The 63,185-nt window shown below is 46.3% G+C and overlaps 1 protein-coding gene across 1 annotated transcript; it reads right to left on the bottom strand.

Annotated features, from left to right (window-relative positions):
• Nucleotides 1-4,020: 4,020 nt before the first annotated feature.
• Nucleotides 4,021-34,742, bottom strand: herpud1 (homocysteine-inducible, endoplasmic reticulum stress-inducible, ubiquitin-like domain member 1). Its single transcript, XM_059992680.1, has 8 exons — nucleotides 34,431-34,742; nucleotides 26,192-26,269; nucleotides 16,874-16,951; nucleotides 12,975-13,093; nucleotides 12,762-12,884; nucleotides 10,317-10,658; nucleotides 7,726-7,855; nucleotides 4,021-4,650 (listed from the first exon to the last, which is right to left on the bottom strand). Exons 1-8 carry the CDS (start codon nucleotides 34,569-34,571, stop codon nucleotides 4,468-4,470), a joined length of 1,194 nt encoding a protein of 397 aa, XP_059848663.1. The 5' UTR covers nucleotides 34,572-34,742; the 3' UTR covers nucleotides 4,021-4,467.
• Nucleotides 34,743-63,185: the final 28,443 nt, after the last annotated feature.

Raw genomic sequence — 63,185 nt, 5'->3', positions numbered from 1 at the left:
GATTTGGATGAAGGAATTGATGGCTTTGCTGCAAAGTTTGCAGACGATATGAAGATAGGTGAAGGGACAGGTAGTTTTGAGGAAGTAACGAGGCTACAGAAAGACATACAGATTAGGAGAATGGGCAAAGAAGTAGCAGATACAGTATCAGGAAATGCATAGTCAGGTGTTTTGGTAGAAGAAATGAAAGGGTTGACTATATTGTAAATGAATAGAAAACACAAAAATTGAGGCACAAAGGGACTTGGGTGTCCTTGTGCAGGATTCCCTAAAAGTTAATTTGCAGGTCAAGGCTGTGGTGAAGAAAGTAAATGCGATGTTAAACATTCATTTCAAGATGACTAGAGTATGAAAGCAAGGATGTAATGTTGAGACTTTATAAAGAACTGTTGAGGCTTCACTTGGAGTATTGTGAGAAGTTTTGGGCCCCGTATCTTGGGGAGAATGTGTCGAAACTGGAGAAGGTTCAAAGGAGGTTCACAAAAATGATTCCAGGATTAAACAGCTTGTGATATGAAGAGTGCCTGATAGCTCTGGAATTCAGAAGGATGAAGGGTGACCTCATTGAAACCTATTGAGTGGTGAAAGGTTTTGATAGAGCGGATGTTTCCTAAGGTGGGCGAGTCTGACCAAAGCCTCAGGGGCATCCTTTTAGAATGGAAATGAGGAGGAATTTCTTTAGCCAGAGTGGTGAATCTGTGGAATTCTTTGCCACAGACAGCTGTGAAGGCCAAGTCTTCACATATATTTAAGGCAGAGTTGATGGATTCTTGTTTGGTCAGAGCATACGGTGAGAAGGCATATGGCTGAGAGGAAAATTGCATCGGCCATGATGAAATGGTGGAGCAGACTTGATGAGCCAAATATTCTAATTCTGCCCCTATGGTCTTATATCAGCAGCAAATTTAGCCACAAAGCCATCAATTCCATCATCCAAATCATTGACATATAATGTAAAAAAAAGCAGTCCCAATACTGACTCCTGCAGTACACCACTAATCGTCAGTAACCAACCAGAATAGGCACATTTTATTCCTGCTCTTTGCCTCCTGCCAGTGAGCCGATCTGCTATCCATGCTAGTGTATTTCCTGTAATACAATGGGCTCCTATCGTGTTAAGTAGCTTCACATGAGCCTCCTTATCAAAGGTCTTCTGAAAATCCAAGTAAATAACATTCACTGACTCACTTTTGTCTATTCTGCTTGTTATTTCCTCAAGGAATTGCAATAGATTTAACAGGAAAGATTTCCTCTTAATGAAACCTTTGGCCTACTTTATCATGTGCCTGAAAATACCCCAAAATGTCACCCTTTATAATGGACTCCATCTTCCCAACCACTGAAGTCAGGCTAACTGACTAAGGATTTCCTTTCTTCTACATTTTGCCCTTCTTAAAGAGTGGAGTAGCATTGAAATGTTTCAGTTCTCTGGAACTATGCCAGAATTTAGTGATCAGCGTAAGATTATTACTAATGCTTCCACAATCTCTTCAGCTAACTCCTTCAGAACCCTGGGGTGTCATCCATCTGGTCTAGGTGAATTATCTACCTTCAGACCTTTTAGCTTCCCAAGCACCACCACCTTATTAATCACAAAACACTCACTTCTGCCCCTTTACACCATCAAATTTCTGGCCTACTGCTAGTGTCTTTCACAGTGAAGAGTGATGCAAAATGCTTGAGTTTATTTGCCATTTCTTTCTCACCCTTTAGTACCTCTTGCACATTATCTTCCAGCAGTTTGATACCCACTCTCACCTCCCTGTAACTCTTTATATATTTGAAAAATGCTTCTGGTACTTTTTTTAAAAAATGACTGGCCAGCTTCCCTTCATTTTTCATTATTTCTTTCCTTATAGCTTTATTAGTTGCTTCCATTTGATTTTTAAAAGCTTCCCAATCTTCAAGCTTCTCACTAATCTTTGGTGTTATATCCCCCCTTTTCCTTTTATGCTGTCTTTGACTTTCTTTGTCAGCCTCATCCTCCCTTTAGAATACTTCTTCATCCTTGGGATGTATTGATCCTGCACCTTCTAAATTGCCCCAGGAATTCCAGCCATTGCTGCTCTGCCATTATCCCCTTCCAATCAACTTTGGCCAGCTCCCCTCTCATGCCTCTGTAATTCCCTATACTACACTGAAACATCTATCTTTTCCCTCTCAAACTACAGGGCGAATCCCATCATGTTATGATCATTGCGTCTTAAGGGCTTCACCTTAAGCTCTCTAATCAAATCTGGTTCATTACACGCCACCCTATCCAGAATTGCCTTTCCCCTAGGGGGCTCAATGACAAGCTGCTCTAAAAAGCCATCATCCCACATCAACATTGATTTTTCTCAATTTGCCTCTGTTTTGAAATCCCCCATGGCTATTTTAACATTGACTTTTGAACGTGCCTTTTCTATCTCCTATTGTAATTTGTATCCCACATCCTGGCTGCTCTTCAGAGGTCTGTATATAACCCCCAGAAGGGACTTCTTACCTTTGCAGTTTCTTAACTCTACACATAATTCGTCTTCTGATCTAATTTCATTGCTTTCTATGGATTTGATTTTTTTTTAAAACCAAGAGCCATCTTACTACCTTTGTCTGCCTGTCTGTTCAACACAATGTGTATCCTTGGATGGTAAGCTCCCAATTATGATCTTCTTTCAGCATGACTCGGTGATACCCACAACATCATACCTTCCGATTTCCAATTGTGCTACAGGGTCATCTGCATACTGTTGCATTGAAAATATAACACATTCAGCCCTGTATTCATCACCCTTTTCAACTTTGCCCTCATGCTACACTTCATCAGCCCCTATATCAGAAAGGTTGCAGCCGGACGAAAAATTCCAAAAGAACCCAAGCTCTTTTTGGACCTCACACTGCCTCAACAAACAACTTCTCACAATGATTGCAGCCCAGCAAAAATCATTAAGAGACCTAGGTTTTCTATCCTACCTTCATAACTATGCACATACTGAAGGGGTTATGCTCTGCAATCTTTAAAGGACTTGTTAATTTCTCTTATGCCTTAGAGAGGATATTAACAGTATGAGCCAGCTTCATCTTGACCACATTATGTTGCACAGACTAATTGCTAAAGTGTGAACAGTATATCTGGCAGTTAGTTTTTGTTCTGAAAAATGAGCATGAGCAACTTCTGTCCAACTTAGACATAATATTACTTGGGAGTTTAAGGGTCCGGGGACAAAACATAATCATGACCCACTTAGCACATCCTTATTGAAGGAACTTGCTGAATTAGTTTTCTGAGCTGGGCATAAAGCAAGACTTAAATTCCGACTACATTCTTCTGAATGAGCGAACTTCAGTCTATGTTGTAGATCAGAGATTCTTCAGGTATCTAGTATTGAAGACCTATGCTTTTACCTGCAGATTCAGTGTTCATACCTATTCCACATCCACACAAGGATTTAGAAAAGCTTCTGTCAGCCACCCTGCGGAATGGGATCAATACTCTTGACTGGGATTCTCAGCTGCAGTAACACAGCTAAAAGAGTTTGCTACGTCCTAGCACCAGAGACCTGGGTTCAATCCAGTCGGGGTAGTTTTCCTCCAGGTGATCTGCTTCTCTCCCACACCCCAGTCATATGGGTTGGTAGGTTAATGGTCTAAATTGCCTCTAGTGTGGGTAGAATCTGTGGGGGGGGGGGGCGGGGAGTTAGTAGGGATGTGAGAACAGAATCTGCGTGATTGGGTAGCTAATGTGGTTTGGAAGTGTCTCTTTCTAAAGTACAAAAGGGAAAATTGAGTGGAAGGGTATGAAGGTGAAAGTCAAATAAATAAGAATGTTCCTTTTAATTCCAGTTTACAAGGTTAAACTGCAAGGGCAGCAAGAGTTAGAGTTAAGAAAATAAAAGGGTTGAGAAACCGATATTATAACTTCATTTGTGATTCTCAATACCCACAGCTTTATTTAATGAAAGCTGAAAGCCCCGAAAGGACTAGCTGCCACCGACACCCAGCATCAACGAAAAGTCAGAGAGCACAGCTGAGGTAAGCAAGTCTCATGTAATCAGATCTCTTTTATTGTGCTTTTTTTTTTTGTATTGCAAGGCAAAAATTATTTACCTTTTTGCATAAGTATCAACAGAAAGTTTCATGGGATATTTAAAAACAAACTTGCCCAAAAGCAAAAATGCACTTTCAACAGCGTGAAGTTGGCAATGTTAAAACTGTTCCTGCTCACAGCTGTTAATGAAAAGGACATCACTATAAACAGTCATGACCCAGAATTATTTCAAGATTTGATTTGCAGCTTCAGATAGGCAAGAGTCTAAATTGCACTTCTTATAATAATTTACAGAATTTACACTTGTAGCCTTGTACAACAGTTCTAAATTCCATTTGGAATCAAATTCATAAATTCAGTCCGCAGCATCATTTGCACACAGCCCGGAAGCCCTGGAACAAGGGATTGCACTGGTTTCATTGTTCTGCATGTATGTAAACTTAGTTTGCCGCCACCTGGGGACCATCTGGAATCAAGGAGGCAAAGAAGGTTTTGAAGAATACCCAGGCTTTATTTACAAATGTCGTCCTGTTTACTTCAGCTTCAGGGGCCAGGTTAGCATCCCTGACATCATCACTTCCAGGACTATTCACTCTTTCACGACCTTGATCCAGTGCCACATTCTGAAATTCACAAACAAGTCATTCCATTAGTATTTAACCTCACATATTAATTATAAACTCAAACATACTTTCATTTACTCTGGACTCATCTTCTAACTCTACACTATTTTTTTTTGTTAATTATTCATAGATGTTGCTGGCCCAGCAAACCTCTATCTGTAGGTGCTCTTGAACTGAGGAAGCAGCCAGGAATAATCCAGCTTGGTCCAATTCTAGACGCTGTACTTAACAGTAATCGCAGGGCATTTCAGAGGACACAATTTAACACTCAGCCACATATCAGGAAATGTGATAACATTGGATTGAGAGCAAATTTCAGATATGAGGGAGAGGTGAGGAATCAAAGGTTCAACACTGGGGGAGCAAGATGACGCAAAGAACAAATATGTTAAAGAGGTTCGAATATATTTGAAACAGTCAGCATTTTTGCACTATAAAGGCTTTGCACCAAAGGGAACCATAGTAGGCATGTTCTCAGCATCATTTACTTACTGTTTAGTGGTTTCGCATTTCTCCACAAGCGTGGATAACTTCAATGACTAATACTCTCAACTGATTCAACAGCTGATAGACTCACCTATAGGCTTCTTTACAACTCATGTTCTCCGTGTTAGTTTGTATTTGCAGTTTGTGTCATATTTCACTAATCCCATTGTATTTCTTTGTTCTGCCCTGAATGCCCACAAGAAAGTTAATCCCAGGGTTGTATATGGTGCCGTATATGTACTTTGATATTACATTTACTTTGAACATGCACAATTAAAAAAAGGACAGATCTGTAGCCTTTGGTGACTTTCAGAAACAGATACTCCAGAAAAGCTTTTGATGGTTTGTAAGGCATAGCGTTGTGTGTCCAGCAAGCCTTTTCCACACTGTCAGTTACAAAATCTTCAGGTTTGCAGTGACAACATTCTCAGAAGGCAATCAGACAATATTACTGAAATGGAAAGGAAACCCATCCATTTGTGAATGCGGTATAAATCAATAATTCTACATATGTTGCAGCTCTGCAACTTAACAACCACACGGAATGGAGTTTGCACTTTGGTGGTCAACTCCTGTGTTGAGCATCATCTGGCTCAGGAGCCCAATCCTAGAATGTCACCTCAACCCTCTGACTACATCAGCATGTACGGTAAAGGAGGGGCAACAGTTCCGGATGACTTTTCTCTGGACTGGACAGGAATTGGGTAATATTAGCCATATTAGGCAGGTGGTGGGTCTGTCCTGGCTGATGTTGAAAAAGTGCTTGGATAAACAGAATATTCATATCTTGGACAAAAACAAAACTGGAAGAGAGGCTCAACCATGCGGAATTTCAGAGAGTATTAGTTTTACGGAGGAACTAGATAAATTGTTATAAAAGCAGAAACTGAAGGAGAAGGATCGGTTTAGAACACCAGAGACAATCAAGGGATGAAGAGGGGAAAAGCACAGCAGAGTGAAAGCTAGTCAGTGGCAAAAGCTGATGGTAAAATGTTCTAGAGACACGTGAAGAGAACCCTTTACAGTCAGTAAGAGGGGAATTTATAATAGGGAGCAAAAAAAGGCACAGAAGGTTCTTTGGTTCTGTCTTCGCAGAAGACGATGCGAATTATTTCCCGGGAATGTTAGGGTCCCATGTCAAGAGAGGAGCAGGAGGAAGAACTGAAGGAAATGTATATTAGGGAAATAGTGTTAGAGAAACTGGGGAAATTTAAAGCTGATGAGTTCCTGGCGTTGGTAGCCACACCTCAGGGAACTATAGAAGTGGTGCTAGAAACATTCTGGAACAGTTTCTATGATTTGGTGGCAGGGAAAGCAGAGGCTAATATAACCTCATTAATTAGAATGGCAAGTAGGGGAAAAAAAGATTACAGATGGTTAGACTGACTGTCTGGAGTGGGGAAAGTGCTGGAGGCATCAAAAGATGAAACAGCAAAGCAGTTTCATTTTGGTCGAACACAACATTAATTTGTGAGAATGAGAATCTCTGACAAGACTACTGGATGTTTTTCTTTGAGAATCTATTGTAACTGGTAGAACAGATGGGGAGAACTGTATCACGTAACCGGGGTTGCTGGGAAGTGCAGTTTGAAGGGTTTGAAGGGCCAATTCCACACTATCTCCAAATAAGTAAGTATGTTAACTGCTCAGCAGATAGGAATAAAAAAGGATTCTTCTAGGTTAGGTACTCTTCGGTGCTCGGAACCCAGTTCCCAATTGGGCTCAATCACAAGAGCTCGGAAAAACAAGATGCAATCTCATTGCAAATTTTAAAAAATTGTAAGATCAAGTCGAATTTAACCTGAAAAATTAGATATTCCTGATGGGGATTGCCCAGGTTTCATAACCCCAGAATTTACAACTGAAACAAGGAGACTTTTCTTTCCCACTTCATTGCCCACAAGCAATGGGATTAGAGCAGGCAGATCTTTCACTAGGGTTCTTCCCACTTAGCCTTGGTCAAGTCACACAACCAAAAGGGAAGTTTATTATTTGCTAATTACAAAATCATACACTTGCAATCTCATAAAGCTTGGCCTCTATCAATGCAGATCAACAAGCAAGTTGTGTCTCTGAACTGAAGGAATCCGAGCTACATTTGGGACAAAATTAAACTATGTCACGCCCTTTACGCTGGAGAGTGCACACTAAGCATCTGACTGACGAGAACATTACATTTATAAAATCTGGAAGCTTTTTGGATTTCAGAGCTGAAGCTTTTAATCATGAATTTAGTTCCCTGGTCCTGAATGATATCCTCCTACTATTGATATATGGGTGACCTGGAAATTTGCTCCAAGATCTTCATAAAAAATTGCTCTACACTCAGCATCTCCCAACAAAACTACCAAAAATGTCAATGCCCATGGAACTTTTGGAATACCTCATTACATCACAGAAACAGTACTGAAGCCAACACCACTAGTTTCTCTAAACAGCAGTTCTTCCAAGCATTTTACAGAGGTCTTTGTTAATTATGTTCTCAAACTTTACAATAAAAACAGTACTAGGATATTTCCCTTTACCAAAAACAGCTTAACAGCTGTTGGTTTTACTTGTTGTGTCCTTCCCATCTATACAGATACCAACCTGGTCTTGCACATCTTCTTGATCCTGTTGGTGTTCCTGGTTTCCATGATTTGGATTGGCTTCCTGCAAAGGCACGTTGGCATTTGGCAGCGGTGCTGGATGTCTGAATGGAAACCAACCAGCATGATGTCTGCAGGAGAACAACAGGACACAAGCTTCATCATCAGATTGCATCATGGAGCTGACAAGACTACTTAATCATGGAAGATGTGCAACATCTAATTTTCAATTACTTCCAAATGGAGATTTAGTTTTGGAATACACTACGCTAGATTTCAAAAAGAACATTCAGTCAACAGAAACTCCACAAGAGGTTCTCCACTCAAGCGGTACAAGAAAGCAGAAGAGGGCAAAGTAGTAAAATTAGAACATATTCAATAACGACTAGAGAACATGACTAAGATGGGAATTGAAAAGACTGCAAGCCATAGTGAAAGACTTGAGGAAAGTAAACTCAAATTAGATATCAAAAATATCAACTTAAAGTGAAACTGCAAATGCAGGATGCACATACCACCAGCTCAAGGACAGCTTTGATCACATTGTCATGTAACAAAGAAGGACTCTTGACCTCACCATCTACCTCATCGAGGCCTCGCACCTCATGGTCTGCCTGCACTGCACTCTCTCTCTGACTATAACACTTCATCCTGCACTCTATTATTGTTTATCTTGTTCTACCTCAATGCACTGATGTGAAGAAATGGTCTGCAAGCATGGCATGCAAAATAATTTTTCACTGTACCTCAACACGTGACAAAAATACATTCTAACAGTTGAAGGGCATTCTGCTAAACAACATCTCAGCAGTGCTTCAATTAAAAGTCACAAAAAAGAGGGAGAAAATAAGACTAAGAACACCTTGAATGGTGAGGACATAACACAAAGGGGAAAAAAAATCTAAAAAGCCAAAAAACTAGGAAGGAAGGAACCATGTAATTATCAAGAAACCAAGACAGACAAGTGATTTTGGGGAAAGGGCTATTAAAGAAAATGCTATTTAAGACAGTAATAACAGCAGAAATCTTAAATCAAGTTCTTTGGCTCAGTACGCATCAGGAAGACAACACGCGAGACTGAAAGGTAACATCAGTAATGATGTATCTCCATTTAAATTAGAAGCACAATTACTAAACAAATCCAACTCAACGGGAACAAAATTCTGATCTGCAAGGACTGTACTGATACACTACATATAATTGAGACAAGATATAGTAGTGACATGACATATTTCAGGATTTATTAAGGAAATATTTGAATAATCGAGGAGAATGGAAGATAATGTTATACCAATATTTATGAAAGCAGAACTATGTAGCTGGCAGGGGAAGCTGTGGAATTACAAACACAACTGAGATGTTACATTAAGTAAAGAAAATTAAGGCAACAACGACTTAGAAAGTGAGGCCGAGGAGCAAATGCTGGACATAATTGGCAGATGCCTGTGACTTGCTGAATTTTCTATTCAATTACAAAATACCAATGGAGCTTTTGAGGTTAATTCGCCACTGCCTTATGTAAACACACACATAAAATATGCAAACAATGTGCAAATAATTATTTTTTGTTGATTCACACAGGATGGTGATAAATTTGTTCTCTGAAAATTATTGAAACAGCTAACCATTTTGTGCCACATGCTCAGCCACAAACATTCTGCCTACTGGGACATTGGCTTGCAGTAATGTTAGGAGCTAAGTGAACAAGACAGATTGAGTAGAAGATTGGCTGAAATTAATGAGTATGTAGATAACTTCAGAGGACAGTTAAGAGGCAATCACAGTGAATTACATTTAGGCTAAACCAGACTGCAGGAATTCTCCCCCATCCCTGAAGGATATGTTCAAATCAAATGGCTCTTGATCATAACAGTTATTATTCCCGAATTATTTAATCAGAAACAAACTCCAAGTTAGCGTGGTGGGATTAGCTCTGGGTTTGGAATTATTCACCCAAACAAATTCTGAATGCACATTGAAATGAAACAGATTCTGCCTGTCAATATAGAAAGAAAATATTTGCACAACTGTGTGCTTCCCATGGGAGGTTCCTGGCTAGGGTCCAATATGCAAAAGCTGACATCTACCCAAAGAAGGTCATCAGTTCCATGTGAAACTGCTACTATTTTCTCATTTAACTGACCAAGTGTCTCAGACTCTTGGTTCAGGGAGTGGAGTGCTGAAATTCTCAGCAATAAAACTAGGCGATCTTCCTGCCGAACTCTTGCTGGGTTGGACTAGATTCAATTTATTTGAAGAGGAACAGTTATAAGAGGAAGCAGTCTTTGAGTTAATTAAGCTATATTTCATTGCTTTATTAATATTTAATTATGTGCATCACTGCCTGATAATTATGACATCCGGTTCATTCTCTTCAGTTAGTCAGATCGATTGGTACTGAAGTACCAGCATAACAGTATGGTCTCCATCGGATTAAATAATCTCATGGCAAAATCCAAAATGCTTTATTATTGGGCCAACCCCACCACATGTTGAATGGGTTGTGCGACTGAGAATGACGTGGCACTCCACGAGTAATAAAACAGGCCAGGTTCAGAATTTGAAGTCTTCGAAGAATGACAGGATACTTACAGGTACATCAGCAGCATGGCACTCGCCACCAACACCACACGACTCAGCGACGAATAGAAGTAAACGATGCTCAGGAGAAAGCTGGCACGGGCAGCCAGGTAGAGCCAGTCCAACCAATCCCGGTTCAGGTCTTCATCGTCGTCCACCACGGGGCCTCCCTGGGCGTTCATCCGCAGGTTCTGGTTGGCCGGAGGGTTGTTGAGCTGAGGTAGAGGAGCGTGCTGGTCAGCAGGTAGGTTGACGAGAGGCGGCTGGTTGGGCAGCGCAGCCGGTGTCCCGGGCGTGACCACGGGTTGATGCTGGGAGTTGGTGGCGGCCGCAGCAGCGGCGACTGCAGCCTGACTGTGAAGAGAGAAAGCACGTTGAGGAATAAAATGGCAGTAAGTGAGATGCTCCATTACTGGATGGACTTTGACTGGACAATCAGACAACTGAGCCCAGACAGCGTCAAGCAGCATCAGTCCTAAAGGAACACGTCTACTCACTAATCAACGAGAGACTCATCACCATTAATATTTACTTACACAGAGCCCAGTGGATCACCCCTATTGATACAAGAGACTGAAGATGCTGGAAAACAAGCAACTTATGGAGGAACTTTGCATTTGAGCAGGTCATGGAGGTGAAGGGTTTCAGGTCGATTCTCAGCTTCAGTGCTGGATTTCCCTTGGTGGTTGCCGTTGGAATGGTTTCCCCAGTGCATGGGAGAGAATCACCTAGCTTTCCGAGATCATCCATGCCTCAGGATCAAAGCTGAACACAACGGGCAGCAGTTCCAGGAGCCTGATCCGACATCTGACCAACACCATTTGTCAATGTTTGAACGGTTTATCTCAATGCTTTGAATTTAAAATTTAGAAAAACTATCTTGTAACAATTGTTGAAGATGTCAATTAGCGCAGCTTGACAACACTTTTGGGAAGAGAGGTCTGTGTTTCAATAACAGAGCTGGATATGTACACATTCAAGGATGTGTACACTTTCTGTCCAATAGTCCATTCGTGGGACCTCGTCACATCCTGAGGTGAGCCAACAATTGTCCTTGTGTGTCTATGTGCTGATGCAAGTTCTTTAATTTCACTCCCAGATGACCAAGTTCAAAGGCCTCCATTCCAGAAGGGTATACAGAAACATTTGTGGTGGGCGTATAACATTCAAAAGTTTGGGTACAAGTAAAGAGAAGTTGCAATAAAGGAGGAAATAGAAGAGTAGTCCTGGGAGTGTATGGAAAGGTTCTCATTACTCACCAACAGTCCTTTAGTAGAAAAGGACCACAGGCAAGTATTCAGCCATTAACTACCTTGGATATATACAGGCACCACTTTGGAGGAAAGCAACAGGAAGCCTCTCTTCAGATTTACACTGACACACGGGTTGAGGCTGTAGCTAACAGCAACCATACTAGCTCTTTGCTGCACAGTAGCTGGATACAGAAGCAAATGGCAGAGTCTATCTTGGAAATGGTGAACACAGTATTCACTCTCATTAGGGAGATGCATGAATACCCACAGATATAAATGAGAACACTCTGATAGACAAGGTCTCTTAAGCTTTGCCAAGAGCCAATAAATATCCAAATCTCCCTACCCCACCCCCCAACTCCCATAAAGCTACTAAAAGTTATATACAGCATCATTGGCACGTGCAGGTCAATGGGTAATGTCATCCATATCTCATTCAATCAATGAACCTTACATCTTCTTCAGTACAAACTGTTTAACCAATGAAGGAGCAGGCACTGGTAGAAAGAGTACTCTGTGTGCCCCGCTTAACATGACGCTTTATAGAACCAGTGACCCGGGTTCGATTCCTGCTGCTGCCTGTAAAGAGTTTGTACGTTCTTCCCGTAACTGCGTGGGTTTCCTCCGGGTGAACTGGTTTCCTCCCACAGTTCAAAGACTGATAGGTTAATTGGTCATTGTAAACTGTCCCGTGGTAAATCAGGGGTTACTGGGAGGTGTGGCTCAAAGGGCTAGAAGGACCCATTCCGTGCTGCATCTCAGTAAACAAACAAACAAACAAACAGCCCACATTTCCAGCTGAGACCTTGCTCTGGATTCCCAGCATCTGCAGAATCTCGTGTTCTCTATTCCCCACTGTTCCTGCATCTCCGTGCACTCCAGAATGGAAGTCATTCTGGGAGCAAGACATTTCAATAGCACCGTAAGTTTTCTGGAAGATAATAATACCTGCATTCAATATTCAGGTCAAAAGATATTTAAAAACACAAATTAATGACACCACAATGAGTACTAGGTAGATTTTTGGATTCCTTTGCGACTACACACACTCCTTTGGTACAATCCGTGACCAGGAGACCCTGAGCTCTGATTAAGACCACGGTCATGATATTATACCAGAATTCGCAGATAGGATGAGGGGCAAGAAACAGCCATTATCCAGGAAACACTTTTTCATTCAAAAAAATAACCGATGGGTACTTACTATTGCATGTAATATTGCCGTGCATACATCTGCTGGAACCACAGGATTTGCTGAGAGCTGTACAGGTTGTACGCAGCTAGACCAGACATCCCCTCTGTGCTCTGGAGATCTTCCCTTGGAGACCTTTCAATAGCAAGGAGAAACCCACATCAAATCCACCCCGTTTTTAAGAAGTGTCAAGTCAATGGTTAAGGACGCCCGGCTTCTACCTACCAGGCACCATAGGCCCAGGGGAATGTGTTGGGTGCTCTGTGACGGAGACCATCCGCTGTTACCGATGTTGGGACAGTGAGGCTCTCCTGGCCAGAAGCAGCGGGTGTGTCTGGTTGCTCCTTGAATTAATAAAAGAGGAAAAAGAAAGTCGATAGTTAAACAAATGAGGAAGGGAGTGGAGTTTGGGCAAAATATTCTCCAACATCACAAAACTTCCAATACGCCACTTTGAAACACAAAACATACAGTTAGTGGCCACTCTATTAGGTACATCTGCGCGTTAATGCAAATACCCAATCGGCCACTCATGTGACAGCAACTCAATGAATAAAAGCATGCCGACATGGTCAAGAGGTTCAGATGAACCGTCAGAATGGAGGAGAAATGTGATCTCAGTGACTTTCCCTGCGCAATGACTGTTGATACCAGATGGGACCATCTCAGAAGCTGCTGAAGCCCTGGACAACAGTCTCTAGTGAGCAGCCATTCTGGGAGTGAAAACATCTTGTTAATGAGAGATCAGAAGAGAGTAGACAGACTGGCTCAAGCTGACAGGAAGGAGACAGCAACTCAAATAATCACGCATTACAACAATGGCGTAGGGAAGAGCATCTCCAAATGCACAACACTTTGAACCTTGAAGTGGATGGGCTACAGCAGAAGACAGCGAATATACACTCAGTGGCCACTGTATTAGGTACAGGACGTATAATATACAAATCTCTGCATCTTCTCTAAAAGTGTCCACATCCTTCCTATAACAAGGTGACCAGAACTGAATATAGCTGCAACATTACTTTGCAGTTCCTGAACTCAATCTGCTGATTAATGATGCCCAACACAGCATGCACTTTTTTTTTTAAACCGTCTAATGGCTTTCCAGACAACTTTGAAGCATCTATGAACTTGGTCCACAATAACCCTCCGTTCCCCCACACTGCTAAGAATCCTGCTACTAACCTTGTACTCCACTGTTAAGTGTGAACTTCCAAAATGAACCACTTCACACTTCTCTGGATTGAACTCCATCTGACACTTCTCAGCCCAGATCTGCCCATATCAATGTCCCATTGTAACCTAGGATAATCTTCTACACTATCCACAATACCACCAACCTTTGTGTCGTCTATAACTTTACTAACCCATCCTTCCCTCCACTTCCTCATCCAAGTCATTTATAAAAATCAGAAAGAGTAGATGTCCCAGAACACCACGGGTCACCAACCTCCGGACTGAATATACCATCTCCGGCCTCCCTCTGCCTTCTGTGTTCAAAAAGTCCCATTTCCACTTTCAAAAAATTAATCTTGGGTAGAGAAATCACCCTCAGCTGTAGCTCCACAAGTCCTTCTGCTTTGTTCATTTGTTTTGTTTTTGTTTCTCCACCATGTAATCCACAAGATGTATTTGCCAAATACGAGAGCTGTCCACTTTCTGCTCAATCCTACAAAGGCATCACTTCACACTTTGGAACTAATTATTTTCTTAGGTTCAACTTGCAAAGGGAGAACCATCTTTGTTCTGCCCTCTCGATTGTAAGTCAGTGAGATCAAAATGAAGCTAGTAACAGAAAACAGCCAGTAGTGAATAGGCATACCTTCACATTCCACCTGATGTTCTTTGTCACTGAAGTAACCATCCAAGCTAATGATACACTAGCATCTACACTCAGAGGCTACTTTATTAGGAACCTCCTGTATCTAAAAAAGTGGCAGTGTATGTATGTGTGTGGTCTTCTGCACATCACTGTTTTAACGTGTGGTTATTTGAGTTACTGTCACCTTCCTGTCAGCTTGAACCACTCTGGCCATTTTCTTCTGATCTCCCTCTAAAGGCATTTTTGTCCTGAGAACAGCCACTCACTGGATGTTTTTCCACACCATTCTCTGCAAACTCTTAGAGGCTGTTGTGTGTGAGAATCCTGGAGATCAGCAGTTTCCAAAATACTCAAACCACCCCATCTGGCACCAACAATTATTCCATGGTCAGTCATTTAGATCACACTTTCCCCATTCTGATGCTTGCTCTGGACAACAACTGAACCTCTTGACCATGTTTGCGTGCTTTTATGCATTGAGTTGCTGCCACATGATTGGCGGATTAGATATTTGCATTAACGAGGTGTACCTAATAAAGTAGCTATTGACTGTTTCGTTCTACTGCCCTGACAGTGACCAAACCCATTCACAAATATAGCAATCAATTCCCAATGTACAGTGCGTAAAATTTAAACATCAGGAGTTAGAACAGAAGTAACTTCTAATTTGATTTCCCCTGCCTCCCCCAGAACTTACAGAAAACAGAAACCACTTATGGTATAAATAAATTGTTCCAAGCTCAACACAATTGAGAAACTTGCAGTACCACAAAACATACAAATATGTCGAGCAGGGGGACATACTGATAAAAACAGATTTCCATCTGCTTGACACAGCACCTGTTGTCATTGTGGACAGCTATAATGACAGCTCATAGCACTAACTGATAAAGTTTACTCCTCTTACTAGACCTCTCTGCTCTGTCCGAATACCCAAAACAATATTATTTTCCCTTCCGTGATGTTGTGAGCTGAATTTGTCAACTCTGTACCAATATCCTTTGCATCTGATGCTATCCTACAAGGCTACTGCACTGATCCAGTTATGATTTCAGAATGTTACTGCTGGCATCTTTCAAGAAGTGTGTAGCAGAGAACCACTGTCCTTAATCCAGCATAGATGTGTCAGAGGAACAACATTTGACAATGATATAGGGTCTTCAATGTAGGAAAGATCTACATTGATCGACATCTATGAGGGGAGGGGAAGAAAGCAACCATCAACTTTTCTGGAAGTTGCAAGGGACAGATTTTTATTAAGGATTTAGGTATTCAATTGCTTTGATAGGCAGGGAGAAGTTAACAGGCAGAATGGGTTATAGAAGGAGCTCAGAGCTCAAGACTCCAGCTTCTAAAAAAATAACTACCTCCCTTTGTGCTGTGCAAGGGTTACATAAAAGGAACTTGTGACTTTGATTTCAGCAGGACATCCTGAATTACTTCATTATTTACACTTTGTAAGCTTCAGTCACTGTCTGCTTATTAGTAAATGAGATAGTTGATTTGAATACAGCTCGGGACTAAACACACAAACGAGATTATTTATAAATGTTTAAGGATAATTGTTGGTCTGGTCACAGGGGGAAACTGCAGCCCTGCCCATTCTTTGAATATTTCCATCAGATATTTTGACCTTAGCCAAACATCTCACTTCCACCTCAACCCCATTCTCTTGCCTTCTCCCCACAACCTTTAATGCCCTGACTAATCAAGAACCTATCAACCTGCATTTTAAACGTATCCAATGACTAAAACGTATCTGCCATAGCAGCATGTGGCAATAAATTCAAGAGGTTCACTACAGCTAAAGAAATTCTTCCTCATCTCTGTCCTAAAAGGACATGGGACATCCTTGTATAGTGAGGATGTACTCTCTGGTCCTACACTCCCCCGCTACTGGAAAATCCTCTTAATGTTCACTCTAAGTGGTAGCACTGTGGATGTCACAATATCCAGCTCAGGGTAGAGGGGCTCGGCATCTAAACAATCACCAGAACAGAGTGTCTTGGAGGGTATGAAATGGCCATGAAATCCATGGCAGATATCTCGTATGAAATGGATCTAAAAATCATAACTCAGTTAAAATGCTTTTAGTGTGGCAGTCATATAAAAGTGTACACAACTCAGAGGTGCTTGCCTTTTAGGGGAGTACTGAAATAAACAGGTACGGATTTTTCATTGCTCACATCAGAGAAAATTGCCAGTGTTGTCAATGCTAATGACAGGCCTTTAAAGCTCCTCCAATCTATCGCATGCAGGTACACGTACATTTTATTCCCAGTCCCCAACCTTTTATACCTACCTTCACACTTGGTTCTTGTCTAGACTTTGTTCCATTTCTAACATTACACACCAAGTGAATGGTGTGGTACTGGTCAGACTGCAAGAGACCAAAGAAGAGGCAAGACAATTATTACAAGGATCACTCCTGCTGGTCTACAAGACCTGAGAAAGGTTCTGCAAACTGAAGTTTGTATTCAGCCCTGCATTTCCCCAATTCCATGAAAGTGAACATTCTTTCTAGCTCTATTCAATCAACAGCTAAATAAAACCAAAGTGGTGGTAAATAGATCGATTACCATGTGCAAGTTAACGTCATAATTAAAAACAGAAGTTTAGTCAAAGTCTCGGTTTTACTTCCCCTTAATGATGACCTGTCCCAGTCCCATGATCCAACAGCATGAATATAAACCATGTATTAATGTTACCCAGTAATGATGTGGTCCAGAGAGCGTTGAATATGATTCCAAAAATGCATACATAAACAATTCAATTTGTACGACTAATGTGGCCAAGAACACAGCAGCTTATGTCATCCCACATTTTAATTTAGGATTTTCATCTTGGGATTAAATGCTGCCCAGAGATAAAAATCCATTAAGAATGCAGCTAGTAGGCTAGTTAATTGTTCATTCTCTGATATCATGATGGATATGTAAAAGAACAGAAATTCAGCCAACCTGAATGCATGAACATCGATTTCTCCAACTTCTGGTCATGCACCACCGCGCCCCCCCCCACCCCATTCACCAATCACATTTCCCTCTCTCACCTCATCTCTTTGCCTGCCCATCACCTCCCAATGGAGCTCCTCCCCTTTCCTTTCTTTCATGGCCTTCCATCTCCTCCTATCAGATTCCCCCTTTATCTCTTTCACCAATCAATTTCCCAGCTCTTTACTTCACCCCTCCCCATCTCAGATTCACCAATCACCTACTGCCTCCACCCCTCCTCATCTCAGATTCACCAATCACCTGCCTTCACCCCGCCCCATCTCAGATTCACCAATCACCTACTGCCTCCACCCCTCCCCATCCCAGATTCACCAATCACCTACTGCCTCCACCCCTCCCCATCTCAGATTCACCAATCACCTACTGCCTCCACCCCTCCCCATCTCAGATTCACCAATCACCTACTGCCTTCACCCCGCCCCATCTCAGATTCACCAATCACCTACTGCCTCCACCCCGCCCCATCTCAGATTCACCAATCACCTACTGCCTCCACCCCTCCTCATCCCAGATTCACCAATCACCTACTGCCTCCACCCCTCCCCATCTCAGATTCACCAATCACCTACTGCCTCCACCCCTCCCCATCTCAGATTCACCAATCACCTACTGCCTCCACCCCTCCCCATCCCAGATTCACCAATCACCTACTGCCTCCACCCCTCCCCATCTCAGATTCACCAATCACCTACTGCCTCCACCCCTCCTCATCCCAGATTCACCAATCACCTACTGCCTCCACCCCTCCCCATCTCAGATTCACCAATCACCTACTGCCTCCACCCCTCCTCATCCCAGATTCACCAATCACCTACTGCCTCCACCCCTCCCCATCTCAGATTCACCAATCACCTACTGCCTCCACCCCGCCCCATCTCAGATTCACCAATCACCTACTGCCTCCACCCCTCCCCATCTCAGATTCACCAATCACCTACTGCCTCCACCCCTCCCCATCTCAGATTCACCAATCACCTACTGCCTCCACCCCTCCCCATCCCAGATTCACCAATCACCTACTGCCTCCACCCCTCCCCATCCCAGATTCACCAATCACCTACTGCCTCCACCCCTCCCCATCCCAGATTCACCAACCTACTGCCTTCACCCCGCCCCATCCCAGATTCACCAATCACCTACTGCCTTCACCCCTCCCCATCCCAGATTCACCAATCACCTACTGCCTCCACCCCTCCCCATCTCAGATTCACCAATCACCTACTGCCTTCACCCCGCCCCATCTCAGATTCACCAATCACCTACTGCCTTGTATTTCTTCCTCCCCTCCTCCCACCTTCTTACTCTGACCTCTCATCTTTTCTCTCCAGCCCTGATGAAGGGTCTCCGCCCGAAGCATCAGCTGTGTACTTTTTTTGCATAGACCGGGGGTCGGCAACCCGCGGCTCCGGAGCCACTTGTGGCTCTTTCACCTCTGTGCTGCGGCTCCCTGTGGCTTTGGGAAATAATTGGCCAGTATTTAATTAAAATGTATTTTATGTTAGTTTGTTAGCTTTTGAAATGTAATTCTAAATTTGAAGATTATGGTGATCTTGTAAAATCTAAATAAGACTTTGTGGCGACACATTTCCTGGCACATCCGAAACGGCTCGCAATTAGCCAGCGTTCCGGCTAAGGGAGATAGCCTACGGGGGTTTGTGAGTACGCGTCTTTTGCAGCATCCGCGCCCATGGGGGCTGGGTTGAGGGAGGCTTAAAAGCAAGGCTGTTTAGTTCGAATAAAGTTATTCGACTGCAGTTTACTGACTGCGTGAGCACACCGCTACAACGTGTTTTTATCGCTATTAATATACGTCACCACTGCCAATACCTGACACCCGCCAGTGCGCGATTTCTTTAATTTTTCGATCCAAGGTAAGCCAACTATGGAGAATTCTAAAAACAGAAAAGTGACTGAAGAAAACAGAACGTTTAATGATACGTGGACAGATTCATTTGCTTTCACTGTTGACGAGACTGGTTTACATATGAGATTGCTTAATATGCAATGAGAAACTAGCAAACAACAAAAAGTCAAATGTCGCAAGGCATTTCCAGAATAAACACGCAGCCTTTGCTCAAAAATATCCGGATGGAGATGAGAGAAAAAAAGCCGTTTCGGAACTGATACGGAAGGTTGATCTGAGCAAAAATCATTTCCAGAAATGGATGAAGTCTGGAAAATCAACGACATACGCTAGTTACATTGCCGCTCAGGAAATAGTCAGGCACGGGAAGCAGTTTACAGATGGTGAATATATAAAAGAATCTTTCATTAAGATTTCAGAACATCTATTCACGGACTTTAAAAACAAGAGTGAAATTGTGCAGAAAATCAGGGATATGCCCCTCTCTGCAAAGACTGTCAAAGACAGAACCATAAAAATGGCAGAAGACATCACAAGACAGCAAATTAAAGACATCAATTCAGCTGTGGCCTACTCGATTGCCTGTGACGAGTCTAAAGACAAAGGTGATATTGAACAAATAGCGCTGTTCTGCCAGTATGTAAACTGCCGGGCCACAGGAAGAAATGATTGAGTTGATACCTCTAAAAGGCCAAACACAGGGGGGGAGTACATCTGTGAGGCTGTCTTGAATTGTTTAAGAGCCAAAGGAATAAAGACCACCCATCTGGTGTCAGTAGCTACTGGTGTCAGGGCACCGAATATGACGGGAACGCACCAAGGGATTTGTGGCTTTACTGCAGAAGTCGCTGGACAGAAAGCTGCTGACTTTTCACTGCATCTTGCACCAAGAGGCACTGTGCGCTCAAACATTTCCTCCGGAATGCACAGAAGTAATGGATGTTGTCATTCAGATTGTCAATAAAATAATGGCAAAAAGTTTAAATCACCGTCAATTCCGTTTGTTGCTGGACGAGCTGGAAAGCGCATATTCTGATCTCCTGCTGCACAACAAAGTCCGGTGGCTGTCCAAAGGGGAGGTGCTGAAACGCTTTGTCGCGTGTCTGGAAGAAGTGAAAACTTTCCTGGGCAGCAAAGAGCTCACCTTTCCTGAGCTGGAACAGCCAGAGTGGCTGGAAAAGCTACACTTCATGGTAGACATGACAGCGCACCTGAACACGCTGAACACAGCTCTTCAGGGGAAAGGACGCACAGCCCTGCACATGATGGAGGATGTTTTGGCATTCGAGCGCAAGTTGACAGTGCTTTCCAGAGATTGACAGAAAGGCACTTTGTCTCACTTCCCCAATTTGAGAGAGTTCAAACAAGGTCACGACATGATAAATTCGGAGTATTTACATTCTGCTATTATCGCAATGCAAACATCGTTTGGGAAACGCTTCTGTGAGTTCAGAGAGGAAAAAAAAACACATTATCCTTCCCGGTCACTCCCCTAAGCATCGATTCATCTCTACTGAATACGACTGCATTGGCAGGTGTGAGTAAACCTGATCTTGAGATGGAACTGGCCGACATAGCCGACGAAGACATATGGGTGTCCAAGTTTAGACGCTTGACAGCAGACCTTGAAGATGTTGCCCGTCAGAAGGCCGTTCTTGCTCAGAATCACAAAAGGAGTGATATTGAAAACCTCCTCCAACTGGACAAACTTGTGTTCGAAACATAGAATGCTTTCCCCGACATTTATGTAAACATTAAAAAGTATGCGCTTGGAGTCCTGTCGATCTTTGGATCCACATATGTATGTGAGCAGGTGTTCTCCAACATGAACTTTATTAAAAACAAACATCGCGCACGCCTCACAGATGACAGCTTGCGATCCTGTGTAAAGATAAAGGTGACGTCATACAGCCCTGATGTGCAGACGCTGTGCGCTGAGGTCCAGGAGCAGAAATCCAATTAACCAAGTATGATAAATATTTTAATTGCCTATTGTTTTACGTATATTCATATTTTTTCGTTGTTCATTGAAATAGTCCTTTTATTTTTCAGGTTGACAGCTGGCTGACGTTATTTTTGGTTTGCTGCTGGCGGAAAATTTAAGTTCGGCGTTTTTCATAAATACAAGAAGGACTCAAATAGACATTGAGTATTTTACTTAAAAGTAACCTTCAACCCAACGTCTTTTTTTCGGAGTTCAAAATGTTTTTGTTGCATGCAGAAATGTAATTTCGTTTTCTCTGCAGGAGTTCATCAATTTCATAAATGCAACACATTATAGTTTGTTTATACATAGCATAAAGGCAAAAAAACCGTTGTATGCAGTGTTATTTCATTTTAAATGTCAAACGGGTTTTGCGGCTCCCAGTGTTTTATTTTCTGTGGGAAATGGGTCCAAGTGGCTCTTTCAGTGGTAAAGGTTGCTGACCCCTGGCATAGACACTGCCTGGCCTGCTGAGCTCTTCCAGCACTTCGTGCGTGTGGCTTCGATTACCAGCATCTGCAGATATTCCCTTGTTTTACATTTCCCCATATCCCTTAACACTGAGTTAAATCCATCCACTGGCAATTTTAAATGAACTGCTAATCCAGTGTTCTCCATCATTTGCAGCGAGGTTCCCAAATCTACCTGCCTTTGGATGCTAATTTTTTTCTTGCTAAGACCAACAGGAGTCATAAGGACAGCATTAAGAGTTCCAAAGCACAAGAGCACCATTTATCCCAGAGCCCTATGCCACTTGGTGGTCAGAGGAGCACTGAAGAAACTACTGTACATTGGAACCGGGCCATCGACTGGACTGTTATTCAGTATGAGGCAAGTGTACACAAGTCCATCACTGTATAGTGCTGGGGCACAAGGCTGGTGAGGATCTGTCATTGTGTAGCATTGATTTGATACTGGCAGGTACAGGTCTCTTGCTGACAGTTCCCTCAAAGAGCTGGTGCAGAGTCGGTGGGTGCAAGATCCTTTGAAATGTCATCTTCGACACAGCCTCCTCACAAATTTCACAATAGATAGTGATGAGCATGTTAACTAGGGGCTTAGGGCTAAAATTTTATGCTGCAACTGGCACTGATTTTTGAAAACGGGGAATAAATATTTCCAGCTTTCTGACCTGGGGCAGTGAAAAATTTGCATCTTTTAATAGAAAGATGAGAACAATTAATTTTTTTAAGACCAAAACTTAAACTTTAATGTAACACACAAAAAATGCTAGAGGAACTCAGCAGGTCAGGCAACTCTATGGAAATAAATAAACAGTTGATGTTTCAGACCGAGATGCATATTTTCTCATTAGCCTGGTGAGTTGCAGTTTGAGTTTGTCTCCAAAAAAAATACATGAGAAACCATTTAAGAATCTGTATTCACATTTTAGAGATGGTATCAGACAGATCCTGTATTTTATTGTCCTTCTGTCACTTCATTCCATCCGAGTTTGTGGTTACAAGGGAGTTTGGCTCATTGAACCATGCTCCTGGGACTTTCAGTGGGGCTTGTTGACGATCTTAACCAACCTCTGGCTGCAAAAGTGCTTTGGAACACACTGCCCAAATTCTCCAATCCTAGACCAGCTAAACTAGCAGTTCATCTCAATATCACAAACATTTCCATATCAATAGGCATCAATTCAAACTGCATTCTTAGTACTTATGTAATGTGCAGTTCTAATAATTCAGTGCAGATCAGCATTGCCAGTTAGAAATTTCACAGGTTTTTTTTAAAAAAAAACATGGGAGTTAGTAAAATGAAGATTTACTGCAAGAACTGAAGCCAGAGTAAAACCATTCTGCCAGAGGACTTCAGTCTGCCTAAATCTTTGATCTTCAAGAGGTGTAAAACTGGCACCAAATGTGTAAATTGTATAACATGTTGCATTCATATAGTGACATCAGCATTTTAAGCAGATCTATTTGATATATTATAATAAATAATTAAAAGTTTAAAAATATGTATTAGTATCTGCTTAATAAATATGAAATAAATATTTTAAGTAAAATATTTTTTTATTTGATGATGGATACACAGACAAAACACGCTTACTGAAAGCATTTTGAAATAATGTGCTCATTATTTTATTAAATGCACACCCAATACTTGGATAGCAAGTACAAATATGAACCTTGACAGCACTTGCCACGTCTGTTCCTAGAGCCAGGGTTAAGGACTTTAGTGAGGTTTTTAACGACTTCTGTATGGTAGATTGGCCAATAAAATTAAAGCCAATGTTATCAAAGGAGAGTGGCAAACAGATACAATGTTAGCTCTGTGGCAGAGTGCACCCAGTAATGGGTGGTGGGAACTTTTGTGACTGTAGACTCCCACAGGACTCAGTATCCAGTCCCTCACGTTCTGGAATATACATTGCTAATTTAGATGTAAATCTATGGGGCATATTAATGTTGCAGAGTTACAAAAATTCCATGTGTGGTTGGAGGTAGGGAGAAGCTTTAGACTGCAGCAAGATATAGATGTTGGGGTCAGTTGGGAAAAGAGGCAAGATACATTCAGTCATACAACATTAACAGAGATGCAGCAAAACAAACAGATACATAATTAAAGGGAAGTTATTAAGATAAATGGAGGAACAGAGGGGCCCCAGCCACTCAAAAGACAGGTGGATGGGTCAATAGATGGCTACCAAAAACTGCACAGGTAATGCTTTCCTTTGCTAGTCTGGACACAGAATCCAGAGCAGGGATCGATATTCTTCATGTGTGCAGCAGGAACTCTTTACCTTGAACACTCTAGTCATCACATTACAAGCAATATACGTTGGAGAGGGTGGAGAGAAGTTTAACAAAGCTGGTGCCCGGATTGAAAAACTCACTCCAAGGAAAGATCGGAGTGGCTAAGGTAGTTTTCTTCGATAACAATGACAGAAGGCAGAATATAGTGTTACAGATACAGAGGAAGTGCAGTGTAGGTAGAGAGTAAGGAGCAAGGGTCACAATGATGTCATCAGTTCACCTTTATGATACAAAAGAATGTTACGATTGGGGGATAGAACCTGTCTTGAGCCTGGGTGTGCATATTTTAAAGCTTCTGAAACTTTTATCCAATGGAAGGGGTTAGCAGAGGGAGTACCCACTGGGAGGAGTTCTGGATTATGCTGGATTCTGGGGGGAGTATTAGTCAGGGAAATCTGAAAACTTCCTTTTCTCTTCAAAACCATTAGATGATGCATGTCAATGATTTGGACTACAGTATTAATGGATTTGTGGCTAAATCTGCTGATGATACAAAGATAGGTGGAGGAGCGGGTAGTGTTGAGGAAACAGAGAGCCTGCAGGGAGACTTAGATAGTTTAGGGGAATGGGCAAAGAAGAGGCAAATGAAATACAATGTTGGAAAGTGTATGGTAATGCACTTTGGTGGAAGAAATAAACGGGCATTTAGATGAGGAGAGAATTCAAAATGCAGAGATGGAAAGGGACTTGGGAGTCCTTGTGCAGGATACCCTAAAGATTAACCTCCAGGTTGAGTCAGTTGTAAAGAGGCGAATGCAATTTTGGCATTCATTTCTAGAGGTATAGAATATAAGAGCAGGGATGTGATGTTGAGGCTGTGTAAGGCATTCGTGAGACCACACTTGTATTGTATGGACAGGGTTCAGAGAAGATTCAAGCAAATGATTCCAGGAATGAAAGGGTTACTGTACAAGGAATGTTTGGCAGCTCTTGGGCTGTATTCCCTGGAGTTCAGGAGAATAAGTGGGGGGGGGGGATCTCATAGAAACATGCAGAATGTTAAAAGCCTGAACAGATTAGATATGCCAAAGTTATTTCCTATGGTAAGGGATTCTAGGACAAGAGGGCACAACTTCAGGATTGAAGGACAACCTTTTAGAACTGAGTTGCAGAGAAGTTACTTTAGTCAGAAGGTGGTAAATCTGGAATTTGTTGCCACGAGCAGCTGTGGAGACCAAGTCATTTAAGGCAGAGATAGGTAGGTTCTTGATTAGTCAGGGCATCAAGCGATATGGGGGGAAAGTAGGGGACTGGGGATGACTGGAAGAATTGGATCAGCTGATGATTGAATGACGGAGCAGACTCGATGGGCTGAATGGCCTACTTCTGCTCCTGCACTTTATAGTCTCTTCAAAACAGCACAATAGAATCAGTTATATTCTTTCAAAAGGGCAGCCACAACATGAATTTAACCATATACATGAAGGATGACTTCTTTGACAATGCCGGAGTCACTAGTTATGGCATGAAGTGGAGCAACGCCCAGCATGCTGGAGGTACTGAGCAGGCCAGGCAGCATCTATGGAGAGGAGTAAACAGTCAATGTTTCAGTCCTGATGAAGGGTCTCAGCCTGAATTGTTGACTGTTTATTCTTTTCCATAGATGCTGCCTGACCTGCTGAGTTCCTCCAGCGTTTTGTGTTGCTTTGGATTTCCGGCATGTGCAGATTTTCTCGTGTTTGTGAACTAAATTACGTGCTTGGATTCCTGTAAAAGGGGTTTGAATTTTTTTGAGGGATAGGAATGCTACCATTGAACTAGGGTGGCCTTCTTCAGGAAGAATTCTTCTTCCGTCTACTGAATATCCACCCCACTCCCCACATCCACTCACTACAATAACAGGGAAACCACCATCTCTCAATAGTGAGAGCATAACCTCAACAAGGTGAACAGTTTTAATCACACACTCACAAAGAAATACCTCTGATCAAGCAGCCTGTGGGCAACCGTGACTTTTTAAAATATCTTACTGCTTCTTCCCCAGAATACTGACCTTTCTCAGGATATCCCTCAGCAAGAGGTGGTCAGGCAGCAACTTCCCTGAATAAATCAGCTTCTGCTCTGATTGTGCCTGGAGAAGGAAACACAGTGACAATTCAGAGTGGCCACCGAATGCCTGCAGCTGATTTCAATTCTGCCAAAATTTCAATGGAACTTTTATCAGTTGGACCAGAAAGAGTGATTTTGAAATTGCAGTTTTTGATCTTAAGTTATGGAGTTCCCATAAGATATGACATGGCAGAGTACAACAAACAACTTCATGCATTCCCAGTAAAATAAATATTTGCCTGTGTCACTGGTCTTCAGTTACTTTTAATGAAACACTTCTAAGACACTAAAAATGAACCAAGTGGTCTACAAAAGCAAATTGTATTATTAAAGTTATGCAGAAATCAGAAATTTGATTGAGGTGATTCTAAGGAGTTAATTTAATCCATAAACACAGGCACTGCTACATTTCACCAGTTCATTCCATGCTCCAATGAAAGACCAGTGTACGGTTGTAATAGTGGAAACATTTCACAAGCTGCTTTGCACAATTTACTTTTGAGTTCCAGTAAGTTTAGGCAAACAAGCTCTCAATTTATCAGATGTACTGTTTGGATCTGGTTATTCTTTCACCTGCAGTTTGCGGAGGCAAAGGGCACGTACATGTCCTTCACCAGAGGACAGGAGTACAGCACTCATAACGTACAGTAGGGTGTGCAGAGAAAATACTGAGACCTTCCTTCCTCACAGCATTTCTCCCGCACAGACCAAACTGTAAATGTCCCCAAATGTATCAAATTCAGTGGTAATGTGCAGTAAATATCTGTCCTTTTCAATTAAACGTAAATCCTGCTGTTCATGTTCCAGGAATTAGCACCACCCCCATGACGCAAGGCAGTCCCCAACCACCACATACTGACCGTTGTGTCCCAATTAGAAGCAGTTTGATCATCTGCTTCAGCACAAGCTTGTGTAACACCACCTTCTGATATCAAACACAGTAAAATTCGCCTTCCAGACTTTGGCAGTGTTGGACTGGCTGATTCGCCAGATTACTGGACATTATATTATTAACACCCCATATAAAGAACATAAGACAAAGGAGCAGAAGTCGGCCATTCGGCCCATCGATTCTGCTCCTCCATTTCATCATGAACTGATCCAATTTCCCCTTTAGTCCCATTCCCCCACCTTCTCACCGTAACCTTTGATGCCCTGACTACTCAGATACCCATCAATCTCTGCCTTAAAAACGCCCAATGACTTGCCCTCCACCACTGCCCATGGCAACAAATTTCATAGATTCACCACGCTCTGGCTAAAAAAAATTTTCACATCTCTGTTCTGAATGGGCGCCCTGCAATCCTCAAGTCACATCCTCTCGCACTAGACTCTCCCACCATGGGAAGCAACTTTGCCACATCCACTCTGTCCATACCTTTCAACATTCAAAATGTTTCTATGAGGTCCCCCCTCATTCTTCTAAACTCCAAGGAGTACAGTCCAAGAGCGGTCAAACGTTCCTCATATGTTAACCCTCTCATTCCCAGAATCATTCTAGTGAATCTTCTCTGAACCCTCTCCAATGTCAGCACATCCTTTCTTAAATAACGAGCCCAAAACTGCACACAGTATTCCAAGTGAGGTCTTGCCAGTGCCTTATAGAGCCCCAACATCACATCCCTGCACCTATACTCTATTCCTCTAGAAATGAATGCCAACATTGCATTCGCCTCCTTCACCACCAACTCAACCTGGAGGTTAACCTTAAGGGTATCCTGCACGAGCACTACCAAGTCCCGTTGCATCTCAGAACTTTGAATTCTCTCCCCATTTAAATAATAGTCTGCCCGTTTATTTCTTCTACCAAAGTGCATGACCGTACACTTTCCGACGTTGTATTTCATTTGCTACTTTTTTGCCCATTCCCCTGATCTATCCAAGTCTCTCTGCAGACTCTGTTTCCTCAGCACTACCGGCCCCTCCACCTACCTTCGTATCATCAGCAAACGTAGCCACAAAGTCATCTATTCCATAATCCAAATCATTGATATACAACGTAAAAAGAAGTGGCCCCAACACGGACCCCTGTGGAACAGCACTGGTAACCGGCAGCCAACCAGAATGGGATCTCTTTATTCCCACTCTGTTTCCTGCCAATCAACCAACGCTCTATCCACATATGTAACTTTCCCATAATTCCATGGGCTCTTATCCTGTTTAGCAGCCTCATGTGCGACACTTCGTCAAAGCCTTCTGAAAATCCAAATACACAACATCCACTGCATCTCCCTTGTCTAGCCTACTTGTAATTTCCTCAAAAAAACTGCACTAGGTATGTCAGGCAGGATTTTCCTTTAAGGAAACCATGCTGAGTTCTGCCTATCTTGTCATATGCCTCCAGGTACTCCGTAACCTCATCCTTGACAATTGACTCCAACAGCTTTCCAACCACCGATGTCAAGCTAACAGGTCTATAATTTCCTTCTTGCTTCCTTGCCCCCTTCTTAAATAGGGGCGTGACATTTGCAATCTTCCAGTCATCCTCAACCAAGCCAGAATCTATCGACTTTTGAAAGATCATTGCTAATGCCTCCGTAATCTCCACTGCTACTTCCTTCAGAACACGAGGGTGCATTCCATCTGGTCCAGGAGATTTATCTACCCTTAGACTATTCAGCTTCCCGAGTACTTTCTCTGTCGTAATTGTGACTGCGCATATTTCTCTTCCCTGACACCCTTGAATGTCTGGTATATTGCTGATGTCTTCCTCAGTGAAGACTGATGCAAAATACTCATTCAGTTCCTCTGTCATCTCCACATCTCCCATTACAATTTCTCCAGCATCATTTTCTATCGGTCCTATATCTACTCTCACTTGTCTTTTGCTCTTTATATACTTGAAAAAGCTTTTAGTATCCTCTGATATTATTTGCTAGCTTCCTTTCATAGTTCATCTTTTTCCTCTTAATGACCTTCTTAGTTTCCCTTTGAAAGCTTTTAAAAACTTCCCAATCCTCTGTCTTCTCACTAATTTTTGCTTCCTTGTATGCCCTCTGCTTTGCTTTTACTTTGGCTTTGACATCTCTTGTCAGCCACGGTTGCATCCTTTTTCCATTCGAAAATTTCTTCCTGTTTGGAATATATCTGTCTTGTACCTTCCTCACTTCTCACATAAACTCCAGCCACTGCTTCTCTGCTGTCCTTCCCGCTAGTGTCCCTTTCCAGTCAACCTTGGCCAGTTCCCCTCTCATGCCACTGTAATTTCCTTTACTCCACTGAAATACCAACACATCGGATTTCGGCTTCTCTTTCAAATTTCACAGTGAACTCAATCATGTTATGATCACTGCCTCCTAAGGGTTCCTTCACCTCAATCTCCCTAATCACCTCTGGTTCATTACACAATACCCAATCCAGTACAGCCGATCCCCTAGTGGGCTCAACAACAAGCTGTTCTAAAAAGCCATCTCATAGGCATTCTACAAATTCTCTCTCGAGATCCAGTGCCAACCTGATTTTCCCAATCCACTCACATGTTAAAATCCCCTACAATTATCATAACACTGCCCTTCTGGCAAGCCTTTTCTATTTCCTGTTGTAATTTGGAGTCCACATCACTGCAACTGTTTGGAGGCCTGTAGATAACTGCCATCAGGGTCCTTTTACCCCTGCGATTTCTTAGCTCAACCCATAAAGATTCTGTACCTTCCGATCCTAGGTCAACTTTTTCTAATGATTTAGTATTTCTTACCATTAAAGCCACGCCACCCACTCTACCTACTATGTCACAAAACAAAAACATCCCATAAGTTTTACTGGAGCATGAGAGCAGAGCTGCACTGTGTTCAAGCACCTTCACTCCATCTGCCACAATAGCAGGTTTGCCTATCTTAATTCTACTTCCCATTTTGACATGGAGGCCATGAACTACCATGAGGAGACCTCTCTCAGGTTGGAGGAGCAACACCTTATATTCCTTCTGGGTTAGGCTCCAACCTGATGGCATGAATGTCGATTTCACTCCTCCTGCTTCTTTTTCCCCCCATTCCACCCCCACCGCCCCTTAGCCTTTCTCTTCTCCTCACTTGCCCATCACCTCCCTCTGGTGCTCTTCCCTCTCTTCCATGGTCCATTCTCCTTTCCCGTCAGAGTCCTTTATTTCTTCCAGTTATTACCTCTAATCTTCTCACTTCATTCCCACTCTTCCATCCCCCCCACCCCACCCTCCACCTGGTTTCACTTATTACCTACCTGCTTGTTCTCCTTCCCCTCCCCCACCTTATTCTGGCTCTCCCCACCCCACTTCCTTTCCAGTACACCTACAAGAGGACCACAGTCTTGGCCCGGAGAACCGTATTGGCTGGAGTCAGGGCCTTGTGCCTTGGCTCTTGATAGGATGACCCATGCCAAACAGGTCAAAGGGCGGAGGCCAGACTAAGAGAGGTCCACTGGTCTTCCAGGTTTGGGGTTCAGCTCAGGGCTAACACTGGTCAATAAAAACTGTTACAGAAACAGCAATGAAGACTCCTATATCTGTATGTAATGGTATGGACAGACAGATGCAGATCGGCAAATTAAGTTTCCAGTACTGATGAAGGGTCTTTACAAGGAACACTGACCCTTAAGATGCTGCCTGACCTGCTGAGTTCCTCCGGCATTTTGTGTGTGTTGCTTGGATATTCTCAACCTGTGGATTTTCTCCTGTTTTGCTCACGATATGCCGAGTCAGGCCTCAGCACAGCTTTATAAAGCCTCAACATTACCTCCTTGCTTACATATTCTGCTCCAGTTGAAATGAATGCTAACGCTGCACTTGCCTTCCTCAGCACTAACTAATTAACCTCTAGGGAATCCTGCACACAGACTCCCAAGTCCCTTTGCACCGCAAGAGTTTTGAATTTTCTCTCCTTCCTGAAAACAACCTGCCCCTACACCCATCTTCATATTGTCTGCAAACCCGGCCATAGGGTGATACAGTGTGGAACCATTCCCTTCACTCCAACTGGTCCACTCCCGTCACAGTATCCTTCCCTGCCTATCCCGGTTGGCCACATGTGGCCCATAACCTTCTAGGCACCTATCAAAAAGCCTCTTAAGTATTGCATCTGTATTTGTCTCCAGCACTTTCTCTGGCACTCAACATTATCTATTCCCCTCATGGTTTTATGAACTTTTGGAGGTCCCCCCCTCCCCCCCCATTCTCCTGAACTCCAACGAATAAAGATCCAGAGAGGTCAACCTCTCCCTACAGTTCAGGCCACTGAATTGAGCAGAGTGCAAATCGGGCCTATGCTGCCCTCAGTGAACAGCCATTAGCACAACACTTGCCTCAGCTTGAAAACGCAATCAAGCCCAGGACCTTCCTAATCCCTGCACTCCCCCACCTTAAGTAGCACACTTTCCATGGGAATTCCACAACACAAATCTAAAGATAGCAACTGTGTGCTGACAGTAATAATTTGAAGTCTGAAGTAGTGAATGCTAAATTAGGACTTGTCTGCATTAGAATTTCAGTAAAATCAGCAACTGATATTGGGAGATTAAACTTCTTGCTATGGCAACAATGCCATACAGATTTAACTATATACTGGCTGCAGGATAAACTAAGATTGCAAATCTATGGCAAAGTTCAAACCACCCTTACCAGTCACAGCACAAGTCAGACTTTGTGATCTAAACCAGCAGTGACTCACACTTCCCATCCTTCCACATCCCTGTTCAGTACAGTATTTGAAGGTGACAGCAACAACAGATTTAAGAATTCATCAATGCACTAAAACCCAAAATTCAATTTTCACACCAATTGGAATAAACAAGCAGAACTCCTTAATGTTCTCTTCTCACTGCTACCATCAGGAAGGTGATACAGGATGAAGAGGACTCTCAGGACCAGGAGAACCAGGTTCAGGAAGTTATTACTCCACAACCATCAGACTCTTGAGCCAGAGTGGATAACTTCACTCATCTTTACTTGCCCCAGCTGTTCCCACAACCTATGGACTCACTTTGAAGGATTTTTTTTAAAGAACATAGAAACTTACAGCACATTACAGGCCCTTCAGCCCACAATATTGTGCCAACCATGTAACCTACTCTAGAGACTGCCTAGAATTTCCCTACTGCACAGTCCTCAATTTTTCTAAGTTCCATGTACCTATCTAAGAGTCTCAAAAGACTCTATTGTGTCCGCCTCCACCACCATCACTGCCAGCCCATTCCACACACTCACCACTCTCTATGTGAAAAACTTACCCTGGACATCCACTCGGTACCTACTTCCAAGCACCTTTAAACTACGCCCCCTCATGTTAGTCATTTCAGCCCTGGGGGAAAAGCCTCTGGCTATCCACACGATCAATGCCTCTCATCATCTTACACACCTATTTTTTTTTAAACGAAGGGCGACCCGATAGAGGTGTATAATCTCATGTTCTCCTTTTTTGTCTTTGCATAGTTTGTTATCTTTCACACATTGGGTGTTTACCCATCCAGTTTGGTGTAGTCTTTCATGGAATCTATTGCGGGTTTTGTTGGATTGACTGTATGCCCTGTGGTGAACGACATATACCTGTCTGGACACGCCCCCCCCCCTCGCTGACTGCTCCTGTGGCTCCTCCCACTGACCCCTGTGTGGTGAACTACATAGACCTGTCTGGACACGCCCCCCCTCGCTGACTGCTCCTGTGGCTCCTCCCACAGACCCCTGTGTGGTGAACTACATATACCTGTCTGGACACGCCCCCCCTCGCTGACTGCTCCTGTGGCCCCTCCCACTGACCCCTGTGTGGTGAACTACATACACCTGTCTGGACACGCCCCCCCCGCCCCCCGCTGACTGCTCCTGTGGCTCCTCCCACAGACCCCTGTGTGGTGAACTACATACACCTGTCTGGACACGCCCCCCCTCGCTGACTGCTCCTGTGGCTCCTCCCACTGACCCCTGTGTGGTGAACTACATATACCTGTCTGGACACGCCCCCCCCCTCGCTGACTGCTCCTGTGGCTCCTCCCACAGACCCCTGTGTGGTGAACTACATATACCTGTCTGGACACGCCCCCCCCTCGCTGACTGCTCCTGTGGCCCCTCCCACTGACCCCTGTGTGGTGAACTACATACACCTGTCTGGACACGCCCCCCCTCGCTGACTGCTCCTGTGGCTCCTCCCACAGACCCCTGTATAAAGGCGATCAAGGCCTGAGTCCGGCCTCTCAGTCTCCAGGATGTAGTATGGTGGTCACTCACTGCTTGTTCCTTCTTCCAGTCAATAAAAGCCTATATCTCGCCTTCACGTCTCAGAGTGAGTTATTGATGGTGCATCATGCCCACAGGAAAATGAATCTCAGGGCTGTACACCTGGCACATATGTACTTTGATATTAAATTTACTTTGAACTTTGTATATACATTGCTGGAAATTGCCTACACCAGTGCAAATTCCCAACGCAAGGACACACAAACAACACCCTCCTAATCCACGAAATGTAATCCAAAGTCGCTGAGACACTGCCTGGAGCAAATCATTGCTGGAGGAACTCTGCAAATCAGGCAGCACTGTGGAGGCAAATGGATGCTTTGGGTCGGGACAAATTCTCCCGCGTCGTTTTTGCTGCAGATTACATGTCTCCACTATAAAGGAATTTTGATTTTTTGATTTTGAAGGACTTTTGATTTGTATTTTAGAACGTCGGTAGTGGTTTCAAAGAAAAGGTTAAACTGCTCGGGGGAACTTGAGGCCCAATATTACTTCCGGGATTAGTGATAAACTAAGCGCTGGTAATCCAGATTTGTACATAGCAGGTTCTTTACTTTGCTGACCCACCCTACCTTAAAAAAAGAAGCGACTCTTCAACTCATCGATTCAACTTACTGTAATAGTAATCCTAAAATTTTCAAAAGTTATCTGTGCAATAATTCGCCCCACCTTGCATCAGACCGTGTAGTTAAAAACAGTTCAACATACAAGAATCATCTAGTCAACAAGTCGTCCCAAGGGCAGCTCTAACACAAATGTGTATCTTATAAACATCGCTCCTTCCTTCCCACTCCCGAACAAGCTCAGGCAACTTTCCCAGTCTCCTGCACCATGCGTCTTTAAAACTTATAAAGGCCGCCTGAAAAGCCGTGGCCCTGTTCGGTAGTAACAGGTGCAAGCAAACAAGGCCGCAACTTGAGAGAAACTTTGACCCGAAGTTTATCCACCCGCACAAGTTTGTTTTAGCCCGTCCCCAGCCTGTACTCACCGGGTGGCTCGGGTACTCCTCGCTGAGGAAGCTTTTCAGCCGCTGCACCGTCCAGCCCAGCCCCACCAACAGCTTCTGGTCGCCGTACGACTGGTCGGGCACTTTAACGACCAGAGACACCATTTCGTCGCTGCTGCCCATCGCGCCGCGGTGACTGACTGGCTCTCGGCTGCTCCGGCTGTGCGCTGTCAACCCGAGTGTGGCTGCCGGCGATTGGTCGCGGCGAGCGCAGACGTGGAGCTTCGGGAGCTCGGCTGATGCAACCAGAGTGACAACACCGCCTCACCCGGGACTTCCCCCTTCTTCCAGAGCCCTGCCCTCGCTCCCCGTCCCGTCGGCAGCTTCCGCGGGGGGAGCCGCTGCTGTTTCCAGACGAGACCTTTCATTGGGACGGGAAACGAAGGATGTGGTGGGGGACGTGCTGCTATTTAAATAATTTCCAGCTCAAAGCCATTGCCTTCCCTCCCGCCCTCATTATAAACTTCCCCGCGTTTTTGTTAGAATCATATTACAACAGATTTCTCAAAACGTTCAATTCTCATTGTAAAGCAAACAAAACCAGAAAGTGATGGGAAATGACATTAGAAAACAGAGGGGATTCTCAGGCAGCTTCTGCGAATGGAGGAAGAGTTAGGACTTCAGGTTACTGACCCTTCACCCGGTCAGTGAAAGGTCATTGAAATGTTACAAGTTTTGTTTTTATCTCCCAATTTTCAATGGCTTCTTCATAGCAAGCAATTTGATCACAGAATTGAAAGAAGGAACACCCATCTTGAAGTGCACAATAACGCCTCCCCCCCCCCCACACACACACACACCACACACACACACACACACACACACACACACACACACACACACACACACACACACACACACACACACACACACACACACACACACACACACACACACACACTTCTCCCCTACCAATCAGATATTCCTGCAAGTATTCTGGGTTTGGCCTTTATAGTTCTGCCTTCTGTATTCATAGCAACAAATTACAGCTGAATACCTCAGAGTGAGGAGGAAGAGAAAATGTGAGGCAGAGAGGGGGTGGTGCGGAGGAAGTGGACAGAGTTAGTTGGAGACAGGACTGTTTTTGACAACAATCAGTGACATCACAGTCCTGGTAAATTTGCTGTTTAGTGCACTCCTGCTTCTGTTGCAAAGACAACTGATTTCACAACAAATGCTGGTGATATTAAACCTGTTGTGAACATTACTAATTCTATGTTTAGAACAGTAGTGCCAAGTTCTTTTAGTACTACAAGCAGGGCAAAAGTGGCAATCAAAATATGGAAAAATGCTTTTGTGATTTGAAGCTGTTTTAATGACCTTTACAGCTAAATAAGTATTTTATGAAAAGTTCGGTTGAGCTACTTCTTGGAGTGCCATTATCTCGGAGAATATTTTCAGTTGTCATTATCAACAATGCAACAGTAGTCTGTATTTATATTGTGGCCCTTTAGATATTGGTGGGACCCAACGCAGACTGGGAGACTGTTTCGCTGAACACCTACGCTCAGTCCACCAGAGAAAGCAGGATCTCCCAGTGGCCACACATTTTAATTCCACGTCCCATTCCCATTCTGATATGTCTATCCATGGCCTCCTCTACTGTCAAAATGAATCCAAACTCAGGTTGGAGGAACAACACCTTATATACCGGCTGGGTAGCCTCCAACCTGATGGCATGAACATTGACTTCTCTAACTTCTGTTAATGCCCCTCCTCCCCTTCTTACCCCATCCCTAACATATTTCGTTGTTTGCCTGTTCTCCATCTCCCTCTGGTGCTTCCCCCCCACTTTCTTTCTCCAGAGGCCTCCCGTCCCATGATCCTTTCCCTTCTCCAGCTCTGTATCACTTTCGCCAATCACCTTTCCAGCTCTTAGCTTCATCCCACCCCCTCCGGTCTTCTCCTATCATTTCACATTTCCCCCTCCCCACTCTACTTTCAAATCTCTTACTATCTTTCCTTTCAGTTAATCCTGACGAAGGGTCTCGGCCTGAAACATCGACAGCGTTTCTCCCTATAGATGCTGCCTGTCCTGCTGTGTTCCACCAGCATTTTGTGTGTGTTGTTGTCTGTATTTATATGGTGCCTTTCCACACAAATAGACTGGAAAGTGTGGCATAGTGTAGACCATAGTTAGTTTATGTGGTGATTGTGGATGGCTGCAATGGTGTTTCATGTAGCTAGCTTTTTTTTATCTCTGATGTTTTTCATCTGATGGCAAGAAACAAGGTTGTCATCGTGGGTGATTTTAACTTTCCACACATTGACTGGGGCTCCCATATTGCAAAAGGATTAGATTTGATCAGAGTTTGTCAAATGTGTTTGGGGAAATTTCTTTAATCAGAGAGAGTGTGCAATACATGATCTTCTATTAGGGAATGAGACAGGGCAGGTAACAGAGGTTTGTACAAATGATAGGTCTGGTCCTGGGGTTGAAATTCGAAACAGGAGGAAGACTGATTCTGATGGCAATAGTACGGATCTGGCAGGCATGAAATGGGACAGACAGTTTTTCAGCAAAGGTGTCCTTGGTAGGCGGGAAACTGAAATTTAGAGAGTACAAAGCTTGTATGTGCCTGTCAGAATAAAAGACAAGGAAGCAGGTTTAGGGAACGTTGGTTCTTAGGAAATATTGAGGTCGTGATTCAGAAAAAAGTGAGGTGCATAGCAGATATAGGCAGGAAGGAAATAAGAAGTACTCGAGGCTTAAAAGAAATGCAAGAGAACACTTCAGGAGGAGATCAGGAGGCTAAAAGAAGGCAGGAGGTTGCTCCAGCAGGCAAGGTGAAGGAGAATCATAAAGGCTCGGAAAACTGTACATGGAGCCAGAAGAGAACTTAAATGGATTTTTTTTTTTTTTGCAGCAATACTTACTTGGAGAAGAACACAGAGTCTATGAAAGTGAGACAAAGCTGCAGCGAGGTCATGGACCCTAGACAGGTTAGAGAGGAGGAGATGTCTGCTGTCTTGAGACAAATTAGGGTAAAAAAATCCCCAGGGCCTGACAAGGTGTTCCCTGGGACCCTGTGGGAGGCAAGTGCAGAAATTGTAGGGGCCTTAGCAAAGATATTTCAATCACCTTTAGTGACAAGTGAGGTCCCGGAGGATTGGAGGATAGGCAATGTTGTTTAAAAAAGCCTTTGAGAATAAACCAGGAAATTATAGGCCGGTGAGCCTGACATCGGTAGTGGGGAAGTTATTGGAAGGTATTCCGAGGGACCGGACATATGAGTATTTGGAAAGACATGGACTGATTAGAGATCGTCAGCATGGCTTTGTGCATGGTAGGTTGTGTCTAACCAATCTTGTAGAGTTTGTCAAGGAGGTTACCAGGAAAGTTGATGAAAACAAGGGAATGGATGTTATCTACATGGACTTCAGCAACCCCCAAATCCCTCCTCCCTGCAAAAAAATTGAACAAAAATGGATCAGGCACATCGAACCCCCAATCCTTCTTCCTGCACAAAAAGAAAGAACAAAACAGATCAGGCACATCAACCCCCAAAACCCCCTCCCCACACAAAATAAAACCCCAAGAAGATCGGGTGAAAAAAACACAGAATATAAAAACTATAAGACTGAAAAAAGAGTCTACAGTCCAAAGTCCAATCCAAAAAGCAGAATAAACCTGGGAACACTCTCCGCAGGGACAGGCTCTCCCCTCTCCGGTGACCTGGGAACACTCTCCGCAGGGATAGGCTCTCCCCTCTCCGGTGACCTGGGAACACTCTCCGCAGGGACAGGCTCTCCCCTCTCCGGTGACCTGGGAACACTCTCCGCAGGGACAGGCTCTCCCCTCTCCGGTGACCTGGGAACACTCTCCGCAGGGACAGGCTCTCCCCTCTCCGGTGACCTGGGAACACTCTCCGCAGGGACAGGCTCTCCCCTCTCCGGTGACCTGGGAACACTCTCCGCAGGGACAGGCTCTCCCCTCTCCGGTGACCTGGGAACACTCTCCGCAGGGACAGGCTCTCCCCTCTCCGGTGACCTGGGAACACTCTCCGCAGGGACAGGCTCTCCCCTCTCCGGTAACCTGGGAACACTCTCCACAGGGACAGGCTCTCCCCTCTCCGGTAACACTCTCCGCAGGGACAGGCTCTCCCCTCTCCGGTGACCTGGGAACACTCTCCGCAGGGACAGGCTCTCCCCTCTCCGGTAACCTGGGAACACTCTCCGCAGGGACAGGCTCTCCCCTCTCCGGTGACCTGGGAACACTCTCCGCAGGGATAGGCTCTCCCCTCTCCGGTGACCTGGGAACACTCTCCACAGGGACAGGCTCTCCCCTCTCCGGTAACACTCTCCGCAGGGACAGGCTCTCCCCTCTCCGGTGACCTGGGAACACTCACCGCAGGGACAGGCTCTCCCCCACCAGTAACCTGGGAACACTCTCCGCAGGGACAGGCTCTCCCCTCTCCGGTAACCTGGGAACACTCTCCGCAGGGACAGGCTCTCCCCTCTCCGGTGACCTGGGAACACTCTCCGCAGGGATAGGCTCTCCCCTCTCCGGTGACCTGGGAACACTCTCCGCAGGGACAGGCTCCCCCCTCTCCGGTAACCTGGGAACACTCTCCGCAGGGACAGGCTCTCCCCTCTCCGATAACCTGGGAACACTCTCCGCAGGGACAGGCTCTCCCCTCTCCGGTGACCTGGGAACACTCACCGCAGGGACAGGCTCTCCCCCACCAGTAACCTGGGAACACTCTCCGCAGGGACAGGCTCTCCCCTCTCCGGTGACCTGGGAACACTCTCCGCAGGGACAGGCTCTCCCCCACCAGTAACCTGGGAACACTCTCCGCAGGGACAGGCTCTCCCCTCTCCGGTGACCTGGGAACACTCTCCGCAGGGACAGGCTCTCCCCTCTCCGGTGACCTGGGAACACTCTCCGCAGGGACAGGCTCTCCCCTCTCCGGTAACCTGGGAACACTCTCCGCAGGGACAGGCTCTCCCCTCTCCGGTGACCTGGGAACACTCTCCGCAGGGACAGGCTCTCCCCTCTCCGGTGACCTGGGAACACTCTCCGCAGGGACAGGCTCTCCCCTCTCCGGTGACCTGGGAACACTCTCCGCAGGGACAGGCTCTCCCCTCTCCGGTGACCTGGGAACACTCTCCGCAGGGACAGGCTCTCCCCTCTCCGGTGACCTGGGAACACTCTCCGCAGGGACAGGCTCTCCCCTCTCCGGTGACCTGGGAACACTCTCCGCAGGGACAGGCTCTCCCCTCTCCGGTGACCTGGGAACACTCTCCGCAGGGACAGGCTCTCCCCTCTCCGGTGACCTGGGAACACTCTCCGCAGGGACAGGCTCTCCCCTCTCCGGTGACCTGGGAACACTCTCCGCAGGGACAGGCTCTCCCCTCTCCGGTGACCTGGGAACACTCTCCGCAGGGACAGGCTCTCCCCTCTCCGGTGACCTGGGAACACTCTCAGCAGGGACAGGCTCTCCCCCACCAGTAACCTGGGAACACTCTCCGCAGGGACAGGCTCTCCCCTCTCCGGTGACCTGGGAACACTCTCCGCAGGGACAGGCTCTCCCCTCTCCGGTGACCTGGGAACACTCTCCGCAGGGACAGGCTCTCCCCCACCAGTAACCTCATTGCTGTAATTGGCAAACAATGGAAGACACTAAGATATGGGGTGTAGTGGACAGAGAGAAAGTCTATCAAGGCTGGCAGCAGGATCCGGACCAGCTAGATAAATGGGCTGTAAAATGGCAGATGGAATGTAATGCAGACAGGTGTGAGGTGCTGCACCTTGGGGGGACCAGCCTGGCTAAGTGAACGGTGGGGCATTGAGGGGTGCTGTAGAACAAAGGGATCCATAATTCATTGAAGCTGGCAACACAGGTAGATAGGGTCATAAAGAATACTTCAGGCACATTGGTCTTCATAAATCAATGTATTGAGTACAGGAGATGGGATGTTATGTTGAAGTTGGTTAAGACATTGGTGAGGCCTAATTTGGAGTGTTGAGTGCAGTTGTGGTCACCCACCTGCAGGAAAGACGAAAATGAGGTTGAAAGAGTACAGAGCAAATTTACAAGGATGTTGCCAGGTCTGGAGGACCTGAGTTATAGGGAAAGATTGAATAGGATAGAACATTAGTCCCTAGCACGTAAAAGATTGAGGGAGATTTCATAGAGGTATACAGAATTATGAGAGGTATAGATAGGGTAAGTGCAAGCAGATTTTTTTTCCACTGAGGTTGGGTAAGACTACAACTAGAAGTCATGATTTAAGAATGAAAAATGAAATGTTTAAGGGGAACTTGAAAGGAAGCTCCTTTGCTCCGAGGGTTGTGGGAACGCAAAGCAAGCTGCTAGTGGTGCGTGTGATTTCAATTTCAATGTTTACAGAATTTTGGATAGGTACATGGACATTAGGAGTGGGGAGGGCTATGATCAATGACAGCAGGCAGTTTAAATGATTTGGCATGGATTAGGCTTTAGTTATGATGCTGTTGATTTAAAAGTGACTTATAATTGATTTATCACTATGCTCATGCGAGAAAAATATGTGCTGCGTGTTTAATATTAAAATCATTAGATAAACCCTTTTAGAAATGAAATTGAGTGTATTAGCCATTTATAAGTGAGTTATAGTTGACTTATCACCTGTATTCCGGTCGTGATTAATACCCTCCCTCCCCACCCATCAGCCAGTTCACAAGAATATTGTCGATATTAAACCAGTCCGCGGTGCAAAAAAGGCTGGTGACCCCTGGACTAGAGGGGCCAAAGGACCTATTTCTGAGTTGTAGTTTCATATGACTCCATGTGCAACTGCACTCTCATGTGCAATAACGGAACATGAGTGATACATTTTGCATAAAATAGATTGTATAGTTAACCTAGAAATACTCTTCCATTCAATTGAATGGACATTGTGCTCCTTTCACACAGAATTTAAAAAGGATTCAGCTGCTAAAGATTGTAGAGCAGTGAGACTGAAAATTTCTTGATTATAATGTGGGATTCATCATTCAACACAATAAATACCCCAGGCCATGGGCAGTTCACTCTGTTTGCAGATATGGATAACAGAATTATTTTGTGTTTACAACATAACAAAGCATAAAAACACCATCTCACCAGTAGACTACAGTTTAAAAGGTTCTCTATTTTTCTTCCAAGACAGTGTTACCTGCATTGATATAAATTTTAGAAAATGGTAATTTTGCATGCCCATGCATGGTATCATTTTACAACGCCCCCCCCCCAATCAGATAAATCCACTTTCCCTCCAGAATGTTATGAACATTCTCTTTCAAATGTCAACTTGCCTCGTGAAATATAAACAAAAATCAGATGTTCCCAATTAGGAACATGTTTTTGATCAGGAATATGTTTTTAATAATGAGTGTGTCTTGATTGATCATGAATACTTGTGATTTATGAATTATTATTATTATAAATTACGTCTGCTATGGTGGGGGGGGGGAGTCTATTGCACAGGATTGAAAGAAGCTGCGGAGATTTGTAAAATGAGCCAGCTCCATCATGGGCACTAGCCTCCATTGTATCTTCAAGGAGTGGTGTCTCAGAAAGGCAGCTTCCATCATTAAGGACTCCCATCACCCCGGACTGTCATTGTTACCATCGGAAAGGAGGTCCAAAAGCCCGAAGGCACACACTCAGTGATTCAGGGTCAGCTTCTTCTCCTCTGCCGTCTGATTCCTAAATGGACATTGAACCCACGTCCACACTACCTTTAAAAGTACGTCAATACTTCTTTTATTTCTATTTTTGCACTACTTATTTTAATTTGACTATTTAATATACATATATATTCTGACTGTAATTCATTTTCTCTATATTTATCGTGTATTGTATTGTATTGCTGCTGCCAAATTAACAATTTTCACAACATATGCCAGTGATATTAAACCTGATTCTGAATATACTTAATCGAAAAATTATAGTGGATAATGCAGCTGAAACAAAAATAGTATATTATGTCATCAGTATATTATATAAATGTCATCAGTATATGGAGCAGAGGGAGTTACTGAAACTTCCACAATCTACCTTCTACATTACTTCAGGGGAACTTTAAAAAATGATGCAGTGGAATTGTGAATACGTCAAGGTGTACTGCATATGCATGTGTACATATATCTGTTCACGTGTCTGCTTGTGTGTGTGTGTCTGTCTGCATGCATGTGCACATACAATAAACAACTAGGAGTAAAGTACTTGGAAACAAGTGTACACTTTTTCAAAAACTCCACTACTGAAGGGAGTTTTTGTCTTTTGATTTGGGGAATAGAGACTTGTCGAGTGGCAGAACACAATATATCAGGTGGCTTAATCCTCCTCAATAGTTCTGTCGGTGTACTCCCTGTTCTTCGTGCTTGTTGCCAGACAAAGGAAGACAGCTGCCCCTGGTATGTGAGTTACTTAAAAAGAACTTCTGCCCTAAAACCTCACTGCAGAGAGGAACGGTGCCTCCGGACAAACTGGACCATCACCCTCCTGATTAGTAAACTGGCAGGTGTGTGTAGAAATGTGCACCAAGGAGATCTTAGCTGCCATTCACTTTCCCTTCATTGATAGCATTAAAAATAAACATCTTTCTTTTTAACTCCACATAAAAGTGCACGGAGTATTGGTGTCTACCTCAAGGACTATTCATCGGCAAAGGTAAGAGAAGATCAATAAAAGCTGCTGGTCTCTAAATAAAAACCGTACCCATCCCTTGAGACATGAATTGCGTGATCACATGCAGGGACAGCTGTCTCTATCTTTACCTCTCTCTCCCCCTCCATCGCTGCTGTCATTTCCTCTGAGTTTATGTAAGAAATACTTTGAGGAAGTTTCATTTAATCCCTCAGCAAACATTGTTTCATTTCAGTGGGAGGCAATTGAGTAACGATGAAAGACATACTGTGTCTTTATGAACAGAATCATCTATAATCCCAGATGTAGCAATTTAGACAGTGCCAATGCACTCTCAGCATTGACTGCCACGTTGCATTGACCTAGCAGATGGTTTGATGCTGTGCCAGAAACCAGGCCCCTCTTTGATTATACGTAGCACGATCGGGCACAGGGAAAAACCCTTAGCCCATCGTGTTCCCAGCTCTGCCCAGGACGATGCCAATATAACTAATCTCATCAGCCTGAAGATGATTTGTATCCCTCTATACCCTGCTTGTCCATGAGTCTGTCTAAATGTCTCTTAAAAAGTTACTTTCATTTCAGGCTGCGTAAAAAAAAAAGAAACTTGCTTCACATATCTCCTTACAACTTTACTCCTCTTGCCTTAACTCTGTGCCCTCTAGTATTTGATAATTCCACTCTGGAAAAAAAGAGAATGGCTTTCAACCTTAGCTAGCCTCTCATAGTTTTACAAACTTCTTTCTGCCTCTCTGTCTGCAACTCTCCAGAGAATACAACTCAAGTTTGCCTGACCTCTCTTTACAGTGAAACACTCCAAAGGAGGCAATATCCTACTGAACCTCTTGTGCACCCTCTCCAAAGCTTCTATATCCCTTCCTCTAACATTTCTAAGTTACTGAGACCTAGTTATACCTTTTGCTGTGAACATATACTTTGTTCTCTTGCAAAATAAATCACAGATATGATTGCCCTGTTGGAAAGCACCTGTTGGAAAATTCACTTCTCTAGAAACCCAAAATAAGCTTATGAAACTAATTTCAAAGATTCCACGCTGCAGCATCTGCTGATTCTGTCTCACATATGCAAATCTGACACTGACTGTGTGATGCACCATCAATAACTCTCGGAGACGTGAGGCAAACAATAGGCTTTTATTAGCTGCAAGAGACCACGATTAGCAGCAAGAGACCACCACACAACATCCTGGAGACTGAGGGAGGAGCAGTGCCTCCAATCGCCTTTATACCGGGGTCTGTGGGAGGAGCCACAGGAGCAGTCAGCGGGGGGGGGGAGCGTGTCCAGACAGGTATATGTAGTTCACCACACTGTGAGAGGCAAGATATCTGCTGCCAACATATTGAGGGGTGCATTCCAACATTGCACTGTGGACAATCCTGACCCTGCTGATTCAAATACACTCACTGCTTCCATTGCTCTGTGGTTATGAAAGACACCACAGGTAGAAGTCAAGTCAAGTCGCTTTTATTGTCATTTCGACCATAACTGCTGGTACAGTTCTCAGTAAAAATGAGATGTTTTTCAGGACCATGGTGTTACATTGAGGAGTCTGATAGCTTGGGGAAAGAAACTGTTACATAGTCTGGTCGTGAGAACCCGAATGCTTCGGTGCCTTTTCCCAGATGGCAGGAGGGAGAAGAGTTTGTACAAGGGGTGCGTGGGGTCCTTCATAATGTTGTTTGCTTTGGGGATGCAGCGTGTAGTGTAAATGTCCGTAATGGTGGGAAGAGAGACCCCGATGATCTTCTCAGCTGACCTCACTATCCACTGCAGGGTCTTGCGATCTGAGATGGTGCAATTTCTGAACCAGGCAGTGATGCAGCTGCTCAGGATGCTCTCAATACAAACCCTGTAGACTGTGATGAGGATGGGGGATGGGAGATGGTCTTCCCTCAGCCTTCGCAGAAAGTAGAGACGCTGCTGGGCTTTCTTTGCTATGGAGCTGGTGTTGAGGGACCAGGTGAGATTCTCCGCCAGGTGAACACCAAGAAAAGGTGGAAAAGAAGCTTTCCATAGAAAATTCACAAGGATGTTCCTGGGACAGAAGTGCTTGCATTATTAGGGGAGACTAGATGGGCTGGGACTGTTTTCCCTGTAGCAAAGTAAGCTGAAAGGTGATCTTATAGAGATTTATAAAATCACGAGGGGTGTTGCATTGGAATAGTGAACTTTGAACTTTCTATGGTGACCATGCTGGTACTGAGACCTGCCTCAATGATTAACGTCCAGTAGCACTTACATCCACTGTGATGAAGTGCTTTGAGAGGTTGGTGATGAAACTAATCAACTGCTGCCTAAGAAATGACTTGGATCCACTCCATTTTGCCTGCTGGCACAACAGGTCCACAGCAGATGCCATTTCAGTGGCTCTTCACTCAACCCTGGAATATTTGGACAGTGAGGAAGCTTACATCAGGATGCATACCACAGAAACTGCTGTCTCCAATGCCACCAGGTCCAGGCATATCAAGACCTTGACTTCTGCTACCAACCTCAACAACTCTAACGATCCAGAGCAGATTCAAAACCCGGACTCCGCCACTATCAAAGTGGGTTCCACCAACCGTGGACATCTCCAAAGTGCTGATATTGCAATGTCCAACTCCAACTCCGGCCTTGACCTCCAGGCCAGGTTTTCACCTGCAGCTTTGGCACCCTCGTCTCTCCTTTCCCCGCCGGCTCTCTGCAATCCCATCTTTCTCAGGTCCCACCGCCAGCTCTTGGGCCCTCCGAGACTCCACCTTCCTCTCACCTCCACAGTCCCTGGACACTCTAAACCTCCTTTCCCCTCAGATGCTACCCACCCCCTTCCTCCCTCCGATCCCAGCTCTCATCTGTGCCGGGATTTCACTGTTCCCTCTGACCTTTCCCTCTCTGAGGCAGAAGGTTCAGTCCTCAGTGAGGGCCTGACCTTTGCCCCCTGCGCCCACACCTCAGTGAGTTCCGTGCCCGCCATGACGCTGAGGTCTTCTTCCATTGCCTCTGTCTCCAATATTTCTTTGGCAAGGACTCTCCACCCCACACTGATGGCCACTTCTCCCACAACCCTCCTCTTCCTGGACACCCCGCCCTGGTCTTCTGTCTCCCCTGGACCTTCTCATTGCCAACTGCCGACGGGACACCAATCATCTCAACTTCAACTCTCATATTCAACCTAACTCCTTCTGAGTGCTTGGTTCTCCACTCCCTCCGCACCATCAAACCCACAGATAAAGGGGGTGTCGTAGTAGACTTGCAGACTGATCTCTACCTTACTGAGCCCCAGCGCCAACTCTCAGTCACCTCCTCCTACTTACCCCTCAAACAGGACCCCACTAAGGGACACCAAGCCATCAGCACCCACACCATTACTGACCACCACACACACACACACACTCACACACACACACACACACACCACACACACACACACCACACACACACACCACACACACACACCATACACACACACCACACACACACACACACACACACACACCACACACACACCACACACACCACACACACACACACACACCACACACACACACACACACACACACACAGACACACACACACACACACACACAGAGACACACACACACACACACACACACTCACACACACACACACTCACACACACTCACACACACACACACACTCACACACACACACACCACACACACACACACACTCACACACACACACACCACACACACAGACACACACACACACACACACACACACACACACACACACACACACACACACACACCACACACACAGACACACACACACACACAGACACACACACACACACACACACACACACACACACACACACACACACACACACACACACACACACACTCTTACTGTTTTCTGCAGTGATCGCTCCCTAAGCGACTCCCTTGTTCATTCATCCCAACCCACTGATCTCCCTCCTGGCACTTATCCTTGTAAGCGGAACAAGTGGTACACCTGCCCTTACACTTCCTCCCTCACCACCATTCAGGGCCCCAGACAGTCCTTCCAGGTGAGGCGACACTTCATTTGTGAGTCTGTTGGGGTCAAATATTGTGCCTGGTGCTCCCAGTGTGGCCTCCTGTACATCAGTGAGGCCCGATGTAGATTGGGAGACCGTTTCGAAGAGCACCTACGCTCTGTCCGCCAGAAAAAGTGGGATCTCCCAGTAGCCACCCATTTTAATACCGCTTCCCATTCCCATTCCAATATGTCAATCCTTAGCCTCTGCTGTCATGATGACGTCACACTCAGGTTGGAGGACAACACCTTATATCCCGTTTGAATAGCCTCCAACCTGATGGCATGAACAATGATTTCTCAAATTTCCGGTAATGCCCTGCTCTTTTCCATTCCCCATCCCATTTTCCCTCTTTCACCTTATCTCCTTGCCTGCCCATCATCTTCCTCTGGTGCTCCTCCTCACTTTTCTTTCTTCCACGGCCTTCTGTCTCTTTCACCAATCAACTTCCCAGCTCTTCGCTTCATCCCTCCCCCTCCAGGTTTCACCTACCCCCTTGTGTTTCTCTCTCCGCTCCCCCCACCTTTCAAACCTACTCCTCATCATTTTTTCTCAAGTCCTGCCAAAGGGTCTCAGCCCGAAACATCATCTGTACCCTTTTCCATAGATGCTGCCTGGCCTGCTGAGTTCCTCCAGTATTTTGTGTGTGTGTTGCTTAGATTTCCAGCATTGGCAGATTTTCTCTTGTTTGTTTTAGGGTGTCCTTTATCAACTATAGCTTGGCAGACAGTACTACCATCTCCCAAAACTAACCAATAAGCTTCAAGACCTTGGCCTCAATACCTCACTTGCAGACTCCAGTCAACAACATCTCCATAATCTTCATCAGAATAGGCACACCACAAAGCAGAACCGGCCCAAATCCTGCCTCTGGTCCCAACCCCCTGCCTTTTCATTTAAATCATCCAAGTATCGGGGCATACCTTGCCCTAGGACCCGGGCCCTGTTGCTTTGATATGCTCTGGACTTGGACCCCATCACCATGTTTCGACCCACACCTAATCATTCCAAATCAGCCCGGCATTTAGAGCGATCAAACTTGGCTCTTGGTTTACTGTTGGACGGACACCGACTCTTCCTCGCCTCTGCTCACCTTGAATTTGCCTCGACTTCGCCTCGCACTCACTTGCTACAAACCTCGACTTAGCCGCGCCGCCACTCGCTTTGACCCTCAACTCTTCCTCGCCTCCACCCACCTCTCCATTGTTTGCGGTGATTGTTTACCATAAATTTTACCAGAAAGGGAGTTACCAATGAAGTATTTAGTTGTAGTCTTTGTTCTGTTTGCTGCTGAAAAATAGTCGTTGGGAATCACGAGCACTATCTTAGACTGGTACTATCATCCCTCGAAAACTAATCAATAAGTTTCAAGACTTTGGCCTCAATACATCTTTGTGCAATTGGATCTTAATTTCCTCCTTGTGCAATTACCTCAGTCAGTATGGATAGGCAACAACATCTCCTCCACGATCTCCATCAGTACAAATGCCCCCCAAGGCTGTGTGCTCAGCCCCCTGCTCTACTTGCTGTACGTTCTTGACTGTGTGGCTACACGTGGCTCCAACATCGTATTTAAGTTTGATGACAACACCGCTGTCGTTGACCAAATCAAAGTGGTGATGAATCTGCATATAGGGGGGAGATTGAAAACCTGGCTGAGCGGTGCCACAACAACTACCCGTCACTCAATGTCAGCAAGATCAAGGAGCTGATTATTGACTTCAGGAGGAGGAAAGCGGAGGTCCATGAGCCAGTCCTCATCGAGGGATCAGAGGTGGAGAAGGTCAGCAACTTTCAATTACTTCATGATACCATTTCTGAGGGTCTGTCCTGGACCCAGCGCATAATGCCATTATGAAGACAGTGCCTCTACTTAAAAGTTTCCAAAGGTTCGACGTAATATCAAAATCTTTAACAAACTTCTATTGATGAGTGGTGTAGTGTACATTGACTGGCTCCATCAGAGCGTCTTATGGCGACACTAATGCCTTTGAATGGATAATCCCACAAGAAGTCATGGGTACAGTGCAGTCCGTCACGGGTAAAGCCCTCGCCACCACTGAGCACATCTACACGGAGCGCTGTTGCAAGAAAGCAGCATCCATTACCAAGGGCCCCACCAGCCAGGCCATGCTCTTTTTCTGCTGCCACCATCAGGAAGAAGGTTCAGACACCTCAGGGCTCACACTCTCCATTTAATGGTGGGCCCAGCGAGAACACCAATGTTTCAGATTAATACGAGTAAACCTCCTGGCAGGCATTCCCGAAGGGTCTCTTAGAGGGTCATTGGTTTAGACATTATACACTGGAGAAAACTGTTTTCTGCAGGAATAGTGTCTATGGTGGTCTGTCCTAAACTACTTTGTCATGGCTGCCAAATGGAGGGTCTTGCCAAACGATGAAGACAGTCCGAGGGAGCCCGGCAGCAAAGGGACACTGGAACGATGGCAGCAATGATGCAGGTTTTAGCCCAAGACTCTTAACCTACTCTGTCTCCTCAGAAAGGAGGAAACACCTTACTCCTTTCTGACTGGAGTAATGAGCCATGTAACTGACAATTGTCCCTTAGTTACAGAATAGGTGCAGTACGAACTCATCTATCAACTCTGAAAAGGCGACATGTTTTGTAGCAATGGGTTCTACTGCCTCACACCTCCAGCCCCACGAGCTCAGTCCTGATTTCTGGTACCCTCTGGGGTTTGCGTGTTCTCACTGTGACCATGTGGGTTGTCCTCCATGTCCAAGAAACAAAAGGATGGGTGTGTGAGAGAAAGGGGAAGGAGAATGCAGCTGATAGGATTGGGTTGGGCCAAATGGCCTCCGTTAGCATCAAGATATGTTAGTGAGGAATAGTATGGTTAAATCAAAGTGTAATCTATTTACGTCAGATGAAGAAAGTTTGAGCAATATAGCTGGTAAATTACTCATTCAAAAACAATGGAGCAGAAGCGTGGAGAGAGCATTATTGAGACAGCAGACTCAGCATATTCTCATCACTGTACCTTGCTGTGGTCTTCAGGTGGAACTGGAAGGAGCAGGTGTTAAGCAAAAGTGAACCTTTGCGGGATTCTTAGGCAGCTGTTCACACAGGCATTACCTGCTTTCCGAGAACCTCAGAGTTTCACTTTAATACTCCTGTGGGATTTCAACACAGGAAGGCCTCTAAGAAAGTCAAACAGTTTAACTTTCCTTTAATGTTATCTCCTGCTGGGAAAACTTACTCAACTCTTTATGAACTGTTGAAGGAAGAGCATTGGCATTTTCTGGGTTACAAGCCAGAATGGCCTGTTTGAAACAGAACTCCCACTTGGAATAACTAACTCCAGGATGCAGTGATCTTATTTGCTTGTGGAAGGTTTTAACTGTCTGACAGTTCTATAATGCCTTCCAATCAAAAGGCAGCAGCTCCACATCCTTGAACCACGCGTTATTGACATTCCTCCGCCAGCCCTACTGGAAACAGCTTCAGAGCTGACGTGTTTTTCTCAAAAAAAACTTCTGACTACTACACTAATATGTGAAATAAGGGCTGATGGCATAAGGGGTAAAATAACAGCAAGGAAATAAATCCTTGTTGTATAGGGTACCATGAGCTCTTTATACACTGGTACCTCATGCTGCCCTGCATGGTGTAATTCATTAACTTCCCAGTCCAAATGCTCACAGGTACTTTAAAAAAGCCATGTATTCAGGCTGCAGAGAGTTGTGTCAGGAACCTGCTGTGAACCCTGGCCCTCGGCTGGATGACTCAAAGAGGGAATACAGCACTGAAACAGGCCATTCAGTCCACTATTCCTGCTGACCCTCATCAACCCATTTCCACAAATCCTACAATAACCCTTTCCTCACACATCCTATATTCCCATCACCTCCCCCCACAATAAACCTCTCACTGGGCAAGGGGAACAGTTCACAATAAATTAAGTAACCAACCCATACTCTTTGTGAGGAGAGAGGAAACCGCATTCTTCGGGGAAGACAAACACGGTCATGGCGAGAATGTGTAAACTACTCAAACAGGCATCGCACGAGGGCAGGTTTCGACCCAAGCGTCCGGCACCGCCAGGTGGCAACTCAACAAATGTGTGGACAGCCTGTCTGTGACTTCCTCTGGGTCAGGGAGAGGAGCGTGGCCTCTCTGCACTGAGACGTGGGGCTCAGACTGTCACAGTACGTGTGAACGTTCACTGAGATGTGGGGCTCAGACTGTAACAGAAAGTGTGAACGTTCACTGAGATGTGGGGCTCAGACTGTCACAGTAAGTGTGAGAGTTCACTGAGACGTGTGGCTCAGACTGTCACAGTAAGTGTGAAAGTTCACTGAGACGTGGGGCTCAGACTGTCACAGTAAGTGTGAGAGATCACTGAGACGTGTGGCTCAGACTGTAACAGTAAGTGTGAAAGTTCACTGAGACGGGGGCTCAGACTGTCACAGTAAGTGTGAACGTTCACTGAGACGTGGGGCTCAGACTGTCACAGTAAGTGTGAGAGTTCACTGAGACGTGTGGCTCAGACTGTCACAGTAAGTGTGAAAGTTCACTGAGACGTGGGGCTCAGACTGTCACAGTAAGTGTGAGAGTTCACTGAGACGTGTGGCTCAGACTGTAACAGTAAGTGTGAAAGTTCACTGAGACGGGGGCTCAGACCGTCACAGTAAGTGTGAACGTTCACTGAGACGGGGGCTCAGACTGTCACAGTAAGTGTGAACGTTCATTGAGATGTGGGGCTCAGACTGTCACAGTAAGTGTGAACATTCACTGAGACGTGGGGTTCAGACTGTCACAGTAAGTGTGAGAGTTCACTGAGACTTGTGGCTCAGACTGTCACAGTAAGTGTGAAAGTTCACTGAGACGGGGGCTCAGACTGTCACAGTAAGTGTGAACGTTCATTGAGATGTGGGGCTCAGACTGTCACAGTAAGTGTGAACATTCACTGAGACGTGGGGCTCAGACTGTCACAGTAAGTGTGAACGTTCACTGAGACGGGGGTTCAGACTGTCACAGTAAGTGTGAGAGTTCACTGAGACGGGGGCTCAGACTGTCACAGTAAGTGTGAAAGTTCACTGAGACGTGGGGCACAGACTGTAACAGTAAGTGTGAGAGTTCACTGAGACGTGGGGATCAGACTGTCACAGTAAGTGTGAGAGTTCACTGAGACGTGTGGCTCAGACTGTCACAGTAAGTGTGAACGTTCACTGAGATGTGGGGCTCAGACTGTAACAGTAAGTGTGAACGTTCACTGAGATGTGGGGCTCAGACTGTCACAGTAAGTGTGAACGTTCACTGAGACGTGGGGCTCAGACTGTCACAGTAAGTGTGAAAGTTCACTGAGACGTGGGGCTCAGACTGTCACAGTAAGTGTGAACGTTCACTGAGACGTGGGGCTCAGACTGTCACAGTAAGTGTGAAAGTTCACTGAGACGTGGGGCTCAGACTGTCACAGTAAGTGTGAACGTTCACTGAGACGTGGGGCTCAGACTGTCACAGTAAGTGTGAACGTTCACTGAGATGTGGGGCTCAGACTGTCACAGTAAGTGTGAAATTTCACTGAGATGTGGGGCTCAGACTGTCACAGTAAGTGTGAACGTTCACTGAGATGTGGGGCTCAGACTGTCACAGTAAGTGTGAAAGTTCACTGAGACGGGGGCTCAGACTGTCACAGTAAGTGTGAGAGTTCACTGAGACGTGGGGCTCAGACTGTCACAGTAAGTGTGAGAGTTCACTGAGACCTGTGGCTCAGACTGTCACAGTAAGTGTGAGAGTTCACTGAGACGTGGGGCTCAGACTGTCACAGTAAGTGTGAGAGTTCACTGAGACGGGGGCTCAGACTGTCACAGTAAGTGTGAACGTTCACTGAGACGTGTGGCTCAGACTGTCACAGTAAGTGTGAGAGTTCACTGAGACGTGGGGCTCAGACTGTCACAGTAAGTGTGAACGTTCACTGAGACGTGGGGCTCAGACTGTCACAGTAAGTGTGAGAGTTCACTGAGATGTGGGGATCAGACTGTCACAGTAAGTGTGAACGTTCACTGAGACGTGGGGCTCAGACTGTCACAGTAAGTGTGAGAGTTCACTGAGACGTGGGGCTCAGACTGTCACAGTAAGTGTGAGAGTTCACTGACACGTGGGGCTCAGACTGTCACAGTAAGTGTGAACGTTCACTGAGACGTGGGGCTCAGACTGTCACAGTAAGTGTGAACGTTCACTGAGACGTGGGGCTCAGACTGTCACAGTAAGTGTGAGAGTTCACTGAGACGTGGGGCTCAGACTGTCACAGTAAGTGTGAGAGTTCACTGAGACGGGGGCTCAGACTGTCACAGTAAGTGTGAGAGTTCACTGACACGTGGGGCTCAGACTGTCACAGTAAGTGTGAGAGTTCACTGAGACGTGGGGCACAGACTGTCACAGTAAGTGTGAACATTCACTGAGACGTGGGGATCAGACTGTCACAGTAAGTGTGAGAGTTCACTGACACGTGGGGCTCAGACTGTCACAGTAAGTGTGAACGTTCACTGAGACGTGGGGCTCAGACTGTCACAGTAAGTGTGAGAGTTCACTGACACGTGGGGCTCAGACTGTCACAGTAAGTGTGAACGTTCACTGAGACGTGGGGCTCAGACTGTCACAGTAAGTGTGAGAGTTCACTGACACGTGGGGCTCAGACTGTCACAGTAAGTGTGAGAGTTCACTGAGACGTGGGGCTCAGACTGTCACAGTAAGTGTGAACGTTCACTGAGACGTGGGGCTCAGACTGTCACAGTAAGTGTGAGAGTTCACTGACACGTGGGTCTCAGACTGTCACAGTAAGTGTGAACGTTCACTGAGACGTGGGGCTCAGACTGTCACAGTAAGTGTGAGAGTTCACTGACACGTGGGGCTCAGACTGTCACAGTATGTGTGAGAGTTCACTGAGACGGGGGCTCAGACTGTCACAGTAAGTGTGAACGTTCACTGAGATGTGGGGCACAGACTGTAACAGTAAGTGTGAAATTTCACTGAGACGTGGGGCACAGACTGTCACAGTAAGTGTGAACATTCACTGAGACGTGGGGATCAGACTGTCACAGTAAGTGTGAGAGTTCACTGACACGTGGGGCTCAGACTGTCACAGTAAGTGTGAGAGTTCACTGAGACGTGGGGCTCAGACTGTCACAGTAAGTGTGAACGTTCACTGAGACGTGGGGCTCAGACTGTCACAGTAAGTGTGAGAGTTCACTGAGATGTGGGGCTCAGACTGTCACAGTAAGTGTGAACATTCACTGAGACGTGGGGATCAGACTGTCACAGTAAGTGTGAGAGTTCACTGAGACGGGGGCTCAGACTGTCACAGTAAGTGTGAACGTTCACTGAGACGTGGGGCTCAGACTGTCACAGTAAGTGTGAGAGTTCACTGAGACGTGGGGCTCAGACTGTAACAGTAAGTGTGAAATTTCACTGAGACGGGGGCTCAGACTGTCACAGTAAGTGTGAACGTTCACTGAGACGTGGGGCTCAGACTGTCACAGTAAGTGTGAGAGTTCACTGAGACGTGGGCTCAGACTGTCACAGTAAGTGTGAACGTTCACTGAGACGTGGGGCTCAGACTGTCACAGTAAGTGTGAACGTTCACTGAGACGGGGGCTCAGACTGTCACAGTAAGTGTGAACGTTCACTGAGACGTGGGGCTCAGACTGTCACAGTAAGTGTGAGAGTTCACTGAGACGTGGGGCTCAGACTGTAACAGTAAGTGTGAAATTTCACTGAGACGGGGGCTCAGACTGTCACAGTAAGTGTGAACGTTCACTGAGACGTGGGGCTCAGACTGTCACAGTAAGTGTGAGAGTTCACTGAGACGTGGGGCTCAGACTGTAACAGTAAGTGTGAAATTTCACTGAGACGGGGGCTCAGACTGTCACAGTAAGTGTGGCAATTCACTGAGACGTGGGGCTCAGACTGTCACAGTAAGTGTGAGAGTTCACTGAGACGTGGGGCTCAGACTGTCACAGTAAGTGTGAACGTTCACTGAGACATGGGGCTCAGACTGTCACAGTAAGTGTGAGAGTTCACTGAGACGTGGGGCTCAGACTGTCACAGTAAGTGTGAGAGTTCACTGAGACGGGGGCTCAGACTGTCACAGTAAGTGTGAACGTTCACTGAGATGTGGGGCACAGACTGTAACAGTAAGTGTGAAATTTCACTGAGACGTGGGGCACAGATTGTCACAGTAAGTGTGAACATTCACTGAGACGTGGGGATCAGACTGTCACAGTAAGTGTGAGAGTTCACTGACACGTGGGGCTCAGACTGTCACAATAAGTGTGAGAGTTCACTGACACGTGGGGCTCAGACTGTCACAGTAAGTGTGAACGTTCACTGAGACATGGGGCTCAGACTGTCACAGTAAGTGTGAGAGTTCACTAACACGTGGGGCTCAGACTGTCACAGTAAGTGTGAGAGTTCACTGAGACGTGGGGCACAGACTGTCACAGTAAGTGTGAACATTCACTGAGACGTGGGGATCAGACTGTCACAGTAAGTGTGAGAGTTCACTGACACGTGGGGCAGACTGTCACAGTAAGTGTGAGAGTTCACTGAGACGTGGGGCTCAGACTGTCACAGTAAGTGTGAGAGTTCACTGAGACGTGGGGCTCAGACTGTAACAGTAAGTGTGAAATTTCACTGAGACGGGGGCTCAGACTGTCACAGTAAGTGTGAACGTTCACTGAGACGTGGGGCTCAGACTGTCACAGTAAGTGTGAGAGTTCACTGAGACGGGGGCTCAGACTGTCACAGTAAGTGTGAACGTTCACTGAGATGTGGGGCACAGACTGTCACAGTAAGTGTGAACATTCACTGAGACGTGGGGATCAGACTGTCACAGTAAGTGTGAGAGTTCACTGACACGTGGGGCTCAGACTGTCACAGTAAGTGTGAGAGTTCACTGAGACGTGGGGCTCAGACTGTCACAGTAAGTGTGAACGTTCACTGAGACGTGGGGCTCAGACTGTCACAGTAAGTGTGAGAGTTCACTGAGACGTGGGGCTCAGACTGTCACAGTAAGTGTGAGAGTTCACTGAGACGGGGGCTCAGACTGTCACAGTAAGTGTGAGAGTTCACTGACACGTGGGGCTCAGACTGTCACAGTAAGTGTGAACGTTCACTGAGACGTGGGGCTCAGACTGTCACAGTAAGTGTGAGAGTTCACTGACACGTGGGGCTCAGACTGTCACAGTAAGTGTGAGAGTTCACTGAGACGTGGGGCACAGACTGTCACAGTAAGTGTGAACATTCACTGAGACGTGGGGATCAGACTGTCACAGTAAGTGTGAGAGTTCACTGACACGTGGGGCTCAGACTGTCACAGTAAGTGTGAACGTTCACTGAGACGTGGGGCTCAGACTGTCACAGTAAGTGTGAACGTTCACTGAGACGTGGGGCTCAGACTGTCACAGTAAGTGTGAACGTTCACTGAGACGGGGGCTCAGACTGTCACAGTAAGTGTGAACGTTCACTGAGACGTGGGGCTCAGACTGTCACAGTAAGTGTGAGAGTTCACTGAGACGTGGGGCTCAGACTGTAACAGTAAGTGTGAAATTTCACTGAGACGGGGGCTCAGACTGTCACAGTAAGTGTGAACGTTCACTGAGACGTGGGGCTCAGACTGTCACAGTAAGTGTGAGAGTTCACTGAGACGTGGGGCTCAGACTGTCACAGTAAGTGTGAGTTCACTGAGACGTGGGGCTCAGACTGTCACAGTAGGTGTGAACGTTCACTGAGACGTGGGGCTCAGACTGTAACAGTAAGTGTGAAATTTCACTGAGATGTGGGGCTCAGACTGTCACAGTAAGTGTGAAATTTCACTGAGACGGGGGCTCAGACTGTCACAGTAAGTGTGAACGTTCACTGAGACGTGGGGCTCAGACTGTCACAGTAAGTGTGAGAGTTCACTGAGACGGGGGCTCAGACTGTCACAGTAAGTGTGAACGTTCACTGAGATGTGGGGCACAAACTGTAACAGTAAGTGTGAAATTTCACTGAGACGTGGGGCACAGACTGTCACAGTAAGTGTGAGAGTTCACTGACACGTGGGGCTCAGACTGTCACAGTAAGTGTGAACGTTCACTGAGACGTGGGGCTCAGACTGTCACAGTAAGTGTGAGAGTTCACTGAGACGTGGGGCTCAGACTGTCACAGTAAGTGTGAGAGTTCACTGAGACATGGGGCTCAGACTGTCACAGTAAGTGTGAACGTTCACTGAGACGTGGGGCTCAGACTGTCACAGTAAGTGTGAGAGTTCACTGAGACGTGTGGCTCAGACTGTCACAGTAAGTGTGAGTTCACTGACACGTGGGGCTCAGACTGTCACAGTAGGTGTGAACGTTCACTGAGACGTGGGGCACAGACTGTCACAGTAGGTGTGAACGTTCACTGAGATGTGGGGCTCAGACTGTCACAGTAGGTGTGAACGTTCACTGAGACGTGGGGCACAGACTGTCACAGTAAGTGTGAGTTCACTGAGAAGTGGGGCTCAGACTGTCACAGTAAGTGTGAGAGTTCACTGAGACGTGGGGCTCAGACTGTCACAGTAAGTGTGAGAGTTCACTGAGACGTGGGGCACAGACTGTACCAGTAAGTGTGAGAGTTCACTGAGACGTGGGGCTCAGACTGTCACAGTAAGTGTGAACGTTCACTGAGACGTGGGGCTCAGACTGTCACAGTAAGTGTGAGAGTTCACTGAGACGTGGGGCTCAGACTGTCACAGTAAGTGTGAGAGTTCACTGAGACGTGGGGCTCAGACTGTCACAGTAAGTGTGAGAGTTCACTGAGACGTGGGGCTCAGACTGTCACAGTAAGTGTGAACGTTCACTGAGACGTGGGGCTCAGACTGTCACAGTAAGTGTGAGAGTTCACTGACACGTGGGGCTCAGACTGTCACTGTAAGTGTGAGAGCTCACTGAGACGTGGGGCACAGACTGTCACAGTAAGTGTGAACGTTCACTGAGACGTGGGGCTCAGACTGTCACAGTAAGTGTGAGAGTTCACTGAGACGTGGGGCTCAGACTGTCACAGTAAGTGTGAGAGTTCACTGAGAAGTGGGGCTCAGACTGTCACAGTAAGTGTGAGAGTTCACTGAGACGTGGGGCTCAGACTGTCACAGTAAGTGTGAGAGTTCACTGAGACGTGGGGCACAGACTGTAACAGTAAGTGTGAGTTCACTGAGACGTGGGGCTCAGACTGTCACAGTAAGTGTGAGAGTTCACTGAGACGTGGGGCTCAGACTGTCACAGTAAGTGTGAACGTTCACTGAGACGTGGGGATCAGACTGTCACAGTAAGTGTGAGAGTTCACTGACACGTGGGGCTCAGACTGTCACAGTAAGTGTGAGAGTTCACTGAGACGTGGGGCTCAGACTCTCACAGTAAGTGTGAACGTTCACTGAGACGTGGGGCTCAGACTGTCACAGTAAGTGTGAACGTTCACTGAGACGTGGGGCTCAGACTGTCACAGTAAGTGTGAGAGTTCACTGAGACGTTGGGCTCAGACTGTCACAGTAAGCGTGGCAATTCACTGAGAAGTAGGTGGAGCCAGGTGAGGGGGAAGGTGCGTGAGTAGGGCAGGGGAAGAAGAAGTGAGAAGCTGAGTTGTGATGGGTGGAAGTGGTAAAGTGCTGGGGGATCAGGAATCTGATCAGAGATGAGAGGGGAGCAGAATGGACATGGGAGAAAGGCATGGATGATGGACATGGGAGAAAGGGGGAGGGTGGACTTGGGAGAATGGGGAGGGAGGGTGGACATGGGAGAAGGGGGGGAGAGTGGACTAAGGACAAGGAGGGGGAGGGTGGACGTGACAAATGGAGGGAGACTGCATATGGGAGAAAGGGAGGGGTGGATATGGGAGAAAGGGAAGGAGGGTGGACATGGAGAAAGGGAAGGAGAATGGACATTGGAGAATGGGTGGGAGGGTGGACATGGGAGAAAGGAGATGAGGGTGGACGGGAGAAAGGGGGGGGAGAGTGGACGGGATAAGGGGAGAAAGGGAAGGAAGGTGGACATTGGAGAAAGGGAAGGAGAGTGAACTTGGAGAAAGGGAAGGAGAATGGACATGGGAGAATGGGTGGGAGGGTGGACATGGGAGAAAGGGAGGGAGAGTGGACATGGGAGAAAGGGGAGGAGAGTGGACATGGGATAAAGGGAGGGAGAGTTGACATGGGAGAAACGGACGGAGGGTGGACATGTGTGAAAGGGAAGGAGAGTGGACATGGGAGAAAGGGAGAGAGGGTGGGCATGTGAAAAAAGGGAGGAGGGTGGACATGGGAGAAAGGGAAGGAGGGTGGACATGGGAGAAAGGGGGGAGAGTGGACGGGTCAAGGGGAGGGAGGGTGGTCATGGGAGAAGGGGGGGAGAGTGGACTAGGGACAAGGGAAGGGAGGGTGGACGTGAGAAATGGATTGAGACTGGATATGGGAGAAAGGGAGGGGTGGATATGGGAGAAAGGGGAGGAGGGTGGACATGGGAGAATGGGGAGGAGAGTGGACATGGGAGAAACGGAAGGAGAATGGACATGGGAGAAAGGGAAAGAGAATGGACATGGGAGAATCGGAGGGAGGGTAGACATGGGAGAAAGAGAGGGAGAGTGGACATGGGAGAAAGAGGAGGAGGGTGGACGGGAGAAAGGGGAGGAGAGTGGACATGGGAGAAAGGCAGTGAGAGTGGACATGGTTGAAATGGAAGCAGGCTGGATATGGGAGAAAGTGAATGAGGGTGGACATGGGAAAAAGTGGTGGAGGGTGGACATCGGAGAACGGGAGGGAGGGTGGACATGGGAGAATGGGGAGGAGAGTGGACATGGGAGAAACGGAAGGAGAATGGACATGGGAGAAAGGGAAAGAGAATGGACATGGGAGAATCGGAGGGAGGGTAGACATGGGAGAAAGAGAGGGAGAGTGGACATGGGAGAAAGAGGAGGAGGGTGGACGGGAGAAAGGGGAGGAGAGTGGACATGGGAGAAAGGCAGTGAGAGTGGACATGGTTGAAATGGAAGCAGGCTGGATATGGGAGAAAGTGAATGAGGGTGGACATGGGAAAAAGTGGTGGAGGGTGGACATCGGAGAACGGGAGGGAGAGTGGGCATGGGAGAAATGGAAGGAGGGTGGACATGGGTGAAAAGGAAGGAGAATGGACATGGGAGAATGGGTGGGAGTGTGGACCTGGGTGAAAGGGGAGGATAGTGGACATGGGAGAATGCATGGGAGGGTGGACATGGGAGAAAGGGAAGGTGGACATGGGAGAAAGAGTAGGGGAGTCAACATCGGAGAAAGGGGAGGTGGTGGACATGGGAGAAATGGTAGATGGGTGGACATGGGAGAAAGGGCAGGAGAGAGGACATGGGAGAAAGTGGAGGGGAGTGGACATGGGTTAAAGGGAGGGAGAGTGGACATGGGAGAAAGAGAAGGAGGGTGGACATGGGAGAAAGGGAAGGAGGGTGGACCTGGGAGAAAGGGGAGGAGAGTGGACATGGGAGAAATGGAGGGAGAGTGTACATGGGAGTAAGGGAAGGAGGGTGGACATGGGAGAAAGGGAAGGAGAATGGACATGGGAGAATGGGTGGGAGGGTGGACATGGGAGAAAGTGGGGAGAGTCGACTTTGGACAAGGGGAGGGAGGGTGGACATGGGAGAAAGGGGGGAGAGTGGACGGGACAAGGGGATGAGGCTGGACATGGGAGAAGGGGGTAGAGTGGACTTGGGTGAAAGGGAGAGAGGGTGGGCATGTGATAAAAGGGAGGAGGGTGGACATGGGAGAAAGGGAAGGAGGGTGGACATGGCAGAAAGGTAAGGAGAGTGAACATGGGTGAAGGGGAAGGAGAATGGACATGGGAGAATGGGTGGGAGTGTGGACATGGGAGAAAGGGGAGTAGGGTGGACATGGGAGAAAGGGGGGAGAGTGGACGGGACAAGGGGAGGGAGGGTGGACATGGGAGAAGGGGGGGAGAGTGGACTAGGGACAAGGGGAGGGAGGGTGGACGTGAGAAATGGAGGGAGTGCATATGGGAGAAAGGGAGGGGTGGATATGGGAGAAAGGGAAGGAGGGTGGACATGGAGAAAGGGAAGGAGAATGGACATTGGAGAATGGGTGGGAGGGTGGACATGGGAGAAAGGAGATGAGGGTGGACTTGGGAGAAAGGGGGGGGGAGAGTGGACGGGATAAGGGGAGAAAGGGAAGGAAGGTGGACATTGGAGAAAGGGAAGGAGAGTGAACTTGGAGAAAGGGAAGGAGAATGGACATGGGAGAATGGGTGGGAGGGTGGACATGGGAGAAAGGGAGGGAGAGTGGACATGGGAGAAAGGGGAGGAGAGTGGACATGGGATAAAGGGAGGGAGAGTGGACATGGGAGAAACGGACGGAGGGTGGACATGTGTGAAAGGGAAGGAGAGTGGACATGGGAGAAAGGGAGAGAGGGTGGGCATGTGAAAAAAGGGAGGAGGGTGGACATGGGAGAAAGGGAAGGAGGGTGGACATGGGAGAAAGGGGGGAGAGTGGACGGGTCAAGGGGAGGGAGGGTGGTCATGGGAGAAGGGGGGGAGAGTGGACTAGGGACAAGGGAAGGGAGGGTGGACGTGAGAAATGGATTGAGACTGGATATGGGAGAAAGGGAGGGGTGGATATGGGAGAAAGGGGAGGAGGGTGGACATGGGAGAATGGGGAGGAGAGTGGACATGGGAGAAACGGAAGGAGAATGGACACGGGAGAAAGGGAAAGAGAATGGACATGTGAGAATCGGAGGGAGGGTAGACATGGGAGAAAGAGAGGGAGAGTGGACATGGGAGAAAGAGGAGGAGGGTGGACGGGAGAAAAGGGAGGAGAGTGGACATGGGAGAAAGGCAGTGAGAGTGGACATGGTTGAAATGGAAGCAGGCTGGATATGGGAGAAAGTGAATGAGGGTGGACATGGGAAAAAGTGGTGGAGGGTGGACATCGGAGAACGGGAGGGAGAGTGGGCATGGGAGAAAGGGAAGGAGGGTGGACATGGGTGAAAAGGAAGGAGAATGGACATGGGAGAATGGGTGGGAGTGTGGACCTGGGTGAAAGGGGAGGATAGTGGACATGGGAGAATGCATGGGAGGGTGGACATGGGAGAAAGGGAAGGTGGACATGGGAGAAAGAGTAGGGGAGTCAACATCGGAGAAAGGGGAGGGGGTGGACATGGGAGAAATGGTAGATGGGTGGACATGGGAGAAAGGGCAGGAGAGAGGACATGGGAGAAAGGGGAGGGGAGTGGACATGGGTTAAAGGGAGGGAGAGTGGACATGGGAGAAAGAGAAGGAGGGTGGACATGGGAGAAAGGGAAGGAGGGTGGACCTGGGAGAAAGGGGAGGAGAGTGGACATGGGAGAAATGGAGGGAGAGTGTACATGGGAGTAAGGGAAGGAGGGTGGACATGGGAGAAAGGGAAGGAGAATGGACATGGGAGAATGGGTGGGAGGCTGGACATGGGAGAAAGTGGGGAGAGTCGACTTTGGACAAGGGGAGGGAGGGTGGACATGGGAGAAAGGGGGGGAGAGTGGACGGGACAAGGGGATGAGGCTGGACATGGGAGAAGGGGGTAGAGTGGACTTGGGTGAAAGGGAGAGAGGGTGGGCATGTGATAAAAGGGAGGAGGGTGGACATGGGAGAAAGGGAAGGAGGGTGGACATGGCAGAAAGGTAAGGAGAGTGAACATGGGTGAAGGGGAAGGAGAATGGACATGGGAGAATGGGTGGGAGTGTGGACATGGGAGAAAGGGGAGTAGGGTGGACATGGGAGAAAGGGGGGAGAGTGGACGGGACAAGGGGAGGGAGGGTGGACATGAGAGAAGGGGGGGAGAGTGGACTAGGGACAAGGGGAGGGAGGGTGGACGTGAGAAATGGATTGAGACTGGATATGGGGGAAAGGGAGGGGTGGATATGGGAGAAAGGGAAGGAGGGTGGACATGGGAGAAAGGGAAGGAGAGTGGACATGGGTAAAAGAGGTGGAGGGTGGACATGGGAGAAAGGGAAGGAGGGTGGTCATGTGTGAAAGGGAAGGAGGGTGGACATGGGTGAAAGTGAAGGAGAATGGAGATG

The sequence above is a fragment of the Hypanus sabinus genome, chromosome 17, assembly GCF_030144855.1.
Source record: "Hypanus sabinus isolate sHypSab1 chromosome 17, sHypSab1.hap1, whole genome shotgun sequence".
Taxonomy (NCBI): domain Eukaryota; kingdom Metazoa; phylum Chordata; class Chondrichthyes; order Myliobatiformes; family Dasyatidae; genus Hypanus; species Hypanus sabinus.
Note: the sequence above shows the minus strand (reverse complement) of the source record. Positions and strands in the feature narration are given on the sequence as shown.

What these genes read in the sequence shown, in the direction of transcription:
- herpud1 (XM_059992680.1), bottom strand. Translation starts at nt 34,571, where the DNA reads ATGGGCAGCAGCGACGAAATGGTGTCTCTGGTCGTTAAAGTGCCCGAC. An exon ending in CCCTGGGCCTATGGTGCCTG is followed by an intron (nt 12,885 to 12,974) that starts GTAGGTAGAAGC and finishes TGCTATTGAAAG; the next exon opens with GTCTCCAAGGGAAGATCTCC. An exon ending in CGGCAATATTACATGCAATA is followed by an intron (nt 10,659 to 12,761) that starts GTAAGTACCCAT and finishes CTCTCTTCACAG; the next exon opens with TCAGGCTGCAGTCGCCGCTG.